The sequence below is a fragment of the Lolium perenne genome, chromosome 5 (genome assembly GCF_019359855.2).
Source record: "Lolium perenne isolate Kyuss_39 chromosome 5, Kyuss_2.0, whole genome shotgun sequence".
In the NCBI taxonomy this organism is placed as follows: Eukaryota; Viridiplantae; Streptophyta; class Magnoliopsida; order Poales; family Poaceae; genus Lolium; species Lolium perenne.
Window position 1 is genome coordinate 56,703,090 of NC_067248.2, and position 72,089 is coordinate 56,775,178.

The window sequence follows — 72,089 nt, forward strand, 5'->3', positions numbered from 1 at the left end:
AATTCAATTTGCATTTTAAACAATTAGAAAGACATAATTAATAAAGATAAAAATAAGTGAATTTTTATTTTGACACACATTTTTTTTATATATTTTATTTATATTGAGTTTATTTTTGTGAGCATTTTGATATATTATTCATAATTTTCTGAGTTAATATGAATTTTATATGATTTTGCAAAGTTTCATCAATTTACTGGTTTTTAAATTAAACAAAAATGCTATTTGTACCGATTCAGATCTAGCCCTAGAGACAGACAGGTGGGACCTGCATCCAGGTCACCTGCCACAGGGCAACGACCAAGTCAAAGGTCTCCCGGTCCCACGGCCACGTCACTCTCTCGCCGACGGCTTGACGCCGGCGGGCAGTAGAGGATGGCGCCGCCGTTTTAATTCCCCCCAGGACGACCTAGTGATATATTTTGACTCTCCTCGACTCGCTGAAGCTGCTGGTGGCGATGGATTTGCCAGGGGATCACCGGAGCTATCACCGGCGAGAGGTGCTGCGGCGGTGGCTCCGGCGAGAAATCAAATCAGACGCTATGATGGATGCTAGAACAAAATGAAAGGCTCCAGAGGTGCGTATGCTCACCCTGAGGTTGATGGTGTGCTCGACGGAGGCGGGGATGGTCAGAGACGACGGCGATAGATCGTTTTCCGACGAACCCGACGGAAAGGGAACGACTTGATTCCGGCGATAGGGACCTCCCCTTGATGCTGGACTCCTCCCAGATGCTCTCCTTGACGATGCGCTCCTCCCTGACCAAGCGACAGCCTCCGGGGTGACTCCAGTCGATGGCACCGTGGTGGTCACCGGCGATAGCTCACAGATGATTGGGAAATTTTTAGGAAGCAAAAAAGGAAATTGAAAGGGCCTAGGAGGATCAGGGTTCTTCGGCGGTCCTCCGTGTGCTTTTATAGGCTCGGAGATGGTCGGCAATGGCGACACGACGACGATGACCGGCGCAGATGGAAGATTGGTTACCAGCATGATTCGAGCGCGAATCTTAGCGCAAGTGGATAGGACGGACGTGAGAAGGATAGGGAGAGATACTGAGCTCGTCTGCGACGTCCGGGGTCATGTCTATCATCGACGAGGACGTGGCGAAGCTTCCCCGTCGCGTTGTCGTTCGCCAGGAGGAAGACGAAGGCGATGGCCTTCTATTAAACGTGAAACGGTATGGACCGTTTCCATGTGGGCTGGGCCAAAACTTGGGCTGCTGCTGGGCTGCGGTGGTTGCTGTGTTGGCCTGGCAAGGTGAGTTTTCCCTCTCTTTTTCCTTTTTAAATTTTCTGTTTTTATTTTCTGGTTTGAATTTGGTATTTGAATTCACATTTGGTTTCTGCTTTGCTTTGCAGGTTCTATAATATTTGATTTTCAATATCACTTGATAATAATACTCCCTGCATAATTGTGTTATCCAACCAATTATTTAATATTTGAATTAAATTGGTGTTCTTGTGATGTATAATTAAAATAGATAGGGTGTAGGTTTTGATCTTAATTCTTTTTATTTGAGAACCAATTCTATTTGAATGGTTTGAAATTTATAATCTGTGCATGGTGAACATATCATTTAATTTTGCAAGTGCTTAACCATATTGGTTATCCCCATATAATTTAGGTATGACTAGGGTTTAACAAATGGTTAGGAGAATAGAAATGGTTTTATAATTTTATGTGGAGTGGATTCTATGTGAAAAGGTTTATGGTCTTGGGAATACTTTACTATTTGAAGTGTTAAATAGACATGAGGTATGGCAGGGTTCTACTTATAATCCAAAGTGATGCTTGGATTGGAATTCAAATATGGCCTAGGGTTTTAGTAGTAATCACCAATATAATACACCACTAGGATTAGGTATGAGCCTAAGCTTGGTTCTGTTTAATTGGCTAGGGTTACTCCTCCTCACTTAGGTAGATTTCTTGTATTAAAGCTATGCTAGGTTTGTCTCAAGTGTTTGGACAGGCAAGATTTAAATACCATATCATTACTACTCTATACAAGGCATGAGTATTGGTTTGGTTAACTACTAATGAGTTACTTATTATTTCATGGGAAGAATGAGATCTATACCTCACATATATAGGTTTAACTTATCATCTCAAATTATTAGACATGATCCACTTATTCCTCACTAATCTCTCTTCTTTAATACTTCTCTCAACACACTCACTTAGATTCTTAGGTTTTATAATTAATACCAAGTTGTGATGATTATGGAATTGGTTTCCTAAGGTATTGCTATTGGAATAGGGTTCTCACCTCCAAGATCAAATATTGACTTGAACAACTAGGATTAGTACTTTTCTAATATTCTTGTATGAACATGACTATGGTTAGTATTATAACTTCTCTCATTTCTCAATATCTTGGAATATCCTAAGATCCTACTCAAGAGATGATGATATGATCCTATAAATATATGGTTTGCCTAGGAATTCTACCTTGCAATCTTATGTAGCTTGTTCTTCAGGAAATTTGATAAACCTGCATCTTGTGGTATGCCTCCACCTCCTAGCTTCTTCATCTTGATTCTAGCTAATTCACATGGAGTGGCTCGATGTGTTTGTTCCCATGTATGATGGTACTTGATGATCAAATGGATGAAGGATGTGGCTCTATTTATAGGCTTGGGCAAGCTCTAGTATCATGACACATATGTGGTGACTCTTGTGTTGGTTGGATGAGTAAGGTGCTTGGTTGTCATGCCCTCATCCATAGCAATCCTTTGAGCATGATGTGGCATAGCTTGGAAAGCAAGTCATGTAGATATTTTCATCCCATGTGGCATAGAGATTATCCTCTCATATGATTTATTTTTGGATAGCCAAGTGGCATTTGCTACTAAATATCATGTGGATGGTTTTATTATTGTGGATGATTCATCATACCATCTTTGATTGGATTTACATTATAATATTGGTAGAAAGATTAAGGTTGAAGGTTATTTCTCAATTTTGGATAGTTGGGTGATGTCTACGGGTGCTTCTATTCTTGTAGACAGTGTTGGGCCTCCAAGAGCAGAGGTTTGTAGAACAGCAGCAAGTTTCCCTTAAGTGGATCACCCAAGGTTTATCTAACTCAGGGAGGAAGAGGTCAAAGATATCCCTCTCATGCAACCCTGCAACCACAAAGCAAGAAGTCTCTTGTGTCCCCAACACACCTAATAGGTGCACTAGTTCGGCGAAGAGATAGTGAAATACAAGTGGTATGAATAAATGCGAGCAGTAGTAACGCAGTAAAACAGTAAACAAGCAGCGATAGCAGTATTTAGGAACAAGGCCTAGGGATTAGACTTTCACTAGTGGACACTCTCAACTTTGATCACATAACAGAATAGATAAATGCATACTCTACACTCTCTTGTTGGATGATTGATGTCTACGGGAGCTTCTATTCTTGTAGACAGTGTTGGGCCTCCAAGAGCAGAGGTTTGTAGAACACCAGCAAGTTTCCCTTAAGTGAATCACCCAAGGTTTATCGAACTCAGGGAGGAAGAGGTCAAAGATATCCCTCTCATGCAACCCTGCAACCACAAAGCAAGAAGTCTCTTGTGTCCCCAACACACCTAATAGGTGCACTAGTTCGGCGAAGAGATAGTGAAATACAGGTGGTATGAATAAGTAGTAGCAACGGCACCAGAAAAGTGCTTTGCCCAGGACAGTAAACAAGCAATAGTAATGCAGCAGTAGTAACGCAAAGAAACAAGAAACAAGCAATGATAGCGATATTTAGGAACAAGGCCTAGGGATTAGACTTTCGCTAGTGGACACTCTCAACATTGATCACATAACAGAATAGATAAATGCATACTCTACACTCTTGTTGGATGATGAACACATTGCGTAGGATTACACGAACCCTCAATGCCGGAGTTAACAAGCTCCACAATTCAATGTTCATATTTAAATAACCTTAGAGTGCATGAAAGATCAATTCGACTAAACCAAGTACTAACATAGTATGCACACTGTCACCTTCACACTATGTAGGAGGAATAGATCACATCAATACCATCATAGCAATAGTTAACTTCATAATCTACAAGAGATCATAATCATAGCATAAACCAAGTACTAACATGGATGCACACACTGTCACCATTACACCGTGCAGGAGGAATAAAACTACTTTAATAACATTGCTAGAGTAGCACATAGATAAATTGTGATACAAAATACATTGCAATCATAAAGGGATATAAATAAGCACTTCACTATGCCATTCATAACAGTGAATAAGTATTCTGTGAAATATAGCCTAAGAGACCCACACGGTGCACACACTGTCACCTTTACACACGTGGGACAAGGAGTCTCCGGAGATCACATAAGTAAAATTCACTTGACTAGCATAACGACATCTAGATTACAAGCATCATCATATGAATCTCAATCATGTAAGGCAGCTCATGAGATTATTGTATTGAAGCACATAGGAGAGAGATGAACCACATAGCTACCGGTACAGCCCCGAGCCTCGATGGAGAACTACTCCCTCCTCATGGGAGCAGCAGCGGTGATGAAGATGGCGGTGGAGATGGCAGCGGTGTCGATGGAGAAGCCTTCCGGGGGCACTTCCCCGTTTCGGCAGGGTGCCGGAACAGAGACTCCTGTCCCCCAGATCTTGGCTTCGCGATTGCGGTGGCTCTGGAAGGTTTTCCGTATCGTGGTTCTTCGTATCAGGGTTTTCGCGACGGAGGCTTTAAATAGGCGGAAGGGCAGCCTCGGAGGGGGCCTGGGGGGCCCACACCATAGGGCGGCGCGGCCCCCCCTCTGGCCGCGCCAGGGTGTGGTGTGGGGCCCCCATGGCTTCCCTCTGGCGGCTCTCGGGTGTTCTGGAAGGCTCCGGGAAAAATAGGACCCTGGGTCTTGATTTCGTCCAATTCCGAGAATATTTCGTTACTAGGATTTCTGAAACCAAAAACAGCAGAAAACAGGAACTGGCACTTCGGCATCTTGTTAATAGGTTAGTTCCAGAAAATGCACGAATATGACATAAAGTGTGCATAAAACATGTAGGTAACATCAATAATATGGCATGGAACATAAGAAATTATCGATACGTCGGAGACGTATCAAGCATCCCCAAGCTTAGTTCTGCTCGTCCCGAGCAGGTAAAACAATAACAAAGATAATTTCTGAAGTGACATGCCATCATAATCTTGATCATACTATTTGTTAACATATGTAGTGGATGCAGCGATCAAAACAATGGTAATGACATGAGTAAACAAGTGAATCATAAAGCAAAGACTTTTCATGAATAGTACTTCAAGACAAGCATCAATAAGTCTTGCATAAGAGTTAACTCATAAAGCAATAAATCAAAGTAAAGGCATTGAAGCAACACAAAGGAAGATTAAGTTTCAGCGGTTGCTTTCAACTTGTAACATGTATATCTCATAGATAATTGTCAACATAGAGTAATATAACAAGTACAATATGCAAGTATGTAGGAATCAATGCACAGTTCACACAAGTGTTTGCTTCTTGAGGTGGAGAGAGATAGGTGAACTGACTCAACATAAAAGTAAAAAAGAATGGTCCTTCAAAGAGGAAAGCATCGATTGCTATATTTGTGCTAGAGCTTTTATTTTGAAAACATGAAACAATTTTGTCAACGGTAGTAATAAAGCATATGAGTTATGAAAGTTATATCTTACAAGTTGCAAGCCTCATGCATAGTATACTAATAGTGCCCGCACCTTGTCCCAATTAGCTTGGACTACCGGATCTTTGCAATGCACATGTTTTAACCAAGTGTCACAATGGGGTACCTCCATGCCGCCTGTACAAAGGTCTAAGGAGAAAGCTCGCATTTTGGATTTCTCGCTTTTGATTATTCTCAACTTAGACATCCATACCGGGACAACATGGACAACAGATAATGGACTCCTCTTTAATGCATAAGCATGTGACAACAAATATTATTCTCATATGAAATTGAGGATATATGTCCAAAACTGAAACTTCCACCATGAATCATGGCTTTAGTTAGCGGCCCAAAGTTCTTCTCTAACAATATGCATGCTCCAACCATAAAGGTGGTAGATCTCTCTTACTTCAGACAAGACGGACATGCATAGCAACTCACATGATATTCAACAAAGAATAGTTGATGGCGTCCCCAGAAGCATGGTTATCGCACAACAAGCAACTTAATAAGAGATAAAGTGCATAAGTACATATTCAATGCCACAATAGTTTTTAAGCTATTTGTCCCATGAGCTATATATTGCAAAGGTGAATGATGGAATTTTAAAGGTAGCACTCAAGCAAATTACTTTGGAATGGCGGATAAATACCATGTAGTAGGTAGGTATGGTGGACACAAATGGCATAGTGGTTGGCTCAAGTATTTTGGATGCATGAGAAGTATTCCCTCTCGATACAAGGTTTAGGCTAGCAAGGTTATTTGAAACAAACACAAGGATGAATGGTGCAGCAAAACTCACATAAAAGACATATTGTAAACATTATAAGACTCTACACCGTCTTCCTTGTTGTTCAAAACTCAATACTAGAAATTATCTAGACTCTAGAGAGACCAAATATGCAAACCAAATTTTAGCAAGCTCTATGTATTTCTTAATTAATGGGTGCAAAGCATATGATGCAAGAGCTTAAACATGAGCACAACAATTGCCAAGTATCACATTATCCAAGACATTATAGCAATTTACTACATGTATCATTTTCCAATTCCAACCATATAACAAATTAACGAAGAAGAAACTTCGCCATGAAAATTAAAAGCTAAGAACACATGTGTTCATATGAACCAGCGGAGCGTGTCTCTCTCCCACACAAGCATTTATTCAAACAAAAACAAAAACAAAAGCACACAGACGCTCCAAGTAAAGTACATAAGATGTGACGGAATAAAAATATAGTTTCAGGGGAGGAACCTGATAATGTTGTCGATGAAGAAGGGGATGCCTTGGGCATCCCCAAGCTTAGACGCTTGAGTCTTCTTAGAATATGCAGGGGTGAACCACCGGGGCATCCCCAAGCTTAGAGCTTTCACTCTTCTTGATCATAGTATATCATCCTCCTCTCTTGACCCTTGAAAACTTCCTCCACACCAAACTCGAAACAACTCATTAGAGGGTTAGTGGACAATAAAAATTAACATGTTCAGAGGTGACACAATCATTCTTAACACTTCTGGACATTGCATAAAGCTACTGGACATTAATGGATCAAAGAAATTCATCCAACATAGCAAAAGAGGCAATGCGAAATAAAAGGCAGAATCTGTCAAAACAGAACAGTCCGTAAAGATGGATTTTATTAGGGCACCAGACTTGCTCAAATGAAAATTCCCAAATTGAATGAAAGTTGCGTACATATCTGAGGATCATGCACGTAAATTGGCTTAATTTTCTGAGCTTCCTACAGGGAGGTAGACCCAGATTCGTGACAGCAAGGAAATCTCGAACTGCGCAGTAATCCAAATCTAGTACTTACTTTACTATCAAAGACTTTACTTGGCACAACAAAACACAAAACTAAGATAAGGAGAGGTTGCTACAGTAGTAAACAACTTCCAAGACACAAATATAAAACAAAGTACTGTAGCAAAATAACACATGGGTTATCTCCCAAGAAGTGCTTTCTTTATAGCCATTAAGATGGGCTCAGCAGTTTTAATGATGCACTCGCAAGAAATAGTATTTGAAGCAAAAGAGAGCATCAAGAGGCAAATTCAAAACACATTTAAGTCTAACATGCTTCCTATGCATAGGAGTCTTGTAAATAAACAAGTTCATGAAGAGCAACGTAACAAGCATAGGAAGGTAAAAGAAGTGTAGCTTCAAAAATTTCAGCACATAGAGAGGCATTTTAGTAACATGAAAATTTCTACAACCATATTTTCCTCTCTCATAATAACTTTCAGTAGCATCATGAGCAAACTCAACAATATAACTATCACATAAAGCATTCTTATCATGAGTCTCATGCATAAAATAATTACTCTCCACATAGGCATAATCAATTTTATTAGTAATAGTGGGAGCAAATTCAACAAAGTAGCTATCATTATTATTCTCATCAAGTGTAGGAGGCATAGTATAATCACAACAAAATTCACTCTCCATAGTAGGTTGTACCAAAAGACCACTATTATAATCATCATAAATAGGAGGCAAAGTATCATCAAAGAAAATTTTCTCCTCAATGCTTGGGGGAGTAAAAAGATCATGAAAACCAGCTTCCCCAAGCTTAGAACTTTCTATATCATTATCAACAATGGTGTTCAAAGCGTTCATACTAATATTACTACCAGCATGCAAATAAGATTTCATAGGTTTTTTAATTTTCGCATCGAACAATCCATGTTTTAAATCAGGAAATAGAATAAGAAGCTCATTGTTGTCCATTATGCCAAACTAGTGTAAACAAGAAACAAGAAGATGCAATTGCAGGATCTAAAGGAAATAGCTTCGAGCACAAACACAATGGCGCCAGAAAAGTACTGTTACCTGGAACCGGAGTATGAGTGCCTTTTTACCTTTCCTCCCCGGCAACGGCGCCAGAAAAGTGCTTGATGTCTACGGGAGCTTCTATTCTTGTAGACAGTGTTGGGCCTCCAAGAGCAGAGGTTTGTAGAACAGCAGCAAGTTTCCCTTAAGTGAATCACCCAAGGTTTATCGAACTCAGGGAGGAAGAGGTCAAAGATATCCCTCTCATGCAACCCTGCAACCACAAAGCAAGAAGTCTCTTGTGTCCCCAACACACCTAATAGGTGCACTAGTTCGGCGAAGAGATAGTGAAATACAGGTGGTATGAATAAGTAGTAGCAACGGCACCAGAAAAGTGCTTTGCCCAGGACAGTAAACAAGCAGTAGTAATGCAGCAGTAGTAACGCAGTAAAACAGTAAACAAGCAGCGATAGCAGTATTTAGGAACAAGGCCTAGGGATTAGACTTTCGCTAGTGGACACTCTCAACATTGATCACATAACAGAATAGATAAATGCATACTCTACACTCTTGTTGGATGATGAACACATTGCGTAGGATTAGACGAACCCTCAATGCCGGAGTTAACAAGCTCCACAATTCAATGTTCATATTTAAATAACCTTAGAGTGCATGAAAGATCAATTCGACTAAACCAAGTACTAACATAGTATGCACACTGTCACCTTCACACTATGTAGGAGGAATAGATCACATCAATACCATCATAGCAATAGTTAACTTCATAATCTACAAGAGATCATAATCATAGCATAAACCAAGTACTAACACGGATGCACACACTGTCACCATTACACCGTGCAGGAGGAATAAAACTACTTTAATAACATTGCTAGAGTAGCACATAGATAAATTGTGATACAAAATACATTGCAATCATAAAGGGATATAAATAAGCACTTCACTATGCCATTCATAACAGTGAATAAGTATTCTGTGAAATATAGCCTAAGAGACCCACACGGTGCACACACTGTCACCTTTACACACGTGGGACAAGGAGTCTCCGGAGATCACATAAATAAAATTCACTTGACTAGCATAACGACATCTAGATTACAAGCATCATCATATGAATCTCAATCATGTAAGGCAGCTCATGAGATTATTGTATTGAAGCACATAGGAGAGAGATGAACCACATAGCTACCGGTACAGCCCCGAGCCTCGATGGAGAACTACTCCCTCCTCATGGGAGCAGCAGCGGTGATGAAGATGGCGGTGGAGATGGCAGCGGTGTCGATGGAGAAGCCTTCCGGGGGCACTTCCCCGTTCCGGCAGGGTGCCGGAACAGAGACTCCTGTCCCCCAGATCTTGGCTTCGCGATGGCGGCGGCTCTGGAAGGTTTTCCGTATCGTGGTTCTTCGTATCAGGGTTTTCGCGACGGAGGCTTTAAATAGGCGGAAGGGCAGCCTCGGAGGGGGCCTGGGGGGCCCATACCATAGGGCGGCGCGGCCCCCCCTCTGGCCGCGCCAGGGTGTGGTGTGGGGCTCCCAGGGCTTCCCTCTGGCGGCTCTCGGGTGTTCTGGAAGGCTCCGGGAAAAATAGGACCCTGGGTCTTGATTTCGTCCAATTCCGAGAATATTTCGTTACTAGGATTTCTGAAACCAAAAACAGCAGAAAACAGGAACTGGCACTTCGGCATCTTGTTAATAGGTTAGTTCCAGAAAATGCACGAATATGACATAAAGTGTGCATAAAACATGTAGGTAACATCAATAATATGGCATGGAACATAAGAAATTATCGATACGTCGGAGACGTATCAATGATGAACACCACTAATTGCGTAGGATTACACGAACCCTCAATGTCGGAGTTAACAAGCTCCACAATATTCAATGTTCATATTTAAATAACCTTAGAGTGCATGACAGATCAACACAACTAAACCAAGTACTAACATAGCATGCACACTGTCACCTTCACACTATGTAGGAGGAATAGATCACATCAATACCATCATAGCAATAGTTAACTTCATAATCTACAAGAGATCATAATCATAGCCTACGCCAAGTACTAACACGGATGCACACACTGTCACCATTACACCGTGCAGGAGGAATAAACTACTTTAATAACATCACTAGAGTAGCACATGGATAAATTGTGATACAAAACACATTGCAATCATAAAGGGATATAAATAAGCACTTCACTATGCCATTCATAACAGTGAATAAGTATTCTGTGAAATATAGCCTAAGAGACCCACACGGTGCACACACTGTCACCTTTACACACGTGGGACAAGGAGTCTCCGGAGATCACATAAGTAAAACCCACTTGACTAGCATAATGACATCTAGATTACAAGCATCATCATATGAATCTCAATCATGTAAGGCAGCTCATGAGATTATTGTATTGAAGCACATAGGAGAGAGATTAACCACATAGCTACCGGTACAGCCCCGAGCCTCGATGGAGAACTAATCCCTCCTCATGGGAGACAGCAGCGTTGATGAAGATGGCGGTGGTGTCGATGGAGGAGCCTTCTGGGGGCACTTCCCCGTCCCGGCGGCGTGCCGGAACAGAGACTCCTGTCCCCCAGATCTTGGCTTCGCGATGGCGGCGGCTCTGGAAGGTTTTCTCTGGTTTTGTCGAACGTGTCAGGGTTTTCGCGACGGAGGCTTTAAATATGCGGAAGGGCAAGGTCAGAGGGCGTCTGGGGCCACCAGACACTAGGGCAGCGCGCCCCCCTCCTGGGCCGCGCCGCCACCATGTGTGGGCCCCCTGTGGCCCCTCTCTGGCGGTTCTCGGGTGTTCTGGAAGCTCCCGGGGATTCTAAGATCTTCGGTGTTGATTTCGTCCGATTCCGAGAATATTTCCTTACTAGGATTTCTGAAACCAAAAACAGCAGAAAACAGGAACTGGCCCTTCGGCATCTCGTCAATAGGTTAGTTCCGGAAAACGCATAATAATGACATAAAGTATGCATAAAACATGTAGATATCATCAATAATGTGGCATGGAACATAAGAAATTATCGATACGTCGGAGACGTATCAAGCATCCCTGCTTAGTTCCTGCTCGTCCCGAGCAGGTAAATGATAACAAAGATAATTTCTGGAGTGACATGCCATCATAACCTTGATCATACTATTGTAAGCATATGTAATGAATGCAGCGATCAAAACAATGGTAATGACATGAGTAAACAAATGAATCATAAAGCAAAGACTTTTCATGAATAGTACTTCAAGACAAGCATCAAAAAGTCTTGCATAAGAGTTAACTCATAAAGCAATAAATCAAAGTAAAGGTATTGAAGCAACACAAAGGAAGATTAAGTTTCAGCGGTTGCTTTCAACTTATAACATGTATATCTCATGGATAATTGTCAACATAGAGTAATATAACAAGTGCAATATGCAAGTATGTAAGAATCAATGCACAGTTCACACAAGTGTTTGCTTCTTGAGGTGGAGAGAGATAGGTGAACTGACTCAACATAAAAGTAAAAGAAAGGCCTTCAAAGAGGAAAGCATCGATTGCTATATTTGTGCTAGAGCTTTTATTTTGAAAACATGAAACAATTTTGTCAACGGTAGTAATAAAGCATATGTATCATGTAAATTATATCTTATAAGTTGCAAGCCTCATGCATAGTATACTAATAGTGCCCGCACCTTGTCCTAATTAGCTTGGACTACCGGATCATCGCAATACACATGTTTTAACCAAGTGTCACAATGGGGTACCCCCATGCCGCCTGTACAAAGGTCTAAGGAGAAAGCTCGCATTTTGGATTTCTCGCTTTTGATTATTCTCAACTTAGACATCCATACCGGGACAACATGGACAACAGATAATGGACTCCTCTTTAATGCATAAGCATGTGGCAACAATTAGTGTTCTCATATGAGATTGAGGATATATGTCCAAAACTGAAACTTCCACCATGATTCATGGCTTTAGTTAGCGGCCCAATGTTCTTCTCTAACAATATGCATGCTCCAACCATTAAGGTGGTAGATCTCTCTTACTTCAGGCAAGACGGACATGCATAGCAACTCACATGATATTCAACAAAGAGTAGTTGATGGCGTCCCCAGAAGCATGGTTATCGCACAACAAGCAACTTAATAAGAGATAAAGTGCATAAGTACATATTCAATACCACAATAGTTTTTAAGCTATTTGTCCCATGAGCTATATATTGCAAAGGTGAATGATGGAAATTTTAAAGGTAGCACTCAAGAAATTTACTTTGGAATGGCGGAGAAATACCATGTAGTAGGTAGGTATGGTGGACACAAATGGGTTGGCTCAAGGATTTGGATGCATGAGAAGTATTCCCTCTCGATACAAGGTTTAGGCTAGCAAGGTTATTTGAAACAAACACAAGGATGAACCGGTGCAGCAAAACTCACATAAAAGACATATTGTAAACATTATAAGACTCTACACCGTCTTCCTTGTTGTTCAAACTCAATACTAGAAATTATCTAGACCTTAGAGAGACCAATTATGCAAACCAAATTTTAGCAAGCTCTAGGTGTTTCTTCATTAATGGGTGCAAAGTATATGATGCAAGAGCTTAAACATGAGCACAACAATTGCCAAGTATCACATTATTCAAGACATTAAACCAATTACTACATGTAGCATTTCCCGTTTCCAACCATATAACAATTTAACGAAGAAGATTCAACCTTCGCCATGAATACTATGAGTAAAGCCTAAGGACATATTTGTCCATATGCAACAGCGGAGCGTGTCTCTCTCCCACACAATGAATGCTAGGATCCATTTTATTCAAACAAAAACAAAAACAAAAACAAACAGACGCTCCAAGTAAAGTACATAAGATGTGACTGAATAAAAATATAGTTTCAAGAGAAGTGACCTGATAAGTTGTCGATGAAGAAGGGGATGCCTTGGGCACCCCCAAGCTTAGATGCTTGAGTCTTCTTGAAATATGCAGGGATGAACCACGGGGGCATCCCCAAGCTTAGACTCTTCACTCTTCTTGATCATAGTATATCATCCTCCTCTCTTGACCCTTGAAAACTTCCTCCACACCAAACTCGAAACAAACTCATTAGAGGGTTAGTGCATAATCAAAAATTCACATATTCAGAGGTGACACAATCATTCTTAACACTTCTGGACATTGCCCAAAGCTACTGGAAGTTAATGGAACAAAGAAATCCATCCAACATAGCAAAAGAAGCAATGCGAAATAAAAGGCAGAATCTGTCAAAACAGAACAGTCCGTAAAGACGAATTTTATTGAGGCACCAGACTTGCTCAAATGAAAATGATCAAATTTAATGAAAGTTGCGTACATATCTGAGGATCACTCACGTAAATTGGCATAATTTTCTGAGTTACCTACAGAGAATTAGGCCCAGATTCGTGACAGAAAGAAATCTGTTTCTGCGCAGTAATCCAAATCTAGTATGAACCTTACTATCAAAGACTTTACTTGGCACAAAATGCAATAAAACTAAGATAAGGAGAGGTTGCTACAGTAGTAACAACTTCCAAGACTCAAATACAAAATAAAAGTACTGTAGCAAAATAAACACATGGGTTATCTCCCAAGAAGTTCTTTCTTTATAGCCATTAAGATGGGCTCAGCAGTTTTAATGATGCACTCGCAAGAGATAGTATTTGAAGAAAAAGAGAGCATCAAGAGGCAAATTCAAAACACATTTAAGCCTAACATGCTTCCTATGAAAATGAATCTTGTAAATAAACAAGTTCATGAGGAGCAAAGTAACAAGCATAGGAAGATAGAACAAGTGTAGCTTCAAAAATTTCAGCATATAGAGAGGCATTTTAGTAACATGAAAATTTATACAACCATATTTTCCTCTCTCATAATAACTTTCAGTAGCAACATGAGCAAACTCAACAATATAACTATCACATAAAGCATTCTTATCATGAGTCTCATGCATAAAAGTATCATCACTCTCCACATAAGCATAATCACTCTTATTAATTGTAGTGGGAGCAAATTCAACAAAGTAGCTATCATTATTATTCTCATCATCAAATATAGGAGGCATATTGTAATCATAATAAAATTTATCCTCCATAACAGGCGGTACTAAAAGACCAATATCATTATAATCATCATAAATAGGAGGCAAAGTATCATCAAAGTAAATTTTCTCCTCAATGCTTGGGGGACTAAAAAGATCATGAAAACCAGCTTCCCCAAGCTTAGAACTTTCTATATCATTATCAACAATGGTATTCAAAGTATTCATGCTAATATGTTCCATGGGTTTTTTAATTTTCGGATCAAACCATCCATGTCTTAAATCAGGAAATAGAATAAGAAGCTCATTGTTGTCCATTATGCCAAACTAGTGTAAACAAGAAACAAAAAGATGCAATTGCAGGATCTAAAGGAAATAGCTTCGAGCACACACACAACGGCGCCAGAAAAGTACTTTACCTGGGACCGGAGTATGAGAGCCTTTTACCTTTCCTCCCCGGCAACGGCGCCAGAAAATAGCTTGATGTCTACGGGTGCTTCTATTCTTGTAGACAGTGTTGGGCCTCCAAGAGCAGAGGTTTGTAGAACAGCAGCAAATTTCCCTTAAGTGGATCACCCAAGGTTTATCGAACTCAGGGAGGAAGAGGTCAAAGATATCCCTCTCATGCAACCCTGCAACCACAAAACAAGAAGTCTCTTGTGTCCCCAACACACCTAATAGGTGCACTAGTTCGGCGAAGAGATAGTGAAATACAGGTGGTATGAATAAATGCGAGCAGTAGTAACGCAGTAAAACAGTAAACAAGCAGCGATAGCGGTATTTAGGGACAAGGCATAGGGATTAGACTTTTACTAGTGGACACTCTCAACTTTGATCACATAACAGAATAGATAAATGCATACTCTACACTCTCTTGTTGGATGATGAACACCACTAATTGCGTAGGATTACACGAACCCTCAATGCCGGAGTTAACAAGCTCCACAATATTCAATGTTCATATTTAAATAACCTTAGAGTGCATGACAGATCAACCCAACTAAACCAAGTACTAACATAGCATGCACACTGTCACCTTCACACTATGTAGGAGGAATAGATCACATCAATCCATCATAGCAATAGTTAACTTCATAATCTACAAGAGATCATAATCATAGCCTACGCCAAGTACTAACACGGATGCACACACTGTCACCATTACACCGTGCAGGAGGAATAATCTACTTTAATAACATCACTAGAGTAGCACATGGATAAATTGTGATACAAAACACATTGCAATCATAAAGGGATATAAATAAGCACTTCACTATGCCATTCATAACAGTGAATAAGTATTCTGTGAAATATAGCCTAAGAGACCCACACGGTGCACACACTGTCACCTTTACACACGTGGGACAAGGAGTCTCCGGAGATCACATAAGTAAAACCCACTTGACTAGCATAATGACATCTAGATTACAAGCATCATCATATGAATCTCAATCATGTAAGGCAGCTCATGAGATTATTGTATTGAAGCACATAGGAGAGAGATTAACCACATAGCTACCGGTACAGCCCCGAGCCTCGATGGAGAACTACTCCCTCCTCATGGGAGACAGCAGCGTTGATGAAGATGGCGGTGGTGTCGATGGAGGAGCCTTCCGGGGGCACTTCCCCGTCCCGGCGGCGTGCCGGAACAGAGACTCCTGTCCCCCAGATCTTGGCTTCGCGATGGCGGCGGCTCTGGAAGGTTTTCTCTGGTTTCGTTGAACGTGTCAGGGTTTTCGTGACGGAGGCTTTAAATAGGCGGAAGGGCAAGGTCAGAGGGGGTCTGGGGCCACCAGACACTAGGGTGGCGCGCCCCCCTCCTGGGCCGCGCCGCCACCATGTGTGGGCCCCCTGTGGCCCCTCTCTGGCGGTTCTCGGGTGTTCTGGAAGCTCCCGGGGATTCTAAGATCTTCGGTGTTGATTTCGTCCGATTTCGAGAATATTTCCTTACTAGGATTTCTGAAACCAAAAACAGCAGAAAACAGGAACTGGCCCTTCGGCATCTCGTCAATAGGTTAGTTCCGGAAAACGCATAATAATGACATAAAGTATGCATAAAACATGTAGATATCATCAATAATGTGGCATGGAACATAAGAAATTATCGATACGTCGGAGACGTATCATTGGGTTTGATTTCACCAAGGCATGATCATATGAGTTTCAAAATACTCATAATTAGTTTTATTCAAATAGGTTGAACTATAATTTGTAATGTAAATGGATTTAGTTTTATGATATTCCATGTATATAATAAGTTATGATTTAAATAAGAATGTGTGGCTTTTATGCACTTTAGACCCTGTGGTTCACCTTATTTATAATTGAATTGAATTACACACAAAGGTAGTTGCTAACTTTTAAGTGTTGTGTAATAGTTCTAGTTCCTTTTGATCCAACCTATGGATCAAATATGTCTACCCAAAATAAGGGTTTAGCAAAGATCACAGTGAAGTTTATAGCGCTTGACTTGATGATCTACTTTAATTCCAGCAAGTCAAGTGAAACCTCAGTTACTGTGGTAAGTTTTATTTGAAAGCGCGAAAATTCCCCGGATTTTCTATGCATGAATGCAATGCACACTTTGTTGTTCTCTCATTTTGTTGCCTCTAAACCTGGGATATTACAGGTGGCAAGTATGCAGTGGGTTCCGGGCTATTCGGAGAACTACCAGTACAGTTTGGTGAACCATGTGGCTGCACCCATGCAAAACTAAATTGAGTAACCGGATCTACACTAGTCTTTCTTCTACAAGGCCGGCGCACGTACCGTTAATGGCGCGGTGGTCCTAAGGAGCTCCGGTGAAGTCAAAGTCGCCGGACTTGAAGCGAACTCCACCACTTGACCACGATTTGGCGGCGGGGAAGATTTCCCGTTCAACCATGAAGATTTTGGTGCGAAAGGAGGCTTGGAACGGCGGCGAGCGAAGCTTTCCGCGGGAGAGCTCGCCGGAGTCGAGATCTGGTGGGCGGCGCGGTGCGAGGAAGAAGACGAGGTGGGTGAGACGGAAAGAATGAGAAGTTACCGCGTGTGGGGGTATTTATAGACTTCACGCGGAGATTCGTGTTTTGGATCCGACGGCGGAAACTGAATGGTCGCGCCGTTGGATGCTTGACACGTGTCTTAGGTTAAAAGCGGTGAAACGACGTGGAGGTAACTTAACTGTGCACTCCCGAAATTTTCGGCTAGAAATTCGCATCTCCAAAAATTTAGCGCGGGAAAAAAGGAAGTTGTGCGCGGAAAAAGTGGAAAATCTGCTACGTTGTTGTTCCTGAAGAAAAGAAGATTTCCGAGAAGATGACATCGGAAACAAGGAAGTTTTTGAAGCTCTTCAAGATTCTCTTTGGATCCGAGCTGAATGAAGTCGGAGGAATGATGAATCTCGAAGAACTTCAGGGGCTACTGTTGTGGGTATACTTTAAGAGTATATCAACGGCGGTGCCTAGATCCGGCAAGCCTGGGTGGCCCATAGTTGGTGATGAGGCATGTGGCCCATCGGGCGGTCCAGTTGCTGTAGATCCTGAAGGATGAAGTCCAACCCAGGAACAGGAAGCCAGATCACAACCGACCTACGAAGGAGGCCGGATCCGTGGAGGCCCATGAAGTATCCGGATCCAGCACGGTCCCGATGAAAGGCGGATCCTTAACGTACACGGCAAGATATTGCACCGTAGTTAGGCAACTTGTATTCCGGCTAGGACTCTCCATGTAAACCCTAGATCCGTGCGCCTTTATAAGCCGGATCCCGGGAGCCCTAGAGGCACAACCACAACTCATTGTAACAACGCGAAAGTGCCCAGATAATTCCAGACAAGCAGCAGTAGGCCCTGTAATCGTGCAGGTGTTCCGAAGCTGGGTAACTCGCGTACCACCATCCCGTGTGCACTCCGCCCTATGGCCCCTACTTCTTCTCCCCTTCGTGAGGATCCCTCCTCTAAGGAACCGTCGAATAGGCAACGACACCATCCATCTTCCAGCGGCGTCCAACCACACGTTGGGAGTACTCCACACCGGCATAACGCCATTCAGAGACACAAAACCTACACCTAGACTCGGCCTAAACCTACACCTAGTATCTATACTACACCGGCATAATTGGATTGACTTAGTCATTTAGCACAAAGCACGACAAAAATTGGAAACAACACATTTAAACGAGGACATAAGCTTCAAGGATTACTACTTCAGGTTATATTTATCCTGATGGAAAGCAGAACATAAATATAAAAGACAAATTTAAACAACAACAATAGAATTACGCGAAAGTTACTTACACATGCGGCAATTCCATGGCAAAAATCTCAGGTTTCATAAATACTACTCTCGTTATTCTGGAAGATTCATACTGTCACCACCAAGACCCAACAAGAAACAATGTGGTGTACCCAGAGATTTCAACAGCGCCTGCTCACTCTTCCCTTCTCCGCTCACCCACTCAACACGTACGAAACGTAACATAACCTCTCCATTCCCACGACCCACTTCACGTCGGATGCCTTCGCCTCCCACTCCGCTCTGTCCGTATATATCTACCCGCGCGCGCGTCACGGCCTGCTCGCGCGGATCATCCGAACTCGACAAATCTGCAGAAAGGCGCGCAACCCAGGAGCGATCGATCGATCTTGAGTTCTCGTCCGACCGACCCATGCATCCGCTCCTGGGAGCGCTGCTCGTGGCGGGGGAGCGGCGGCGGCGGTGGTGGTCGTGGTGCTGGTGGCCGCCGTGCTGGGGCCCGGCGGCGCGGCACGGTGCGGCGTGGGCGGGCGCTCTGGCGCTGGCCGTCTCCGTGGCGTCGTTCGCGCCCGAGGCCGCGTTCGTGTGGGCGCTGACCGGCGGCGGCGGCGACGGCCTGTGCCCTGCTGGGGCCGTGCGGGTGCCGCTCGACGGCGGCGGCGACCACGTCTGCGTGCCGGCGAGGCTGGCCGGCCGGACCTGCGCGGACATCCTCGTGCCGCCCGCCTTCGCGGCGCTCTCCGTCGGCGCCTCCGCCGTCTTCGTCAGAGCGCTCGCCATCGGCCGCCGCCACGACTTCTAGCCACCGGACCGGCACGGCAACTGCCGTCGTGCGCGCGGAGCAGGGACGGAACGGCAACTGAACTGCCTCTCAGTCTCAGAGCCACAGAGCACGTGAGAACTCGTTTCCGTACAGAGAATACGTATTGCTGATTTGGACACGTCTTTTGTTTTTCTCTCTACGTGATGTTCAAACATACGCATGTGGTGTGGTTTTTCTATGGAAAGTGCTGATAATCCTCCGGAGGCTCCGAGCCTTGGAACCTCTGGATGGAGAGCTTGACACGTGTCCTCTGCTTTAGTCAAAAGAAACACCACATGTATGCGGGTCCCACCCTTTCTGTCTTCCTTTTCCCCTCGCCACGCCAGAGGAGCATCGGAAGCACTAGCACACATCGACTCCGCCGCACCCCCACCGCCGGCGGAACCCTTGCCGCCCAGCTCGCAGCACCACCGCCGCCGCGGTCTTGCTCCCATCACCACCGCCTACGGAACCCTGGCCGCCCAGCTCGCAGCACCACCGGTGGGAAGCCCCGCTTGCTCCCAGCACCACCGCCGTCGGCGGGCAGCGTGCGCGTCCTAGACAGACCTTCGCGAGCCTCCATCATCGCTAGAGAAGATACCGCCGTAGCTCCGGCGGAGGCCGTTTGCAGCTCCCAGCGACGCCGATTGCAACCCTGGCGGCGTCCCTTTGCAGCACCGCCGGAATTGCTTGCAGCTTCACGGCGCCGCTTGCAGCACCGCCGGAGTCGCTTGCAGCTCTGGCGGCGGCCATTTGCAGCACCGCTGGAATAACCTGCAGCTTCCCGGTGCCGCTTGCAGCTCCCGCGGCATCTATTTGCAGCTCCCGTGAAAACTGTTTGAAGCACCGCCGGAATCGCTTGCAGCTTCCCGGCGCCGCTTGCAGCACCACCAGCACAACTTTGCAGCTACGGCGGTGAACCATTGCAGCTCGGACTTCCGCTCGCTGCAGCTCCGGCGAGGAGCCGCACGGTGGCTGTGGCTTGCAGGTCCCACCGCCTGCCTCACTGCTCGGGCTCCGCCGACACGCTGCTTGGATCTCTGCCGCTCCATAGCTGGGAGCTCTGCAGCCCTACTCATCGGAGCTCCGCCGCCTCGCATCACAGTGGCGCCTAGCAGCAGCGGCCCGCCTCGCTGCGGTGGAGGGAGTCCATGCCGGCCAGGCGGCGTGGTGATGTTGGGAGTGGAAGAGAAAAAGATGGGGAAGAATGAGTGGAGGAGGAGGGCGACGAAGAGATAAAGTCGTGCGGTGGTGGCCCTCCCACGGCTGTCTCCTGGGGATAGATCGGACGTTCCAGGATCCGGAGGTTGCGGAGCGAGCAGCCTCCGACGGATCCAAAGCATTTTCCTTTTTCTATACTGAATTGTAAGCCAATACTGTTCCAATACGATACATCACCTCAAATTAATGGTGGAATGGAAACAATGTCTATACAATCCATGGCATGTTTGCACCTGAATTTTTTTATGTCATTATCAGTGTGCTGTATTTGTCAAACCTGCTGTACCACTAATCCTAATAGTAAGTAAGCTACATCGATCGATCTCAAACAGAGTACATATGCATGCATGTTTGGTCATCTAACCAAGAACCTCCAATTAACTCCATCACTTCCAAATCAAGTAGTAGTAGGGTGATCGATCACTCTCACCTCTCACTCACAATCTCACATCCACGATGGAGTGAGCTTCACCCTCATCTAGGAGCAGCTGGCCTGGATTGATCTGCGACGACGACGACGACGACATCTTCCTGATCCTGTCAAGCTCCTCGGCGACTTCTCGCATGGAGGGCCTCCTCTCCCCCGACATCTCCAGGCACATCTTGGCGAGCTTGGCCACCCGCACCAGCGCCTCCGCCCCCACCTCGCTCTTGATCCGCTCGTCCAGCAGGCCGTCGAGCCGGGACTCCCTCGCCGCCGAGAGGAAGCTGGCGGCGAGGCTCTTCTCGTCGTCGGGGGCGGCGAGGTTGAGCGCCTTGCGCGACGTGAGCAGCTCCAGGAGCACGACGCCGAAGCTGTACACGTCGCTCTTCTCCGTGAGCCGGCACGTCTGCATGTACTCCGGGTCCAGGTACCCGCACGTGCCCTGCACGAACGTCACCAGGTGCGCCTCGTCCGCGGGCGCCGGCGCCAGCGACGACGCCCCGAAGTCCGACACCTTGGCGCCGTACCCCTCGTCGAGGAGGATGTTGGGGGACTTGACGTCGCCGTGGATGATGGGCGGGGACGCCATGGAGTGCAGGTACGCCAGCGCCTCCGCGGTCTCGTGCGCGATCCTCATGCGCGCCGCGAACGGCACCACGGCGCCGCTGCCGCCGTGGATGAGCTGGTAGAGGGTGCCGTTGGGGATGAACTGGTACACCAGCATCGGCACCTCCACCTCCAGGCAGCAGCCGTAGAGCTTCACGATGTTCTTGTGGTTGATCTGGGACAGGATCAGCGTCTCCCTGCCGAACTCGCGCTGCTGCCGCTCGTCCTCGCCGGCGACCCGGCACCGCTTGATCGCCACCGCCGTGCCGTCCCGGAGCGTGCCGCGGTACACGGTGCCGTTGCCGCCCTTGCCCAGCACGTGCCGCTCGTCGAAGTCGCCCGTGGCCTCCTGCAGCTCCTGCCTGGTGAAGAGCGTGAAGGAGATCCCCTGCTTGCTGATGGACTTCTTCATCTCCTCGAAGAGGAGCTGCCCGCCGTGCTGCCGGAAGTGCCGGCTCTTGATCACGGCCAGCCGCCGCTTCTCCTGGATCGCGTACGTGCAGGACGTGCCCAATGCCAACATCACTACGCCGATGCTAACACCTGAAGGAGTGACCAACTTGATCATCAACACAAGACAAAGAAAACGCAAAACAAAATAAAGTCAGACATTGAGATGGCAATACCAATTGCGGCTTGCCATGGACGCTCAGATCCCTTCTTCTCGCATGTCCCTGTATAAGCATTGCCTAATCTACCACCAGGGCATGAACACTTGAATCCCCCGGCAGTGTTAGAGCAAGTGTTACGAACAGAGCAGGGGTACGCCACATCTTTCCCCTCGCACTCGTTAATATCTGCAAAAGCGGAAAATTGTATATTGAATTCACATTTTCAAAGCGCATTTTTCATTTAACAAGAGATGATTTGGATTATATACTATTCAAGGGAGCAACTAGGACGCTTTTTGTCTCTCCTACCTGCTCCCTTGAAAATTACAATCAAGAGTTGATTTGGACTAATTTGTTCATGATTCAACAACCATACAGTTGTGCTTCCAATTTCTTACCACCAGATCAGAGCTTCATTATAATATATGATATATTTTAGAATTAAATATTTTAACCTTTTCTATCCCATACATATGTGCTTCGTTCCTTCCACTGATGTAAATAAATAAATTTATTAGACAAAGATTTCTAGGTCTAAGCATATTTCATTTGGAGTTGAAGCAGACTCTAAAAATAAGGAAATATGCGAGAAATCAGCTAAAATAGTTTCCTGAAAATCAGGGCAGAATTCAAATCGGGACTAGTAGTTAATTAATTCCGCTCAACTAGCGTTAGGACATGTACAATGGGATGACGTCAGTCTTCCCTTACAATCGTCAAGTCGGATTTTTATTTAGTTGGAGGAGAGAGAATGAATAAAAAAAAGATTGCCTAGCCTTCCCTCAACTAAGGGATGATCCTTTAAAATATAAAGAGAAGATTAATTTCTCCATCGTATCATGTGTCTTCTCGTATCAACCAAATTTCCTACTAAAACTAATTGATTCTCACTAATAGATAGAGATGACAACAAGCATCGTACCATCTATCTTTAGTGTCTTCTTTAAATAATTTGGACGGCTAAGAGAAGACCAGTCTTCTCTACCATTATACATGCTCTTAGGCCATGTACGATGGTAGGGAAGACACGCCTTCCCTTAGAAGCCCACGTTATCTAGAGAAAACACTAATTATAAATGGTACAATGCATTACCTCTTATTGTCATCCCTAGCCATAAATGAGAATTAATCAATTAAATTTTAGAAGTAAACTAGGTTGCTAAGGGAAGACAAAATGATATAATGGGGAAAATAGTCTTCCCTTATCATCTCGTATCTAAGAAAAAGCAGGCTTCTCTTTTTTACAATATATGTGTTCCAATTAAGTACAAATCTGATGTAACAACCCTAACATCCCCCATTGTAATGCCCTTAGATATGGCACTGCATATATGAGTATTTGTTATTTAGGTATTGCATATATGAGTAATTAATTAGCTATGCATAACAAAAATTGAGATGTTAGCTACTCCCTCCATCCCAAAATATAAGGCGTCTAAGGACTGGTCAAAAGTCAAACTTTACTAACTTTGACCAAATATTTTGGAAAATATATTTACATCTACAATATCAAATGAACATATTAAGAAAATATATTTTATGGTGAATCTATTCACGTTGATTTAGTACTGTAAATGTTTATATTTTTGTGTATAAATTTGGTCAAACTTACAAAAAGTTGACTTTTGACTAATCCTTAGACGCCTTATATTTTGGAACGGAGGGAGTATGCAATATGGAAGCATGCAACCGGTCGCTTCAATAAAGAAAGAATCATGAGGGGTTTCGTTCAAAATCTCCACGTACAAACGAGGAAAATTGTTCCTTTTGTGATTCGTGTTAGCCGAGAATTGCAACTCGCTAAAAACTGAACTAATTCTCCAACGAGAACTAGGTGTGACCGATTGGTGGAGAAGCAGCAACTCCAAGCCATGAGGCGGATGGGCCAAAGACTCAATTTTTTTAAGATACGGATGAATGCGCACAAGTTGAACGATCAAGATCACAGGATTACTGTACCTTTACAGCCATCGGTCACGTAAGGATTTCCTTTGTATCCTGTGGAGCAGTTGCAGAGGTAGCCGGGCCCGTTCCTGGAGTCGACGCACTCGCTGTTGCCGCTGACGCAGGCGTAGGCGGCGCTCCGTGGCGCCTCCCGGCACGTCTGGTTCCCAGCCACCCAGTCCAGCACGAGCGGCACCTGCCCGCCGGTGGCCTCCATGAACTGGCCGGTGGTCACGTACGTGGTCCGGAACTGGAACGCCGCCGCCTCGACCAGCACGGCGTAGCTGCACGGGCTGAAATCGGCCACGCCCCCCGAGCTGCTGTTGTACTTGTCCTCGAACCACACCTTGTAGAGGTTGAGCCCCGGCGGTATCGCCGCCTGGCAGCACCCCATGCCGGAGCAGGAGCCGTTGGCCAGCCGCCCCGCGCTGGGGCACATGGACCGGCACCCCACGCTGTACCGGTCGCTGGCGGCCCCTTCCGGCGGCGACCCGACGTAGGCGAGGGCGTCGCAGCCGATGACGGTGAACCGGTTCTCGGTGTCGGAGACCCGGAAGGAAGTGAGCTCGTACGCCCAGTTGTTCTGCACGTCCATGGACCGCGACGTGCGGTTGTAGCACCACGAGTTGATGCGGTTCTGGACGCGCAGCTGGCCCCGACGCAGGTTCACGTCGAGCACCTCCAGCATGTTGTTGAACGGCCGGCGGGTGCCGTCGGCGGATAGGTTGCAGGTGAGCGAGAAGACAAGGTCGCTGGAGTCGCGGTAACAGCCGCGGCCGATGCCGAATGGGTAAGGGATGTCCACCGAGCCGCACCGCCGCTGGCATGGCGCCGCTGCGGCCACCGCCGGCAGCCACCGTAGCGACGCCAGCAGCAATGTGGCAACCAGTACTGGAAGGAGCATCTGCATTGTCATTTGGGTAGTTAATCAACTTCACTCGATCTGTCGGTGCTACCAAATGCTACATATAACAGGCTACTCCAAAGATTACTGGCAAAATGCTACCGCGTCAAGTGTCTCCCTAAATTTGACGCACGTTTAACTCCCCCCTACTCTCGACCGCGCCCGTCACACGCAAACACCACAATATTATGATCAAGCACCTGCGAGCCGTGCATCATCTATAGTTGAGGAGGTAGTTGGGTCTCTCCAGGAAGGAGATCAGTGACAGGGATGATTCCTGATCATGATCGCCTCTACCACTAGCTCCAAAAGCTACTGATTTTTCACACTTATGTATTCTTTTTTTACTATTTTTATTGGCCCAAAGGTTCCTTTTGGGTATAAAGCCACGTTGGCCAGCGACCAAGGGACAGGCCATGTGTATAGAGAAACGAAATATGGGTTACATATTGATCAAAGTTAGCGAGACCACGATGGTATGGTGTCACTTTTAGCATATTTATTTATATATAGAGAGATAATATGTGTGGCTACTCAAGTCTGTTCATACACCTTGTGTTTACTTCATTCACAAAGTGGAGTGCAGCTTTTCCGTTTTTGTTATCAAAGCGGGCCATGTATATATGTTGTTTATGGTAGCGCTAGATATGTGCGAAATTCTAGGAAGGAAGCATCTGGTTTCAAAAGTCGTTGGATGTGTAAAGAGAGAACCAGCAGAGCATACACATTAACCATACACGTGATAGATTGTTGCATAGTTTGATTAGTTGTGATAATGAAAAATTGCAATGAGATCTCTAAAGAAGGATCGCAAACTATCGAAATGATGCAGTACGCTCGTAACATACTCTTACGTTACGTGTCCGCTTGATACAACCACTACTGGATGATGGATTACATAATTTAGCTAGTGAAAGAGGAAGAAGATACACTAGAGATGGAGAACACAGAGGAAGAGAGAGTCCGCCGCCCTTGCCAGGGTCCTCTGGTTCTGGTTCTTCGACGCCGACACCAATGTGATGTCGATCCTTTAAGTGCAGCAGTGTGCATCACTCTTCCCTTGCGCAATGGGCATGTGGATCCCTTCTCACGGTGGCCCATGCGACCCAGTATCGAAGCCCAACACGAACCATGACATTCTCAATTCCTTGACATCCGGCTTCTCCTCAAGCCGGTAACATCGAATGCTCGAGGGCGGTGGGCGGTGGCCACCGGGATCCCACGGAGCATAAAATTCCTTGCCAAGAATAGTCTCATAGGAAGAGGCAATCTCATCAATGGTCCAGTTGCACATATAACATGGTGAACTAGGGCATCACTGATGGCGTGTATTTCACACGTTCGTTGGGCAACCCCAAGAGGAAGGTATGATGCGCACAGCAGCAAGTTTTCCCTCAGAAAGAAACCAAGGTTTATCGAACCAGGAGGAGCCAAGAAGCACGTTGAAGGTTGATGGCGGCGGGATGTAGTGCGGCGCAACACCAGAGATTCCGGCGCCAACGTGGAACCTGCACAACACAACCAAAGTACTTTGCCCCAACGAAACAGTGAGGTTGTCAATCTCACCGGCTTGCTGTAACAAAGGATTAACCGTATTGTGTGGAAGATGATTGTTTGCAGAGAAAACAGTAAAAACAAGTATTGCAGTAGATTGTATTTCAGTAAAGAGAATTGGACCGGGGTCCACAGTTCACTAGAGGTGTCTCTCCCATAAGACGAACAGCATGTTGGGTGAACAAATTACAGTTGGGCAATTGACAAATAAAGAGAGCATGACCATGCACATACATATCATGATGAGTATAGTGAGATTTAATTGGGCATTACGACAAAGTACATAGACCGCCATCCAACTGCATCTATGCCTAAAAAGTCCACCTTCAGGTTATCATCCGAACCCCCTCCAGTATTAAGTTGCAAAGCAACAGACAATTGCATTAAGTATGGTGCGTAATGTAATCAACAACTACATCCTTAGACATAGCATCAATGTTTTATCCCTAGTGGCAACAGCACAACACAACCTTAGGGGTTTCTGTCACTCCCCCAGGTGTCAATGCAGGCATGAACCCACTATCGAGCATAAGTACTCCCTCTTGGAGTTAAAAGCATCTACTTGGCCAGAGCATCTACTAATAACGGAGAGCATGCAAGATCATAAACAACACATAAGCATAACTTTGATAATCAACATAACAAGTATTCTCTATTCATCGGATCCCAACAAACGCAACATATAGAATTACATATAGATGATCTTGATCATGATAGGCAGCTCACAAGATCCGACAATGATAGCACAATGGGGAGAAGACAACCATCTAGCTACTGCTATGGACCCATAGTCCAGGGGTAGACTACTCACTCATCACTCCGGAGGCGACCATGGCGGTGTAGAGTCCTCCGGGAGATGATTCCCCTCTCCGGCAGGGTGCCGGAGGCGATCTCCAGGATCCCCCGAGATGGGATCGGCGGTGACGGCGTCTCTGGAAGGTTTTCCGTATCGTGGCTCTCGGTACTGGGGGTTTCGTCACGGAGGCTATTTGTAGGCGGAAGGGCAAGTCAAGAGGCGGCACGGGGGGCCCACACCATAGGCCGGCGCGGCCAGGGGTGGGGCCGCGCCGCCCTAGGGTTTGGCCACCCCGTGGCCCCTCTTCGTCTCGTCTTCGGTCTTCTGGAAGCTTCGTGAGAAAATAGGCCTCTGGGCTTTTATTTCGTCCAATTCCGAGAATATTTCTTTACTAGGATTTCTGAAACCAAAAACAGCAGAAAACAGCAACTGGCACTTCGGCATCTTGTTAATAGGTTAGTTCCAGAAAATGCACGAATATGACATAAAGTGTGCATAAAACATGTAGATAACATCAATAATGTGGCATGGAACACAAGAAATTATCGATACGTTGGAGACGTATCAGCATCCCCAAGCTTAGTTCTGCTCGTCCCGAGCAGGTAAAACGATAACAAAGATAATTTCTGGAGTGACATGCCATCATAAACTTGATCATACTATTTGTAAAGCATATGAAGTGAATGCAGCGATCAAAACAATGTGTATGACATGAGTAAACAACTGAATCATAAAGCAAAGACTTTTCATGAATAGCACTTCAAGACAAGCATCAATAAGTCTTGCATAAGAGTTAACTCATAAAGCAATAATTCAAAGTAAAGGTATTGAAGCAACACAAAAGAAGATTAAGTTTCAGCGGTTGCTTTCAACTTGTAACATGTATATCTCATGGATATTGTCAACATAGAGTAATATAATAAGTGCAATAAGCAAGTATGTAAGAATCAATGCACAGTTCACACAAGTGTTTGCTTCTTGAGGTGGAGAGAAATAGGTGAACTGACTCAACATTGAAAGTAAAAGAATGGTCCTCATAGAGGAAAAGCATCGATTGCTATATTTGTGCTAGAGCTTTGATTTTGAAAACATGAAACAATTTTGTCAACGGTAGTAATAAAGCATATGCATCATGTAAATTATATCTTATAAGTTGCAAGCCTCATGCATAGTGTACTAATAGTGCTCGCACCTTGTCCTAATTAGCTTGGACTACCTGGATTATCACCGCAATACATATGCTTTAACCAAGTTTCACAAAGGGGTACCTCTATGCCGCCTGTACAAAGGTCTAAGGAGAAAGCTCGCATTTGGATTTCTCGCTTTTGATTATTCTCAACTTAGACATCCATACCGGGACAACATAGACAACAGATAATGGACTCCTCTTTTAATGCTTTAAGCATTTGACAACAACTAATTCTTTTCTCATTAGAGATTTGAGGATATTTGTCCAAAACTGAAACTTCCACCATGAATCATGGCTTTAGTTAGCGGCCCAATGTTCTTCTCTCACAATATGCATGCTCAAACCATTCAACTCAGTGTAGATCGCCCTTACTTCAGACAAGACGAACATGCATAGCAACTCACATGAAATTCAACAATGAGTTGATGGCGTTCCCCAGTAAACATGGTTATCGCACAACAAGCAACTTAATAAGAGATAAAGTGCATAATTACATATTCAATACCACAATAGTTTTTAAGCTATTTGTCCCATGAGCTATATATTGCAAAGGTGAATGATGGAATTTTAAAGGTAGCACTCAAGCAATTTACTTTGGAATGGCGGGAAAATACCATGTAGTATAGGTAGGTATGGTGGACACAAATGGCATAGTGGTTGGCTCAAGTATTTTGGATGCATGAGAAGTATTCCCTCTCGATACAAGGTTTAGGCTAGCAAGGCTTATTTGAAACAAACACAAGGATGAACGGTACAGCAAAACTCACATAAAAGACATATTGAAAGCATTATAAGACTCTACACCGTCTTCCTTGTTGTTCAAACTCAATACTAGAAATTATCTAGACCTTAGAGAAACCAAATATGCAAACCAAATTTTAGCATGCTCTATGTATTTCTTCATTAATGGGTGCAAAGCATATGATGCAAGAGCTTAAACATGAGCACAACAATTGCCAAGTATCACTTTACCCAAGACATTTATAGCAATTACTACATGTATCATTTTCCAATTCCAACCATATAACAATTTAACGAAGGAGAAACTTCGTCATGAATACTATGAGTAGAAACCAAGGACATATTTGTCCATATGCTACAGCGGAGTGTGTGTCTCTCCCATAAAGTGAATGCTAGGATCCATTTTATTCAAACAAAACAAAAACAAAAACAAACCGACGCTCCAAGAAAAAGCACATAAGATGTGGCCGAATAAAAATGTAGTTTCAGGGGAGGAACCTGATAATTTGTTGATGAAGAAGGGGATGCCTTGGGCATCCCCAAGCTTAGACGCTTGAGTCTTCTTGATATATGCAGGGGTGAACCACCGGGTGCATCCCCAAGCTTAGAGCTTTCACTCTCCTTGATCATGTTGCATCATACTCCTCTCTTGATCCTTGAAAACTTCCTCCACACCAAACTCGAAACAACTCATTAGAGGGTTAGTGCACAATATAAATTGACATATTCAGAGGTGACACAATCATTCTTAACACTTCTGGACATTGCATGATGCTACTGGACTTTAGTGGATCAAAGAAATTCATCCAACATAGCGAAAGAGGCAATGCGAAATAAAAGGCAGAATCTGTCAAAACAGAACAGTTCGTATTGACGAATTTTAAAATGGCACCAGACTTGCTTAAATGAAAATGCTCAAATTGAATGAAAGTTGCGTACATATCTGAGGATCATGCACGTAAATTGGCATAATTTTCTGAGCTTCCTGCAGGGCAGTGGGCTCAGATTCGTGACAGCAAAGAAATCTGGAACTGCGCAGTAATCCAAATCTAGTACTTACTTTTCTATCAACGGCTTAACTTGGCACAACAAAACTCAAAACTAAGATAAGGAGAGGTTGCTACAGTAGTAAACAACTTCCAAGACACAAAATAAAAACAAAGTACTGTAGGTAAAAACATGGGTTGTCTCCCAAGAAGTTCTTTCTTTATAGCCATTAAGATGGGCTCAGCAGTTTTAATGATGCACTCGCAAGAAATAGTATTTGAAGCAAAAGAGAGCATCAAGAGGCAAATTCAAAACACATTTAAGTCTAAAATGCTTCCTATGCATAGGAATCTTGTAAATAAACAAGTTCATGAAGAGCAAAGTAACAAGCATAGGAAGATAGAACAAGTGTAGCTTCAAAAATTTCAGCACATAGAGAGGTGTTTTAGTAACATGAAAATTTCTACAACCATATTTTCCTCTCTCATAATAATTTTCAGTAGCATCATGAGCAAACTCAACAATGTAACTATCACATAAAGCATTCTTATCATGAGTCTCATGCATAAAATTATTACTCTCCACGTAAGCATAATCAATTTTATTAGTTGTAGTGGGAGCAAATTCAACAAAGTGGCTATCATCATGTATAGGAGGCATATTGTAATCATAAAAGAAAATTTTCTCCTCAATGCTTGGGGGACTAAAAAGATCATGCTCATCAGAGCCAGCTTCCCCAAGCTTAGAATTTTCCATAGCATTAGCAACAATGGTGTTCAAAGCATCCATAGTAATAACATTCCCATTAGCATGCGTATAAAGTTCCATGGGTTTTTTAATTCTCTCTTCAAACACATCATGTCCTAATTCAAGATAAAGTTCATAAAGATCTCTCATATTTTTGTTGTTTTCCATTATGCTTAACTAGTGAAATAAAAACATGCATGATATTAAGTAAAGTAAAACAAGTAACTGATTTTTTTGTATTTTGATATAATGCAGCAAACAAAGTAGTAAATAAAATAAAGCAAGACAAAAACAAAGTAAAGAGATTGAGAAGTGGAGACTCCCCTTGCAGCGTGTCTTGATCTCCCCGGCAACGGCGCCAGAAAAAGAGCTTGATGGCGTGTATTTCACACGTTCGTTGGGCAACCCCAAGAGGAAGGTATGATGCGCACAGCAGCAAGTTTTCCTCGTAAAGAAACCAAGGTTTATCGAACCAGGCGGAGCCACGACGCACGTGGAAGGTGGATGGCGGCGGGATGTAGTGCGGCGCAACACCAGAGATTCCGGCGCCAACGTGGAACCTGCACAACACAACCAAAGTACTTTGCCCCAACGAAACAGTGAGGTTGTCAATCTCACCGGCTTGCTGTAACAAAGGATTAACCGTATTGTGTGGAAGATGATTGTTTGCAGAGAAAACAGTAAAAACAAGTATTGCAGTAGATTGTATTTCAGTAAAGAGAATTGGACCGGGGTCCACAGTTCACTAGAGGTGTCTCTCCCATAAGACGAACAGCATGTTGGGTGAACAAATTACAGTTGGGCAATTGACAAATAAAGAGAGCATGACCATGCACATACATATCATGATGAGTATAGTGAGATTTAATTGGGCATTACGACAAAGTACATAGACCGCCATCCAACCGCATCTATGCCTAAAAAGTCCACCTTCGTGTTATCATCCGAACCCCCTCCGGTATTAAGTTGCAAAGCAATGTACAATTGCATTAAGTATGGTGCGTTATGTATTCAACAACTACATCCTTAGACATAGCATCAATGTTTTATCCCTAGTGGCAACAAGACAACACAACCTTAGGGGTTTCTCACTCCCCTGTGTGTCAATGCAGGCATGAACCCACTATCGAGCATAAGTACTCCCTCTTGGAGTTAAAAGCATCTACTTGGCCAGAGCATCTACTAATAACGGAGAGCATGCAAGATCATAAACAACACATAAGCATAACTTTGATAATCAACATAACAAGTATTCTCTATTCATCGGATCCCAACAAACGCAACATATAGAATTACATATAGATGATCTTGATCATGATAGGCAGCTCACAAGATCCGACAATGATAGCACAATGGGGAGAAGACAACCATCTAGCTACTGCTATGGACCCATAGTCCAGGGGTAGACTACTCACTCATCACTCCGGAGGCGACCATGGCGGTGTAGAGTCCTCCGGGAGATGATTCCCCTCTCCGGCAGGGTGCCGGAGGCGATCTCCAGGATCCCCCGAGATGGGATCGGCGGTGACGGCGTCTCTGGAAGGTTTTCCGTATCGTGGCTCTCGGTACTGGGGGTTTCGTCACGGAGGCTATTTGTAGGCGGAAGGGCAAGTCAAGAGGCGGCACGGGGGGCCCACACCATAGGTCGGCGCGGCCAGGGGTGGGGCCGCGCCGCCCTAGGGTTTGGCCACCCCGTGGCCCCTCTTCATCTCGTCTTCGGTCTTCTGGAAGCTTCGTGAGAAAATAGGCCTCTGGGCTTTTATTTCGTCCAATTCCGAGAATATTTCTTTACTAGGATTTCTGAAACCAAAAACAGCAGAACAAAGAATCGGCACTTCGGCATCTTGTTAATAGGTTAGTTCCAGAAAATGCAAGAATATGACATAAAGTGTGCATAAAACATGTAGATAACATCAATAATGTGGCATGGAACACAAGAAATTATCGATACGTTGGAGACGTATCAATCACCCAGATCCAAGGGGAGGAGAAGAGGGCGCATACCAATCTATTTGAGTTTTGACTGAAAAGAACAGTGTGGCAAGATCCTTCGGATAGATGACGAGTAAGTTGGTATGCATGAGGCAGCAACAAAATTGTTGGACTAAACAAGTAGCATTCAGTTCCATAGAGGACCCAGTGCTGAATTTGCTCACGAATTCAGCCAACATAGCAGTTCTGACCCTCCCCCCCCCCCGGCAAGGGAAGAAGATACACTAGAGATGGGGAAGAGAGACTGTGCCACCCTTGCCATGGTCCTCTAGTTCTGGTTCTTCGACGCCGCCTCCAGTGTGTCGTCGATCCTTTAAGTGCAGCAGTGTGCATCACTCTTCCCTTGCGCATTGGGCATGTGGATCCCTTCGGATAGATGACGAGTAAGTTGGTATGCATGAGGCAACAACAAAATTGTTGGACTAAACAAGTAGCATTCAGTTCCATAGAGGACCCAGTGCTGAATTTGCTCACGAATTCAGCCAACATAGCAGTTCTGACCCTCCCCCCCCCCCGGCAAGGGAAGAAGATACACTAGAGATGGGGAAGAGAGACTGTGCCACCCTTGCCATGGTCCTCTAGTTCTGGTTCTTCGACGCCGCCTCCAGTGTGTCGTCGATCCTTTAAGTGCAGCAGTGTGCATCACTCTTCCCTTGCGCATTGGGCATGTGGATCCCTTCTCACAGCGGCCCATGCGACCCAGTATGGAAGCCCAACACGGACCATGACATTCTCAATTCCTTACATTCGGCTTGCCCTCAAGCCGGTAACATCGAATGCTCGAGGGCGGTGGCCACCGGGATCCCACGGAGCATAAAATTCCTTGCCAAAAAATAGTCTCATAGGAAGAGGCAATCTCATCAATGAGTCGCTAGACATGCAGTGACAGATGGTTCAGTTGCACATATAACATGGTGAAATAGGGCATCACCCAGATCCAAGGGGCAGAGAAGAGGGAGCATGCCAATCTATTCGAGTTTTGATTGATCAGAACAGTCTAGCAAGATCCTTCGGATAGATGACGAGTAAGTTGGTATGCATGAGGAAGCAGCAAAATTGTTGGACTGAACAAGTAGCATTCAGTTCCATAGAGGACCCAGTGCTGAATTTGCTCACGAATTCAGCCAACATAGCAGTTCTCCCCCCCCCACCCCACCCCACCCCATAAACCTGTGTGACATAGGCATCTCGAATGGGCCTGCCGAATAAGGTACCCGAGGATATTTGGAGGCCTACGATCCGAAGCTTTCAAGGCCCAGAAGCCCAGTGAAAGTCAATATGGAAGATAGAGTTATTTTAGGGATTGAGAGTCATGTAATTGTACGGGAAGGACTTGGATAGTCTCCCGGAGTTTGTAACTTGTACAATACGAAAGCCTCGGCTCTACCTCCTATATAAAGGGGAGCCGAGGGAGAAAGAAAGGATCGAATCTATTGTCAACATACACCCTAGTTTTCATAGTCGAGCACCTTTTCGGCTGAACCTTCGAGATCTACTTGCCCTCTACTTTCCGCGAAACCCAAGTCTACAATCTATAGGCATTGACAAGTTAAACCCTTGTCACCGTGTATGTCGGACCGTCACGCTGGATAAGAATAAGAAGAGCACCTCGACCAATTGAATTGTAGAATGTGCAAACTGCCCGTTCCACTATTTTCCAACACGCAAAACAAAAGCAGGAGCAGGAGCACGAGGTGACCAAACCATTTGTATAGCTGGCCATAATAGATGAATCAGCTTATTTTTTCGAAATGGAGATGAATCAGCATGTATCTCCTTGCAAGGAAAATCCACTTCGTTGTGTCTTCCCAAAAAACTCAGCAGTACAATGTGATGATCCAGCATACCAGTGCATATTGTAGTACGCAAGTCGTTGACATAACATCAATGAAACACCGTTGCACTAGTATTACATCTGTTGGAGTGGTACAAAAACATTGTATGGCCAAGGCATGTCTATAAAATTACAACACTAACTCATTAGAAAAGATCAGCACAACCTCCTAATTACAATAAGGTAAAACTGCAAAAAAAAAAACTCCAGACGAACAACTCGGAAACTAAACTATTACTAGCTCTACCTATAGAGGTACTTTGCTTGCTAAGGGAACTATAGGTGAACTCTAGCTACCTAGGTTCTAGGATCAGGAAATTGGTTCCCATCTACTCCTCATCTAGGTTTCCACCATAGTGTATGTATAAGTTGACTTCATTAACCACTACAAGAAAAGTTCTGATAGACAACGTCTCAAAATCGTCCGCTAAGGGGTATTTTTCGTCGCCTATGGGCCTAACCCGACGATATGGGTTCTGTTGTGGAAACTGCGTCAGGCAAAGTCCTACGACGATTTTTTCGGTCCGTCGCGCTTGGGCGCCCTTCCGCCACGGAAAATCGGACCGTTGCCCAAGTGTTTCCGGGAGCCCGTTGATCGCCGACGTCATGCAAATCGACACGTGGCGTACGCCGTTAATCGCGATTAACGGCGTTAACCGTCGAAACCCCGAGGTAGATGGTACCCCCACCCGAGCCCAGCCACGTCTTAAGCGGGCCGGCCCATTAAGTTTGCGGGCCGGGCCAGCTGACTTAGTTTGACCGGTCAACTATATAGCTGGGCTGGTCCATTAGTTACGTGGGCCGGGCCTAACCTCTAAGGTTGACTGGTCAAAACTTTAATGGGCCAGCCCACTAAGCATGTGGGCCGGGCCGAATGCACTTGATTGACCGGTCAACAGGCAAAAGGGCCGGCCCACAAGACATGTGGGACCCACTTTCCTGGTATCGGGCCGGCCCATTTACAAAGTGGGGTCCACATTAAAGCAACTGGGCCGGCCCAAGAAGTTAGTGGGCCGGCCCAATTAGCATGTGGGTCCCACTTTCCTGCTATCGGGCCGGCCCATTTAGTACGTGGGGTCCACATTAGATCAAATGGGCTGGCCCAACAAGCCAGTGGGCCGGGCCAAAAGCACCGGTGGGTCCCACTTTCCTGTTAAAGGGCCAGCCCATTTAGTATGTGGGGTCCACCATATAGCAAGTGGGCCGCCCAACAATATAGTGGTCGGCCAAAAACACAGGTGGGTCCCACTTTCCAGTTAAAGGGCTGGCCCATTTAGTATGAGGGGTCCACCATATAGCAAGTGGGCCGGCCCAACAAGATAGTGGGCCGGGCCAAAACACTGGTGGGTCCCACTTTCCTGTTAAAGGGTCGGCCCATTTAGTATGTGGGGTCCACCATATAGCAAGTGGGCCGGCCCAACATGCTAGTGGACCGGGCCAAAAACACAGGTGGGTCCCACTTTCCTGTTAAAGGGCCGGCCCATTTAGTATGTGGGGTCCACCATATAGCAAGTGGGCCGGCCCAACACGCTAGTGGGCCGGGCCAAAAACACAGGTGGGTCCCACTTTCGTCTTAAAGGGCCGGCCCATTTAGTATGTGGGGTCCACCACAAAAGCAATTGGGCTGGCCCAACTAGTTAGTGGGCCGGCCCAGTAGTGGGTGGGGTCCACCTTAAAGCAAGTGGGCCGGCCCAATAAAAGTGTGGGGTCCACAAGAATCAAGTGGGCTGGCCCAATAAGTAAGTGGGCCAGCCCGTTTAGTTGCCGTTTATATGCCGGCGTAATAGGCGCTTTAGGATTTTGCGGGCCGGCACATATGTGATTTCGCTTAATTGGGCCGTTTAAGGGATGGGAATTCGTGATTTAGATATCGAGAATATTTACGCAAAGATTGATTTACGTCGGATAGCCTCACTTACCACAAGCACCAAAGAAAAAATGCGCGAAAGAACTATAAAAACTAACTAAATATTACATCATGCAAGGCATTGAAAAATATTACGTAACCCGGAGAAATTGAATGGTAATTAAACCTAGCAATACAATGAAGGGATCCGGCAATCTTTTAAGTTGTCCATGCAGCACCTATATCTGAAACAAAGACATTACAAGTTAAGACAAAGAACAATGGAAAGGCAAAGACACTACAATATTGTTTGCCAAAGAATTTGGAACTCATCATTTCGTCGTTATAACAAGATCATTGTAATGCGCACAATAAGCAAACAAAGAGTGCATGCCGCATACCAATGTACCAATATAATGAGCATGTTAGAATGAAACATCAGACTTACTATCGTCGAGTCCCATGCAAACCAACATGTTCAGGGAGTACAAAATTGGCATGAACAACATAGTAGCAGGCTATAAATTTTGTAACAACGACTGAGCAAGATGAAGTTATGATGGCTATATCTACAGAGCAGGGAATGTAAACCAAAAATAGAAGTTACGATGGCAAAAGCTAAAGAGGAGGGAATGTGAACCAACATGTGCCAAGTGCAATTACTTCATTTTGGCCGTGAACTAAATAATACTCCTGAACTTATAGTGAAGGGGATGCAAATCAAGATGTTTCGGGATATAAACTTGTAATGAGCAACACATAGAGGATAGTTAATGCTGGAGCTTAGGATGGACCAGATACAGAATATAGTGGGATCACCTGTGAACTTGTATAAGAGGGAATGCAAACCAATATGTTCAGCTTTCCATATGTGAGCGTCATGCCAAGTCAGAGAAACAAGTCAATAATGCAGCTTTTGAAGAACAAGATGGCACGCAAAATTATTATCTAGTAGTATGACAAGTTTATTTGTACTACAGGCTAGATAGCGTAGTGATAGCATGCCAAACTAAGTCCTTACTTTGTTAGCTTACAATGAACTAGATACAAAACAATGGCATCACCTGTAGTACAGGGAATGCAAGCCAACATGTTCATGGAGTAAAAAATTGGCACAAACAACATAGTAGCAGGCCATAATTTTTGTAACAACGACTGAGCAAGATAAAGTTATGATGGCTAGATCTACAGAGCAGGGAATGTAAACCAAATATAGAAGTTACGATGCCAAAAGCTATAGAGCAGGGAATGCGAACCAACATGTGCAATTACTTAAAATTGGCCATGAACTAAATAATAGCAGGATGTTACTATAATACCTATAATTTTTGTAACATCGACTTCTCAAGATAGAAGTTATGATGGCTACATCTACAGAGCAGGGAATGCAAACCAAAATGTTCAATCGCTTAAAGTTAGCAATGAAGTTGAAAATAGCAACGTGTTACGGTCATAGCTAGGAATGAACTAAAAGAGCTTCAGACAAACAAGCATCTGAACATAGAACATGGCGCTGAAACAAGGGACTTACATTAGGAGAAGCACTCTATGGGAGTCACAAAAGATCTTCCTGGGGTTGATAGATCCGGTGATGAAGTACGCTACATGTGCTACTTGGGGTTGGAGAGACGGCCATTACACTTCATGGTTACTCATCTCATCTGCAAAAAAGTAACGGCGCGTCGTTAGCACAAACAGGTTCCCCCAAGATTAAACAAGAACTTGCAGGCAAGCAATAGAAAAGCAACAGTAGAAGAGTTTAGATCATGCACGGCGCCGGTGAAGCAGATCCGGTTCATGCATAGCGGTGTCGGTGAGCAAGATCCGATGCGGTGGAAGACGGATCCGGCGAAGCGGCTAAGCTGAAGCGACTGCGGTAGACTGCTGGATGAGCATATGGTTTCGAGGTACGGCGGGGATGATCCGGTCCGGTTGATGACGGCGTCGATGAAGCGGCTCCGGCAGGCAGCCGGATGACGAGGATCGCGAGGGCTCGGGTAGGCCAGGGAAGTCCGGCGGGGATGTTCCGGTGCGGTGGTCGTGGAGGTGGGAGAGAGGGACTTGGGAAGTTCCGGTGGGTGGTCTGAGGGAAATGAATTTTTTCTGGGAGGGTTTCCGGGCTAGGGAGGTGGTGATCCAAAAAATGACGGGCATACCCCCCACCGCCCCCCCCACCACCAACCGACCTTTCTGTCATCTCCGCGGGGGTAGAATGGGAATTTGGAAGCGTGTCAAATTTTTGTATTTTGTGGGCGGGAAGTTTTGCCGCTATGAGATTTTGAATTTGGCTAAGGTCCAACTATAATGATTAAAAAATGTGAGACCGTACTAGTACCTCTGTTCAAGGCCGAGTGCAAAATCAAATCATCATCACATTAAATACCGGTTACTACCATGATCATCATCTATCTCTGAAATTGGCTCATCCGCTAGATCTTGCAAATTATAGTGATAAAAAATTGTGAGACCGTACTAGTATTTCAGTTCAAGGCCGAGTGCAACATCAAAACATCATCACGTCGAAAATTTGTTACCCTGATCATGATCTATCTCTGAAATTGGTGCATCCATTGCAAAGTATAATGCTAAAATTTTGAGTGCCGTACTAGTACTTCTGTTCAAGCCCGAGTGCAACATCAAATCATCATCATGTTGAAAATTTGTTACCATGATCATGATCTATGTCTGAATTTGGCGCATCTGCTAAATGTTGCAAAGTATAATGATTAAAAAAATTGTGAGACCGTACTAGTACTTATGTTCAAGGTCGAGTGCAACATCAAATCATCATCACGTTGACGATTTTTTCTGTTACCATGATCATTATCTATCTATAAGAGCATCTCCACCGCACAAAGATCCTCTATTTGGGGATGCTGCTCCCACACCGGCGGCCCCAAAACGGCAGCCCCGATAGATTTTAAAATTTAAATTGACATCTAAAAACCCAAATTCATACGAAATTTATACCAAAGTAGCTCGAATTTAAACATAACTAAACATAAACTTAATCCTGGTCTACTGGCCGTCGGTAGGGGCGCTCGACGGCCCTGCCTCGTCGTTGTTCTTCGCCATTGCCGCCTGCTTCCGTGCCCGCTTCTCCTCCGTTGCTTCGCGCATCTGGCGGTGGAGCATGGCGACCGGCGTCGCAGGGGCTTGCCGGCGGCGCTGTCCTCGCGCTTCCAGCCTTTCCCGAGAAGCTTCGATCTCGGCGCGCCTCGCCTGCTGGCGAGCGAACGCGTCCTGGTGGCGATGAGCGTTGAGCTCTGCGAGCTTCTGTCGCTCCGCCTCCTTGAGGCGGCGTCCCGCCTCCTCCGTGACCGCTCGCTGGAGCGATATCTCGAGGACGTGCTCGAGGTTCGCGTCGTTGATGAACTCGCGCTCCTCCTCCCTCAACCGCTGGTATCGTTGTGCGTTCAGCAACACGAGGATCGCCGCCTGCTCAGGGTCGGCGGGGGCCTGCGGCGGCAGCCGGACTGCGCCGACTCCTCGATCCGCCGCCTCTGCTTCCGCTTCTGCTACGTAGACATCATGCCAGGACTCGAACCGTGGGTCCTCGTCCTCGTCGGAGCTGTGCTCGTCGTCGGCCTGTAGCTCCGGCTCCGGCTCCGGCTCCGGCTGCGGCTGCCGTGGTGGTGGAGGCAGCGCGCGGCCGTTGAGGCCAAGCATCGAGTAGGTGGTCTTCAGACGGCGCGGCATCTTGATGTGGAGAGTAGAGAATGGAGCGGCGGTGGTGGACGGCGTACGTCCTATATATCTAGCGGTGGCAACTACCCACATTTACGGCGACTGGACGCCGCGTGGCCAGTCGCTGCCTCGGTTTCCGCGCGGGAGGCCATTTAAACGCCGACGACCAACCTTCCCGCGTCGTGGCCAGTCGATGCGAACCGTCGCGTCCTCTCGCTGACAAGGCGCCTCCACCAGCGAAAACCGTCGTTCCGCGAGGCACCCGGAGCGCCTGATTCGCGCCCCTGGCGAAGGGGCCGGCTCGGGGATGCCGGCGATTCTACTCGGCTCGACAAATAGCCGGCGTCGTTTGGAGCGCACCGGTGCGAGCCCTAAAACGACGCGGGCCCCCAAATCGCTATGGGTGCTCTGAATTTGGGGCGACCGCTAAATCTTGCATAGTATAATGATAAAAAATTGTGAGACCATACTAGTAGTTCTGTTTAAGGCCGAGTGCAAGATAAAATAATCATTACATTGAAAATTTGTTACAATGATTGCAAACTATAGCAATAACAGGAAAAAATGCTCAAGGATTACAATAACAGCAAAAATTCTCAAATACAACAACAAGTCGAAATAACTCAAATGATACAAGCCATACAAATGGCATCATCGGCAAAACTGCATTTCTGTTAGGTAGAATTCATCGGAGTGCAAGTAACAGCTGGCTTTCCATTAGATCTGCAGAGTAGATTATTAAGGATCTGCTCAATCCAAGCTTGCCTATTTTTCAATTCATGTATCTCATTGACTGTTATGATGATATTTGAATCTCTTTCATCTCTTTGCTGCTGAATTATATCAATTGATTCGTGTGCAAACGCAGCGATTGTTTGCGCTGGAATGGCTGGGACAGTAGCTATCATCTGACAATCAGATGAATTGGCATTATCACGGCTGTGCTGTGGAAAGACCTGGACACTTGATGTACATGCCCTGCCATCTGCCTTCCTTGCTCTATTCAGGGGCTGAAAACAAGACAGTGCAAGTTACAGAACCATACAATTTGAGAAAACAACCATATTATTAGTTGTCACAGATTTTTGCAAAGCATCAAAACAGATGGCAGATTTTCACAAAGCACAAGGCATAATATAACAAAGCAAGCTATCAACCCCAATGCAACAGGCAGAGCAACGGAATGGCAAATATGAACAAAATAAATCAAGTAACTAGACAGTCTGCCTAATAAAATAAGTCAGGAAACTGCATAACAGCTGTCTATTAAAATTGACACTTGGAAGGGGTGCTTCAGATCCCTTAAGTTCCACAAAAGTGGTCATGTGGACAAAACTAGCCAGACATTGTGCAGTTGGAGAATCTCCAACCCCCTAAATTTCATTATTTTAATCATCGGCCAGCCATGGGAATGCCTCAGATAAAAGAGAAATATATCCATTTGGTGCCAAATATAAACGAGCAGGACCAATTAAGACAGATTAGACAGCAACCATTCTGGGATTTGTATAAACTGACATATTATTTCAATGTTTAACCCATGAGCGCAATATAAGGGAAGGAGAAACAAACAAATGAACCATTTTGTGCCTAAAAATAAAATATGGGTCAGCCAAAAAGTAACAACAAATCTTATTTATGATACCTACTGAAGGTGGATTTCCTACTACAGAAGGTGGCATTGGATTAATCAACAGTGAAATCCGAAAAAAGTCTTACAAAAAACAAATATGCTCATTATATCCCACAACAAGCATGCCAGATAGTCGCAAGGTTTATATGTTTTAATCATCAGTAAACTCAATGAATCAAGGACTAATAACCAATTGAATCATCATCTGACTCATATTCACCAAGCAAAACATTCTTATCATTATGGAAGAAATCCAGAAGACATAACGGTATGAGGAAGTGCATGAGCAATCAAACATTATGTGGCTGGAATAAAATGCCAGATCATTTAAGTTAAGCAGAACAATTAAATTGGTTTAATCACGATCAAACAAAAAAAGATTAGACAGGCAATAGAACAAGTTTGAGAAGCTAGCAGGAAAATGAACGAAGACGTGCAGTCATACAAATAGCATGATTTATTTCAAACCAGTTATCCTATCTATATGGAGAGTAAATGTGTTAAACACAAACTGGTTCCAGCACGATAAGCATATCAATACAAAAATGAAAGGTACTTACTGGATTATAGGGGTGATTCACTCCACGATTTGCTGTGTTCCATGTGATAGTGCAACATGAAATTACAGCAAAGAGTTAGGGTTGCAGCTATTGAAGAACAAAAACAATGAAGAATTTAAATGTACCAGAGCAATGAGTTCACACATGTACTACAGGATGGCAAAAGGATAGCAGAAAGGAAATAGTAATTGGCATTTACCGTCATTGTTTACCACAAAACAGATGGAAATTATAATGTAAAACATTGTGAACACAGAAGAGCACAGAATGGCGGAATATAAAACAACATTTTGCAACGAACAAAACAGACGGCGGCTATGGTCCCAGCACACAACCTGTCACCTGAGAATAAGAAAAGCAAACAAACATGTAGGTTTCCTAACAAAAATAGATGAATTACATAGCATGCAATTACTGTTCTAACATTAGGACGAACTAGATTGATATTATAGGGGTGTTTCTTGAGAGTTTATAGAGCAGGGAACGCTTTGCTAGTCTTAGTATGAACAAGACAAAATTAATACTATTTTTTGCAACACACATACACTCATCACTCAAGCACACACACTACCCCTTCGAGCACCTTCAGGAAACTGCATCCAAGAAACTGTTCCGACGGGTATTGAGATTGACGAAGTCACCACTAGCACCACAATGTCATCGGGAACGCCGCATCCCACAGAAGAATATTCCTCCATTTTTGAGACACCAAAGCGTTAAATCTGGGGGTGCCACTGCCCTCCTAACCATCCAAACACAGGTTGGTTCTCAGTGATTTGGTACTTGACATGTACTACATGATATCTAAAATGAAGTCGGTGTCAGGCTAACAAGCAGGGTGCGGCGTCGTTGCTTGACGTGAGTCGGTGTGATGCCATCACAAGATGAAGTGCATGGTCCATGTGATCTGGATTAGGGGATACTAGCATAATACCCGTGTGTTGCAACAGGTTTATAACGAAAGATGGCTCCCTCCAAATATAGAATAAATGGAATATAATCGCAATGTCTATGTCCAGGATGTGTGGCCACATGGTCCTCATTTTTCTTTAGAATACAATGTGCATTATTTTTTGTCATCACTGAGACAACTCTGATGCTCGATCGACCGATCCGAGTTGATAAATCGACCGATCTAATTAACATGTTTGAACAAACGATCGAATAATTCATAGTATTTATTGAATGATACTCCCTCCGTGCCAAAAATAAGGCGTCTAAGGATTAGTTAAAAGTCAATGTTTTTAAAGTTTGACCAAGTTTACACACAAAAATATAAATATTTACAATACTAAATCATTATCAATAGAGTCACCCTAAAGTATAATTTCTTAATATGTCAATTTGATATTGTAGATGTAAATATTTTTTAAAATATTTGGTCAAAGTTTGTAAGGTTTGACTTTTGACCAATCCTTAGACGCCTTACATTTTGGGACGGAGGGAGTATATCGTAAAAGGTGCCCGTTTTACACCATCTTTTTTAGCAAAACACGGTACAATATAAATGCTCACTAAATGCATACTCGCTCCTACGAACGCACAAATGCACATGCAATCTCTATGAACACCTTCGAGATACTTTGTCTGAGAAACTGATTTGTCGAGAACACACGTCGAAACGTGGCCCCAACTGAACAGATATTTCTCTTTATTAAAGAAACACCCACGCATGAAACATGGTTTTTTTTAGGGAGAATGTCACTGCGCTCCAAAACATGTGGTTGATTCTTGTCACTAACCTCTTAAAAGCTGTAGGGTATGAAAGCTTTGTTTTTTTTAAGGATTTTTAGTTGCATAAGTGTTGAGATTTGTATGTCCTACGAATTTTAAAGGGAAAATGCATGCACGTGCAAAAATTAGGAAAAGAAACCTAGAGTCATATAGGTTGTCACTGTATGTTTGCGAATGAAAGAAAAGTTAGAAAATTTAAAGTAGCACGGCAAGAGGAGCCTAATCAATGGGTCTCTTTTGGCCTTTTTCTTTTTGCCGATTGTGTCGATCTAACCGGATTGCCGGACACGCGTTGATGAACTACGGCGAGAGGAGAAAGGACGGATCACCCGCCGATCTTTTACGTAACTATGCCGTAAAGGATATAAAGATTGACCGGTACAAAAACCATCTCCATCAATCTACGCTCGTTAAGGAGAGGGTTCCTTAGAGAATAAAAAGGGGAGCGAACGAAAAAGATGTGTGGCTGAACCGATCTATGCTTGTCTTACCGATTAGAATTAGGAAAGGGATGCTGATTTTGCTACCTAGTGCTACGGATTGGATTTTGGTCGTGACCTAACTAATCCTGATAAGAACTCCTCATGGAGCCGGTCACGCTGACCTTACTTTTTATGTTCGGGGTGAGTTGTATACACGTTTGACGTACCATCACCAACCACCGCGGTCTATTTTAAATTTAATAGTAAAGATAGTTTATATGACAAGATTATGGGGGGATTGTTAGTAGTAATCTTATCAATGTGGTTGGCTAGTAAAGGAGCTAGCTTAGTCATGAAGTATCCAAGGTATGTAGAGAGAACTGTAGAATGGGGAATGTTCTAGAGTAAGATATTTACGAGTAGTATGAAATATCTAGAGTTTGTAGAGTATTCTAGAAGTATGGTATAGGGTTTGGATTCTGGCACATGGCAACAATCTAAAGGGTCATGTACAAAAGTTTAAATAGAGTATCACCCGTCCCATGTAAGTAAGCTTTGTACCACTGAGATATCCAATAAAGCTTCCTAGTAGTAGTAGCCCTGTGTGTAAGTGTATGTGAGGCACAAGCTTCCTAGTATTATAAGCCCTGTGTGTGAAGCACATCAAGACAGAGAGCTCAAGGAGTGGCATGGGCAAATGCGCAGGATCCTGCCATCTGCCACGCGCATTGAGAGCGGGGCGGAGCTGGATCTATGGGACTTCTCTATCGATGCTTTTTTAGACGGACGAATCAGTATATAGACACATTCTAGTTGACCAAGACATGCTTGAACCTTCTATGGTAACAGACCAAAACGTGTAGGGGAGGGGGTCCGGTTACCTCGACGGCGGCTTCGTGTAGTCATACTCGGCATCCTTGCGGGTCACGTCGACGACGGCGGGGGTGCTGCGGTTGCGGTGGGCGTCGGCGTCGAGGAAGCAGATGCTGGGCGGTCGATGATGGGTTCGGGGAAGCAGATCTGAAACGAGGGAGTCGGTGAAGCAGATCCGGTGCAGTGCACGGCGTCGTTGGTGAAGCGGATCAGGTACGGCAGACGAGGGAGTCGGTGAACTCAGATAGTGCAGTGCACGGCGGCGTTGGTGAAGCGGATCTGGTGCTGCGGATGTAGCAGCCGGTGAAGCAGATCCGATGCAGTACACGGCGGCGTTGGTGAAGCGGATCTGGTGCTGCGGACGAGGGAGTCGGTGGCCTCAGGTAGGTGAGGTGGTATGCCGGCTAAGTACGGCTGGGATATTCCGGTGCGGTGGTCCGGCAGGTGAGAGATGATGGGCCTGGAGTATTGCGACAGATTTTTTGCGGAAATGGGGAAGACGAATGGAAGGCGGTAGACTATATATATCAGAGGGGATGTGTAAATTACGAACGAGACCCCAACCAACGCCGGCTTCACTTGTCTGCCTTTGCGTCATTGGTAATAGGGGTCGAAAGGGAATTCGAAATATGTGTATGGAGGCGGGAGTTTTGGCGCTCAACTCGTATTTTGAATCTCCCTGGTGTATAAGCAGTACAGTATACTAGATATTGAATCATAGACCAGGGAAGACAAGTACAGTAGTACAAAAATACTGTAATGTCTACATTGCATGATGCTGATCTACCTTGCGTTAGTGTTTGTACTTTGTAGTGGTAGCTAAGTGGTGCAAAGAAGACATATTTGTAATTTCTACAACTAAGATATGTCTATATACATCCGTATTAGACAAAACTAAGACACCTCCTTTTAGACGAAGGTAATATTAATTTTGAATCTCTTTGTACTAATGTTGATGATTTTTAATAGATCTTCAGAGTTTCGTAGAAAAAACTAGGCTCCTCTCGAGAAACAAATAAGCATACAATTAATTAAGTACGTGGGCGGTTATTATTATTTTAACAGGGAAACTGCATTCGTGCCCTATGGCCCGTCGTCTTCAAAACCGTCCAAATGCATGCATCTAGCGACGGGCGGTTTGCAGGCCCTGGCGTGGCGGTTAACATTCGTCTTCCTCATTTCGTCTTCTCCCTGACACTCTCGCCTGTGCCCCTCTCTCGCTACCCTCCATGGAAGCGTTCTACCAAGGACACACTTTCCTCGCTCATGGAACAACCACCATTACGGCGAACTTTACCAATATGGCGTCTAAGGTGGAGGAACACATCAACAAAATCGAGTTGATACTGGAGAAAGAAGACTCGTACAAAATTGTTGGCCTAGACGTAGAGTACACCTATGGGCCTGAACAGAAGGCTGCCCTCATACAGTTGTGCATGGGCACAGACTGCCTCCTGTACCAGATTTCCTCGGCCGACCAGCCCTGCCCCAAACTCGCTGACTTTCTTGGCAGGCCTGACATAACATTTGCAGGTGTTGACATCGGCAACGACATTACCAGGCTTGGGCGTTGCAACCTCTCAGTGGCGAACTTCGTGGACATCCAGAAACGGTGGAAGCCTGCCGATTCCACTAGTAACAATAAGGATTCGTTGGCTGACTATGCTGCGGCCATTATAGACAGCCAGTACAAATCTATCATGAAAAAACTTACGAAAGAGGAACACAAGCTGTGGAAGCAGGTGCCCTTGTCCATGAAGCATATCATGTATGCAAGCATCGACGCATACGCGACATATGAGGTATACAGGCGAATAGTGAACTTTGAGAAGGGTCAACAAAAATTGGCGGAATTCCAGGACAGCGGGAGTAAGAAGAAGAAGAAGAAGAAGAAGAAGAAGAAGAAGAAGAGCAACATGGTACAGGCTGTGGAAGCTGAAGAGGAAGACCGCCTAGTGTTAAAAGTAGTACAGTACTAGTATGTATACGATCGTGTGTGTATGCACCCAGTGATAAGTAGTTCTGTACATCCAGCTATATTTTATCTTGCAAGTAGTTTTAAAAGTAGTACAGTACTACTGTAGTATGTACGATCGTGTGTGTATGCTCCCAGTGTCATGAGTACATAACTGATGATAATAATACTAATATGTATGGTAGATCTTTTTTTATCTTGCATACTCCCTACGATCCATAATAAGTGTGCCGTTTCACTCTAACAGCATCCACTGTGTTGTCCACAACAGCTATCCTCGTCCACAAGCAATAAGTGTAGTCCATGCCCATATATATAGTGGACACGTACAAGCTTTTGGTTGCCCATAAGTAAATAGTAATTATTTTACTCTGTGCTCTGTCTTGCATGTGTGTACTTCTAACAAATATGTGCGTCCCAGCGTGTGCCAAACTTAACCTTATACTGAGTATATTGTATAGTATTACTCCCTCCGATCCACATTACTTGATGCTAAAATGGAAGTATCTATAGCTACAATATGTCTAGATACATCTACATTAGAGTCAAGTAATGTAGTTGCTGTTTCAGTAATCTTGTGGTTCCCATAGGTGGTGCCTTAAATGACAAAAGTCATGGCCATATCTAAACCATGATTAAGCCGAACCTCTGCCCCAAGACATGACATCTCTTCTAGTAGAATGCTCTCCGTCCATAATAAAATAATCAATGGATGGGACTGGATACCTTTGTTGGGAAGGTATCGTCACCGCCGAGTAGGGTGTATGTAGGCATCCTATCACGTCGGGACAGCTATCCAAAGAGTAATATCCATCTCCCAGTGACCCAGTCTATGTGTGTGTCTTGTCTTGTCGATCCATGGACATGGCACCTATCGAGGTACTCCACTGCTGATGATTTTGTAGAGTACGTATATGAGCACGATGCTTTGTACAAAGTTGTCCCGGTCACCTCAAGGTTGCATTAGCAGGACGAAAAACAGTTACTCCCTTTCTTGTTCTTTTTCTTTTGTTGTCACATATTTGAAACCAATAAGTTCAAGTTATGTTCCTGATGATGTTACCCAACAATAGAAGCGAAACTGAAATAATAGTACAACTCAGACAGTGTTAGTACTAGTACTTTACTAGAGGTTACATCCGCATTAGCACTATACTAGTACGTATCATCATATGGAGTAGGAGTACTTATTTTGAGGATTAATTGTTCTCCTTCTCGATGCGAATGTAGAAACGCAGCAGCTTGGAAGGTCCACCAAGCACCAGGTACAGCGGCGGCACCGAGAGGAACGACGTGAGTTCATCAAACGCGACGTCGCCCGGCAAGGCGCAGCTCGACGCCTCCAAAGACACACTCACGGTGTCCGCCCTGCTCCTCGCGTGCGCCAACGAGCACGACGCCGGCCCATTCGCCCACATCTTTGCCGTGTACAGAGGCCACACGCACGCGGCCGCCCTAACGCACACGGTAGACACGATGGTGGTCGAAGTCGAACCGAGCACGCCGATGATCAGGACGAACACGGCGCCGTCCTCCCCTTCGGCGATGATCCGCAGGCACGGCGAACCCGGCACCGGCACCTAGAACACTTTGGTCGTGTTGTACGGCGGGAGCTTGTGCACTTGGATCGAGTGGGCCGCTGCGAAGTGGGCGACGAGCGCTGTTGGCGGGGCGGCGAAGTCGCAGCCGGGCTCCGTGCAAGCGCAAGGGGCGTGCGGGCATGCAATCTTGTGGTCGTGGACCTGGTGGTAGGCCACCAAGCTCCCGCAGCTGCTGTGGGGGCACTCAACCGTCACCGCTGATACGACGGCGTCCATTGCCGGGTCCTGCTCGAATCCGCCGCGGGGTTCCACGCACCTATGGCACCGGTTCCCGGGAAGCTCGCTGAGGCAGCGGCCGCAGGCCAAATGATTACCCTTGCACTGCACAAATCAAAGTTCGTGGATTCCCATTTTTGCAGTAGTGAACCCACAAAAGAAACATCAATGGAGTGTGGGAGGGAAAGGGATCGACCTTGAAGACGGGGGGCTGGAGGGGCTGGGAGCAGAAAATGCAGTGAAGCACGGTGGAGTCCATCTTCAGGGTAACGGTGACAGTTTCCAGCATTGCGAGCGCGCGAGGAGTATGGCCTATCGATGGCCTCTCTTATCTCCTAGCCTCGAGGCTGGAGTACTCTATTTAAGGGGATGGGAAGGGATTTTGCTTAAGACGAGGAAAACCCAATATAGTACCTCCATCTCAAAGCTTAAGGCTTATATTATTTTTAGAAAGTCAAATTATGTCAAAATTGACTAAGCATTTACCGAAAATCATGGTAGTTAAAAAATGTGTATCTCCACCATCATACTATTTGAGACTATATTTGTGATGGTAATAGGCACAACTACATACACAAAAATTGACATCATCTGATTATTAGTTATTTGGACTGCGGGATGAACTTTTTGGAACTGTGCATTAAGCACCGGTAACCACTTAGGGCTTCTTTGATTCATAGGATTGACATAGGAATTATGTTGGATTTGATTCCTATGGGAAAATTTCAATCCTACACCTTTCCTATTTCTACACTCTCCACATTCCTTTGAATCAAAGCAGCAGTGCTTCTTTGTTTTTTATAGTAAGTGAAAGGACATCTAAAAAACAGGAGAAATGATCTGGAAGTGCACATAGTTTTATATAAATCAGATGGAGGGGTTACAATTACATATAGTTGGAGTATTCACTTCCGATTCACAAAAAAAAGGAGTATTCACTTCCACGCTGCATTATTATTAAGTATAAGTACTACTACAAACAGTTCAGCACAAATATGAAACGAGGAATCCATAAAAAAATAGCAGCCGTACGAACAATCAAGTACTTTTCAGCGAAATTTATCATTCCTCATGACAAATTGACAGTTTTTTCAACTACGCAAAGTAGCAGTAGCTACATCTGCTTGCATATGCGAATGTAGAAACGCAGCTCCTTGGACGATCCAGCACCAACGAGGTATGGCCCCGGCACAACGAGGAACGACGTGAGCTCCTCAAACACGACAGCGCCCGGCGACGCGCTGCCAGAAGCATCGGCAAACATCTTCACGACATCCCGCCTGCAGTCCGATTTCGAGGACGGCGGCGGGCCGTGCGCCCAGATCTTCACCCTGTAGAGTGGCCACACGGATGTGGCCGAACTGACGCATACCAAAGACAAGACAATGGCTGGGCCGAGCGCGTCGATGTACAGGACGAACACGGAGCCGTCATCCCCTTCGACGACGAGCAGCCTGCACGGCGAGCACGGGTGCGTCATGGTCACCCGGAACTCTATGGACTTGCCATACTCTAACCTGTGCACCTGAATCGAGTGGGCCTCTGCGAGGTGAACGAGGAGCGCTGACGGTGGGGCGGCGAAGTCGCAGCCCTGCTCCGTGCAGTTGCACCGGCCGTGCGGGCACGCGATCTGGTGGCTTAGGGACTCGTGGTAGCTGACGATGACCCCGCAGCCGTCGTGGGAGCACATGACCTGCGCCGTTCCAGCGATGTTGTACGCGATGGCCTCCAAATCGTAGCGTTTATTTCCATAGTGCCGTCCATCGCAGCCAGTTGGTTGAATCCGGAGCCGCGCTACTCTTCTTCTGGCGCCGTTTACTTGGAACCTCGCCGACGGTGGCAGGCGGCAGGCCTCATACCACGCTGCAACTCCGATCAATATTAATTGATGGTAAAATGGATGTATCTACAACTATAATGTGTGTAGATGCATCTATATTACCATCAAATAATATGAATCGGAGGGAGTACAAGGAATGACAGTTTAGCACAAGTGACACCAGCAAATAAAAATCAATGGACTCTCAGAGGAAAAGGGGGCGACCTTGTTGAACTTGGGGCAAATCAATGGAGTCTGACAGACAAATGATGCGATATCTAAAGCCGGTTAGAGAGAGAGAGAGAGAGAGAGTGTGTGTGTGTGTCTGTCTGTGTGTGTGTGTCCGTGGCGGGGGGGGGAGAGAGTTTGTTCACTTCTTCTTGGTTTAAAACGAGGATTCGTACAAGGAAATAGAGCCAGCATGCTCGGCTGGGTAGACAGCCAGGAGTGACCCCAACATGGTCGTGCCACAAGGATTCATGTCAAATGAAAAGGGAAGCATGTATCTTTGAATCTTGTCAAATCCTAGGTTTGACCAAGATAATTTAAACAAGTTTAAAACATGAAAATGAAAAGGGAAGCATGTATCCTTCTTAGTCACTCTAAAATGAAGTTTTTGGGAGGTTTTTGAAATTTCCATGTTTGAAACCCAAAACCACTTCTCTTCATGCTTGACTTCATAAGACGGAGTTTAGGGGTTAGGGGGTAGATACATGATTTGTATGGTTTGATATGTCTAGACCTTGTTTATCAATTTTAATGCTTACTATATGACATAAGAAGACTATGTGATTTTGTTTTTCATTTTTCTGTATGCACTATAATAATCAATCGAGTTTTTACACCAACAGGTCTGTCACTTACGTGTGGTGCCCACGCTTGAGGTCCCACAGTTCAGTGATTACAAGTCACGTGCAATAGGTAAGCAAACTCCCAGCCATCTTCTTTGTCAATAGTAGACACATCAGGATGCGTATTGGAAGTATGTGGGTCCTTCTGGATCCTTCGGTTGTCCCTCTCACAAAAAAAAACAAATCTCTCTCATTCTCGGCCTCGCTCGACTCGCTCGCTCGCACCTCCTGCTCACTGACAAACCCTGCACAAAAGTCATCATCATTACCCGAAAAGTGGAGACACCATAATGCTCTCCCTTCTTCTCTCCTTCCGAGTGATCCCTCTTCCTCCGAGTTTCACTCGACGGGCAAACACCCATGTGCTGCATAGTAATAATAAACAGGTAGTAGAAAAATTGATATACGAATCCATAATTAAATATGTTAAACTAGGGTTTTGCCCAGTTCTACAAATCAAGGGTTTAAAAAAATCCAACTACGGGGTTCGAACAACACGATTCTAATCCAAGAATTTTTTCGACCTCATCCAAATGGCCTCAAACTATAGGGTTAGTATCTAGTGCAGTATGTGTGAAAATGTATGCACTATGTGTGCTATAAATTGTATGTCTTTCAAATTTGAACCAAATTTGAATAAGTTTGAAATATTTGAAAAGTGGCTTTTGGCTTAAACGTTTGAAACAAAAACCACTTCTCTTCATGCATGCTTGACTTCATAAGACAGAGTTTAGCTAGGGTTCGGGGGTAGATACATGATTTTCCTGGTTTGAATATATGTCTAGACCTTGTTTATCAACTTAATTGAATGCTTACTATATGACATAAGAAGACTATGTGCCTTGGTTTTTCATTTTCTGATTTTTTTTAAAAATTATGCCCATTTGAATCTTGGTAAAATCCTAGGTTTGACCATGGTTTAAACAGGTTTAAATCATGGATATGAAAAAATAAGCATCTATCCTTCTTAGTCACCCCGAAATGTAGCTCTTGGGAGGGTTTTTGAAATTTCCATGTTTGAAACAAAAAAAATCACTTCTCTTCATGCATGCTTGACTTCATAAGACAGAGTTTAGGGTTAGGGGTGTAGATATATACATGATTTTCTAGTTTGAATATGTCTAGACCCTGTTTATCAACTTTAATGCTAACTATAGACATAAGAAGACCATGTGCTTTGGTTTTCATTTTTCTGTTTTTTTTTTGAATTTTATGCCCATATATTTGAATCTTGGTCAAATCCTAGGTTTAACCAAGATTTAAACAAGTTTAAAACATGAAAATTAAAAGGTAAGCCTGTATCCTTCTTAGTCACTCTAAAATGAAGCTTTTGGGATGTTCTTGAAATTTCCATGTTTGAAACCCAAAACGACTTCTCTTCATGCTAGACTTCATAAGATCGACGTGGGGTAGATACATGATTTGTCTGGTTTGGATATACCTAGACCTCGTTTATCAACTCGAATGCTTACGATATGACATATATAAGAAGACTATGTGCTTTTGTTTTTCATTTTTCTGATTTTTTTGAATTTTGTGCCCACCCATTTGTATCTTGGTCAAATCCTAGGTTTGATAATGATTTAAACAAGTTTAAAATATGAAAATGCAAATGTAAGCATGGATCCTTCTTAGTCACTCTAAAATGAAGCTTTTGGGAGGTTTTTGAAATTTCCATGTTTGAAACCCAAAACCACTTCTCTTCACATGCTTGACTTCATAAGACATAGTTAATTAATTTAGGGGTTAGGGGGTATAGATACATGATTTGTGTGGTTTGAATATGTATGGACCTTGTTTATCAACTTCAATGCTAACTATATGACATACGAAAACTATTTGCTTTGGTTTTTATTTTTTCTGTTTTTTTTCAATTTTGATGCCCATTTGAATCTTGTCAAATCCTAGGTTTGACGACCAAGATAATTTAAACAAGTTTAAAACATGAAAATGAAAAGGGAAGCATGGATCCTTGTTAGTCACTCTAAAATGAAGCTTTTGGGATGTTCTTGAAATTTCCATGTTTGAAACCCAAAACGACTTCGATCTCTTCATGCATGCTTGACTTCATAAGATCGACAGGGGGTAGATACATGATTTGTCTGGTTTGGATATACCTAGACCTCGTTTATCAACTCAAATGCTTACGATATGACATATATAAGAAGACTATGTGCTTTTGTTTTTCATTTTTCTGATTCTTTTGAATTTTGTGCCCACCCATTTGTATCTTGGTCAAATCCTAGGTTTGATAATGATTTAAACAAGTTTATAATATGAAAATGCAAATGTAAGCATGGATCCTTCTTAGTCACTCTAAAATGAAGCTTTTGGGAGGTTTTTGAAATTTCCATGTTTGAAATCCAAAACCACTTCTCTTCACATGCTTGACTTCATAATTAAGACATAGTTAATTAATTTAGGGGTTAGGGGGTATAGATACATGATTTGTGTGGTTTGAATATGTATGGACCTTGTTTATCAACTTCAATTCTTACTATATGACATAAGAAAACTATTTGCTTTGGTTTTTCTTTTTTCTGATTTTTTTTTCAATTTGGATGCCCATTTGAATCTTGTCAAATCCTAGGTTTGACGACCAAGATAATTTAAACAAGTTTAAAACATGAAAATGAAAAGGGAAGCATGGATCCTTCTTAGTCACTCTAAAATGAAGCTTTTGGGAGATTTTTGAAATTTCCATGTTTGACCACTTCTCTTCACATGCTTGACTTCATAAGACAGATAGCTACATGATTTGTCTGGTTTGAATATGTCTAGACCTTGTTTATCAACTTTAATGCTTACTATATGACATAAGAAAACTATTTGCTTTGGTTTTTCTTTTTGCTGATTTTTTTTTCAATTTTGATGCCCATTTGAATCTTGTCTAATCCTAGGTTTGACCAAGATAATTTAAACAAGTTTAAAACATGAAAATGAAAAGGGAAGCATGTATCCTTCTTAGTCACTCTAAACTCGGGTTTTGCCCAGTTCTACAGATCAAGGGTTCAAAAAAATCCAACTACGGGGTTCGAACAACACGATTCTAATCCAAGAATTTTTTCGACCTCATCCAAATGGCCTCAATCTATAGGGTTAGCATGTAGTGCAGTTTGTGTGAAAATGTATGCACTATGTGTGCTATAACTTGTATGTCTTTCAAATTTGAATAAGTTTGAAATATTTGAAAAGGGGCTTTTGGGAGGATTTTGAAATTTCCATGTTTGAAAACGTAAGCCTGGATCCTTCTTAGTCACTCTAAAATGAAGCTTCTGGGAGGTTTTTGAAATTTCCATGCATGAAGAGATCGAAGTCGTTTTGGGTTTCAAACATGGAAATTTCAAGAACATCTCAAAAGCTTCTTATGTCATATAGTACTAAGCATTAAAGTTGAGAAACAAGGTCTAGACATATTCAACCTATGCAAATCATGTATCTACCCCCTAATTAACCCCTAAACTTTGTCTTATGTAGTCAAGCATGAAGAGAGGTGGTTTTGGGTTTCAAACATGGAAATTTCAAAAACCTCCCAAAAGCTTCATTTTAGAGTGACTAATTAATAAGAAGGATGATACAGGCTTCCCTTCTCATTTTCATGTTTTAAACTTGTTTAAATCTTGGTCAAACCTAGGATTTCACCAAGATTCTTCAGAAAAAATCAAAAGAATGAAAAACCAAAGCACATAGCATTCTTGGAGTGAGATCAGGTGACATGCACCTTTTGCATGTCACCGTGTGACATGCGGCCTAAAGCTAAATTTAAACTTTGCGAAAAAATTTGAAAAAAATCATGCATGTTCACAACATATATTAAGACAACCCCTAAAAGTTTCAGATCAAAATTCGAAACATACATCGAGAAACAAAAAAGAGAAATCTGTGATGAATAGTTCCCGAATTCAAATCTGAGTTTCTATGTACACTATTCATATCTGAGTTTCTCTTTTTTGTTTCTCGATGTATGTTTCGAATTTTGATCTAATTTTTTTAGAGATTGTCTTAATATGTACTGTGAACATACATGATTTTTTCAGATTTTTTCGCAAAGTTTAAATTTGGCTTTAGACCGCATGTCACACGGTGACATGCAAAAGGTGCATGTCACCTGATCTCACTCCAGCATTCTTATGCCATATAGTAAGCTAGCATTCAAGATGATAAACAAGGTCTAGACATATTCAAACCAGAAAAATCATGTATATATCTACCCCTAACCCTAAACTCTGTCTTATGAAGTCAAGCATGAAAGAGAAGTGGCGGTTTTGGGTTTGAAACATGGAAATTTCAAAAAAAAAAGCTTCATTTTAGGGAGACTAAGAAGGATCCAGGCTTACCATTTTATTTTCATGTTTTAAACTTGTTTAAATCTTGTTCAAACCTAGGATTTGACCAAGATTCAAATGGGTAGAAAATTAAAAAAGTGAAAAAAATGAAAAACCAAAGTACATAGTCTTCTTATGTCATATAGTAAGCATTCAAGTTGTTAAACAAGGTCGATCTAGACATATTCAAACCAGACAAATCATGTATCTATACCCCTAACCCCTAATTAAACTCTGTCTTATGAAGTCAAGCATGAAGAGAAGTGGTTTCGGGTTTCAAACATGGACTAATTAAGAAGGATCATTTTTAAAAAACCCAAAAGCTTCATTTTAGAGTGCATAAGAAGGATCCAGGTTTACCATTTCATTTTGATGTTTTAATCTTGTTTAAATCTTGGTCAAACCTAGGATTTGACCAATATTCAAATGAGCATAAAATAAGAAATAAAAAAATAAAAAAACGAAAGCACATAATCTTCTTATGTCATATAGTAAGCATTCAAAAGTTCATGAAGAAGGTCTAGACACATTCAAATCAAACAAGTCATCTACCCCTAACCCTACACTGTGTCTTATAAATGAAGTCAAGCATGAAAAGAAGTGTGGTTTTGGGTTTCAAACATGGAAATTTGAAAAACCTCCCAAAAGCTTCATTTTAATTAGACTGACTGATTAATTAAGAAGGATCCATGATTAATTACCTTTTCATTGTCATGTTTTAAACTTTTTTAAATCTTGGTCAAACCTAGGATATATTTGACCAAGATTCAAATGGGCATAAAAATTCAGAAAAAAAATCAAAAGAATGAAAAACCAAAGCATGAAAAGAAGTGTCGTTTTGGGTTTCAAACATGGAAATTTCAAGAACACATCCCAAAAGCTTCATTTTAGAGTGACTAAGAAGGATCCATGCTTACCTTTTCATTTCATGTTATAGACTTGTTTAAATCATGGTCAACCCTAGGATTAATTTGACCAAGATTCAAGTGGGCAGAAAATTTAAAAAAATAGAAAACTGAAAAACCAAAGTACATAGTCTTCTTATGTACGTCATATAGTAAGCATATTCAAGTTGATAAACAAGTTTTGGGCATATTCAAACCATACAAATCATGTATCTACCCCCTAACCCTAAACTCTTTCTTATGAAGTCAAGCATGAAGAGAAGTGGTTTTGGGTTTCAAACATGGAAATTTCAAAAACCTCCCAAAAACTTCATATTAGAGTGACTAATTAAGAAGGATAGAGGCTTCCCTTTTCATTTTCATGTTTTAAACTTGTTTAAATCTTTGTCAAACCTAGGATTTGGCCAAGATTCAAATATATGGGCATAAAATTAAAAAAAACAGAAAAATGAAAAACCCAAGCACATAGTCTTCTTGTGTCATATAGTTAGCATTAAAGTTGATAAACAAGGTTTAGACATATTCAAACCAGACAGATCATGTATCTACCCCCTAACCCTAAACTCGGTCTTATGAAGTCTAGCATGAAGAGAAGTCGTTTTGGGTTTCAAACGTTTAAGCCAAAAGCCCCTTTTCAAATATTTCATACTTATTCAAATTTGGTTCAAATTTGAAAGACATACAAGTTATAGCACACATAGTGCATACATTTTCACACATACTGCACTAGATAGATGCTAACCCTATAGTTTGAGGCCATTTGGATGAGGTAGAAAAAATTCTTGGATTAGAATCGTGTTGTTCGAACCCCGTAGTTGGATTTTTTTGAACCTTGATCTGTAGTACTGGGCAAAACCCTAGTTTAACCTTTTTAATTATAGATTCGTATATCGATTTTTCTACCTTTTTATTATTACTATGCAGCACATGTGTGTTTGCCCGTCTAGCTAGTGAAACTCGGAGGAAGAGGGATCACTCATTCACTCGGAAGGTCACAAGAAGGGAGAGCATTATGGTGTCTCCCCTTTTTCGGGTGACGATGTTGACTATTGTGCAGGGTTTGTCAGTGAGCAGGGAGGTGCGAGCGAGCGAGTCGAGCGAGGCCGAGAATGAGAGAGATTTGTTTTTTTTTTGTGTGTGTGTGAGAGGGACAACCGAAGGATCCTGAAGGACCCAGAGACTTCCAATACGCATCCTGATGCGTCTTCTCTTGACAAAGAAGATGGCTGGGAGTTTGCGTACCTATTGCACGTGACTTGTGCTCACTGAAGTGTGGGACCTCACGCGTGGGCACCACACGTAAGTGACAGACCTGTTGGTGTAAAAACTCGGTTGATTATTATAGTGCATTAGAACAAAGTTTCCTATGGATTCAAGCGTAGGAAATCCAAGTTAACTCATTTAATAACATGACATTATTTTTTCCATGAAGCAAAGTTAACACATCTATCAATTGGTACATTTTGGAGTGACTAAGAAGGATCCAGTCTTACTTATTCGTTTACACGTGTTAAACTTGTCTAAATCTTGGTCAAACCTAGGATTTGACCAACAAGATTCAAATGGGCAGAAAAATAAAATAAAAACAAAAAATGAAAAACTAAATCACATAGTCTTCTTATGTCATATAGTAAGCATTAAAGTTGATAAACAAGGTCTAGATATATCCAAACCAGACAAATCATGTATCTACCCCCCTAACCCGGCCTAAACTCTGTCTTATGAAGTCAAGCATGAAGAGAAGTGGTTTTCGGTTTGAAACATGGAAATTTCAAAAACCTCCCAAAAGCTTCATTTTAGAGTGACTAAGAAGGATCCATGCTTACCTTTTCATTTTCATATTTTAAACTTGTTTAAATCTTAATTTGTCAAACCTAGGATCTGACAAAGAGATTCAAATCGGCATTAAATTCAAAAAAAACTCAGAAAAAGGAAAAACAAAAGCATATAGTCTTCTTATGTCATATAGTAAGCATTCAAGTTGATAAACAAGGTTTGGACATATTCAAACCAGACAAATAATGTATCTCTACCCCCTAACCCTAAACTTGGTCGATCTTATGAAGTCTAGCATGAAGAGGAAGTCGTTTTGGGTTTCAAACATGGAAATTTCAAGAACATCTCAAAAGCTTCTTATGTCATATAGTACTAAGCATTAAAGTTGAGAAACAAGGTCTAGACATATTCAACCTATGCAAATCATGTATCTACCCCCTAACCCCTAAACTTTGTCTTATGTAGTCAAGCATGAAGAGAGGTGGTTTTGGGTTTCAAACATGGAAGTTTCAAAAACCTCCCAAAAGCTTCATTTTAGAGTGACTAATTAATAAGAAGGATGATACAGGCTTCCCTTCTCATTTTCATGTTTTAAACTTGTTTAAATCTTGGTCAAACCTAGGATTTGACCAAGATTCTTCAAAAAAAATCAAAAGAATGAAAAACCAAAGCACATAGCATTCTTATGCCATATAGTAAGCTAGCATTCAAGATGATAAACAAGGTCTAGACATATTCAAACCAGAAAAATCATGTATATATCTACCCCTAACCCTAAACTCTGTCTTATGAAGTCAAGCATGAAAGAGAAGTGGCGGTTTTGGGTTTGAAACATGGAAATTTTAAAAAACCCCCAAAAGCTTCATTTTAGGGAGAATAAGAAGGATCCATGCTTACCATTTTATTTTCATGTTTTAAACTTGTTTAAATCTTGTTCAAACCTAGGATTTGACAAAGATTCAAATAGGCAGAAAATTAAAAAAATGAAAAAAATGACACCAAAGTACACAGTCTTATTATGTCATATAATAAGCATTCAAGTTGTTAAACAAGGTCGATCTAGACATATTCAAACCAGACAAATCATGTATCTATACCCCTAACCCCTAATTAAACTCTGTCTTATGAAGTCAAGCATGAAGAGAAGTGGTTTCGGGTTTCAAACATGGACTAAGAAGGATCATTTTAAAAAACCCCAAAAGCTTCATTTTAGAGTGCATAAGAAGGATCCAGGCTTACCCTTTCATTTTCATGTTTTAATCTTGTTTAAATCTTGGTCAAACCTAGGATTTGACCAATATTCAAATGAGCATAAAATAAAAAATAAAAAAATAAAAAACGAAAGCACATAATCTTCTTATGTCATATAGTAAGCATTCAAAAGTTGATAAACAAGGTTTGGACGGAAATTCAATTCGGCTCCCGGGTGCGTATGCTCCCTCTACCAACAAAACATATTTCAAAGTGTGGAAAAAATTTGACAAAAAATTCTACATGTACATCTCCATAATATATATGTGCGGGTCAAGTTTCACGAAAAAATAATATTTTGTGTGACCTATGCAAAAAAGAGAAAACTTATCCTGTGAAAAGCATTGTTTTAAGCACTGAATTTTTTCTTTTTTATACAGGCCACATGATAAGTCCATTTTTTATGAAACGACTTTGTGAGCGCGTAGCACATGAAGATGTACGTGCGAATTTTTTGTTTCAATTTTTTGGAAATTTAAAATATGTGTAAGATGCATTTTAAAATATAAGGAGCATATGCTCCCATGTTCCAAAACACCACTCCTAGGTTTGGACATATTCAAACCAGACAAATAATGTATCTACCCCCTAACCCTAAACTCGGTCGATCTTATGAAGTCTAGCATGAAGAGAAGTCGTTTTGGGTTTCAAACATGGAAATTTCAAGAACATCCCAAAAGCTTCTTATGTCATATAGTAAGCATTAAAGTTGAGAAACAAGGTCTAGACATATTCAAACTATGCAAATCATGTATCTACCCCGTAACCCCTAAACTTTGTCTTATGTAGTCAAGCATGAAGAGAGGTGGTTTTGGGTTTCAAACATTGAAATTTCAAAAACCTCCCAAAAGCTTCATTTTAGAGTGACTAAGAAGGATGATACAGGCTTCTCTTCCCATTTTCATGTTTTAAACTTGTTTAAATCTTGGTCAAACCTAGGATTTGACCAAGATTCTTCAGAAAAAATCAAAATAATGAAAAACTAAAGCACATAGCATTCTTATGTCATATAGTAAGCATTCAAGATGATAAACAAGGTCTAGACATATTCAAACCAGAAAAATCATGTATATATCTACCCCTAACCCTAAACTCTGTCTTATGAAGTCAAGCATGAAAGAGAAGTGGCGGTTTTGGGTTTGAAACATGGAAATTTCTAAAAACCCCAAAAGCTTCATTTTAGGGAGAATAAGAAGGATCCATGCTTACCATTTTATTTTCATGTTTTAAACTTGTTTAAATCTTGTTCAAACCTAGGATTTGACCAAGATTCAAATGGGCAGAAAATTACAAAAAATCAAAAAATGAAAAACCAAAGTTCATAGTCTTCTTATGTCATATAGTAAGCATTCAAGTTGTTAAACAAGGTCTAGACATATTCAAACCAGACAAATCATGTATCTATACCCCTAACCCTAATTAAACTCTGTCTTATGAAGTCAAGCATGAAGAGAAGTGGTTTCGGGTTTCAAACATGGACTAAGAAGGATCATTTTAAAAAAACCCAAAAGCTTCATTTTAGAGTGCATAAGAAGGATCCAGGCTTACCCTTTCATTTTGATGTTTTAATCTTGTTTAAATCTTGGTCAAACCTAGGATTTGACCAATATTCAAATGAGCATAAAATAAAAAATAAATGAATCAATGAGATATGACCTCATGTTTATTTTCTATAGGATTATTTCCTATAGGATATGTTCAATCAAACAACTAGCTGGTGTAGGAAAAAATCCCGTAGAATCAAACAACTAGCAATCAAAAATAATTTATCTCTCATTCCTCTGTCGTGCATGTGGGTACACCAATAGCATATACATGTTGGTCCCATCTTAATGCTAAGGTTCAGTTCATCATACATAGTGGGAAACTTCACAAGATAAATGGGACCCAAGTTATGGCGAAAGTTAATATTATTACTATATATATACACACATAGTTTCATTCGATTTGAATTATAGGTTTGTGAGCAAATATATATTTAGTTTGAACTAGTGCTCGAGTACGTAAGAAGCTATTTAATCACAAGCTTCATAGATTTTAAAACAAGGCATCTACATATTACTGGATTTTTTCAAAATTTTCAGAATAGTTTTTTTAGCTTCGAAATAAGAAATAGTTTGGAACGTTGGATCTCAAATGGATGGTAGATGGTGGCACATAGTCACAATGTATCTTGGAAGCATCAAGTCACTGAAGCTCTGTCCGGTTTCCAAACCAAGCTAAGAAAGGCATTGAAAATGAAGTTCTGCTCTAAAACATCTCTCATTCCATTTTGGTGCTCGCGCAGTTGCATGCTGCCCACGTGTTAAGGTACGTGTCTCTGGCATGTAGAGAACTACGATTATTGGCGAAAAATATATCGAAATGGAAACTGTAAAAAAACCTCTCTCGGTCAACCCGATGTGACGAGACATCACCGCACCAAACGTCGTCGCAAATTTATAGATGGGTGGCGTGCTAGTATACTAACAATCAAATCGGCGCCATCGCGCAAGCAGTTGTACCCTAGAGTACTACCTAGTTTTTGCCCCTTGCATGTCTATCGTATTCTTCTTCACCCTCCCAGAATCACGCGCACGCGCAGTATCTCGATCCCCACCACGCCGCATCGTTCCGCTCGCCCTCTCCTCCGAAATCCCCAAGCGCGGTTGCATCCGCCATCCACCTAAATCCATCTTCACGTGATGAATTATTCTAGGCTTTGCCGGGGCGGCGGGGAAGGCCACTGGGAGGCTCTCACCGGTGACAACACCGACCTCATCGCTGCGCATCTGGACGTTACCTACACCGTCCAACTTGCCGCATGTTCCAGGGAGCTCTACGACCGGATCAGCAAGGATGAAGGTAAGATGCACCATTGGGGTGAACCCTGCCTGCTGATGCCTCCGCCTGCTTATTGGTTCGATGAACACTGGGATTGGGCGACAAGATCTCGTCCGCATGATACCGTGTCCGACCTGGTGCCCCTCGACCCGCCTCGCCGTTCGGTCGCCCTGCCGTTCATGCACGACAGAAAATGGCTTGGCGCGAACGGCGACTGGATCGCCGCCGCCGATCATCATGGGTACCAGTGGTGCCTCGTGAACGTCTACACCGAGCGACATATCCCCCTTCCATCCCTACCTGCTTCGAAGATCGATCATAGTAGTTTTTCATATCAACCTGCATACTCTTTTAACTGGGGTCCAGCAATTGATTTGTTGAAGATTGTAATCTGCCAAGTGCCCACAAAAGGTGGGAGGTACACAGATTACAAGCTCATCGCCTTGTTCGACAAAACGATTTTCTACCTTGAAGGGGGTGGCGACTGGAGAATGCCCATGCTGGAGGCCCTTACACCTGCACCTGATTATCCAAATTATTGTGATGCCATTGAACTCGGTGGCCACGTTTTTGCGGTGGACGAAACTGACGGCTCCACGTACTTCTGGGACACCGCAAATGGTATTTTTTCAGTCCTTTTGCATTGCATGATACACTGCCTTAACCAATGAAGTTATTAATGAACTACCTTGTTTATATTTTACCTTTCTTAAATGACTTAATGATCACACCCCCTTTTGCTGAATATGAATGAACCGTTGCTTGCAATGAATTAGTAGTACTAATTAGCCACCAACAAACATAGTATGCTCAGTATGTGATTGCATTCCTGAATTAGTAACTCTACGCCAATGCAGAATATGGATGTAATTAACCAGTATCTCAAAAGATAACGTAGCACTATGAAGGCACCCTTTTTGATAACCTTTTACACCCATTGTTTCATATATAACTAATTGATTTTGCCTCCAAAAGGAGGACGAGAGACCCCCGCCATCTGCATCAGAGAGATGCATAAGGACTTTCATAAGTATATGACTTAACGATCACATCCTTTATCTGAATATGAATGAACCGTTGCTTGCAATGAATTAGTAATAGTCAGTCATCAGCAAACATAGTATACTCCGTATGTGAATGCATTCCTGAATTAGTAACTCTATCCAACTGCAGAATATGGATGTAATTAACAAGTATCTCAAATGTTAACGTAGAAACAGAAAAATAGAAGAAAATCGTTTGTAATTACATGCGTAGCTTATATTTTCTAGAGATCGGGGAAAAAGCGTTGATTAGATGTACCTACATGCAGATCAAACAGTTCTTTGTTTATATCGGTGAACAATCTGCAAAATGGTATAATTAATTTTGTGTTTGATACATTATTTCTCCCATTTTCTTGAATAGATTTCAGTTTCCCACAATTATCTTTGATTAGTGATTGTGACGTCCCCTCATTCAAAATAACTCAGGTTATCTTTTTCCTAATCAAGTGTTATTTAAGTTTGAGTAAGTTTACGACTAATATCTACAATCTCATATATATATATAAGATTTAGCACCTGCAGGCCTAGCAAAGTTAGCTTCCTGTAGTCCCCTGTATAGTTCTTTCTTTTTGCTTTCTCAGTTTTTCGTAGCCTTGCTACAACCCTGTATGCTCTAATATATAATGATGCATGACTAGGCATGTGTTCGAGAAAAGAAAATCTAAATATCTTTTGTAATATATGAGCCTATATTGATGTTTTAGATGTTGGTAGTATAACTTTCGATAAACTTGAACAGACTTAAATCAGTTTAACTTAGCACAACCATATGGCGTACCTTTTTTAGAACGCGAAAATGAGGTAAACAAATACCCTGTGTACCCTTAACTATCAATAGTAGAGAAGATATTATGAACCTTCAACTCTAAAATGCAAATTCTTCTACTGAATGGATAGCTGCATCTGATACCTATTTTGCAAATGTTACCAGACATGGGGTTAGCTATAAAAAGGCATTTCTTTCTTGTCAAGCTTAATGCACTACCAACACAACCAAAAGTCCGAACTGATCGCAAGGGCGGCAATTTTAGGATAAATTGCGAAAGCCAGGACTCGAACTCGAGACCCTGGCTCTGACACCATGTCAAGCTTCATCGACTAGCCAACGCAACCAAAAGTCCGAACTGATGGAAAGGTCTAGGCAATCCACTTATACAGTTAAACATTTCTTACCCTTCGGGTGGTCACAGGGAAGCTCTCTAATAGATCACTTAAGACAAAGGGAATTAACTACAACACAGGACTTAAACTTAAGATGATATATATTTGTCAAAATTTGAATCTATCTATATGCTTTCACTGTCTAGATACATCTGAATTTGGACAAATCTCAGACACTTTCGGTGGGACAGAGGTAGTATATAACTGTGTATACACTAACTAGTGTCTAGTTTTGGCATCAATAATAACCTAGATGACACAAATGCTAAAACTGCAAGAATGCTCGATGTCAGTCACAGAAACATTATTGCAGTACCACTTTAGTATGTAAACATCAGTCGAAGTAACAGAAAGACTCAAATAGAGTTAGCTACTGAATTCATTCTTATCCTGATGTAGAGTTATTTTCTATATATTATTGAGACGTTTCTGATGCTTAGTTTCCTGTTGGGCTTTTCATCTGGACAAATCATTAGCTGAAATGGGCAGCTACTATTTTTAGATTATATCAACTAAGGCAGCTGTTACTTTTCTCTGTTCTTACTAATTACTGTTCATGAAACTATAGTTCATATTACATGTGTCAAGGTGAGATGATTGCTAAAGTAGAATTATCTGCATTTACTTTGTCGTGCTTTCCCTGAAAATAGTCTGTTGTTTTTGGCTACTAATTCATACGCTCGCATCTTCACATGTTAAACATGGATGTACACTAGACCAGCTTAGATGAGGCAATTGTCCACTTTTGCTGGTGTAGCAATTTTAGTATTTCATCTTACACTCAATTACTTCAGGGTAGCCGTCTTTTGTTTTCAGATGTCTTTTAATAGATCAAATTCTGAGAAGGATGCAATTACCTTCCCACGGTCAGTTTCCTACATGGGGTAGCTAGCTGAGCATTTGGCTAAGTATATGAACTCTTACTTTCACAACTGGAGACATGAACCATCAGTATTAGTAGATGGCCTAGCAATTTAACCGATACTGCACAAGATACACACCAAGGAGTGATAACAAATGGCATCACAAAATTGTGTTCTGTAAAAAATAATCCTGAAGTTGTGTTGTGATCTATTTATGAGTTGCAGCAATATGTGCAACGGATTCGTTCTCTACACATCAGGATTAGACAGTTTTGTTAAATTAAATGTTGATCTCTTCACAGTTGAGATTGTTTCAGACTTCCGGATAGCATGATGTTTGATTGCGTTGTCTCAGGGCTTAGGGAAAGTGGGTATGTGCCTAATATCAGCTCCCTTAACGTTGTAAGGGCAGTTTGAGAATCGGTGAGTTTGAGCATCATTTATTCAAAAAAAATCATGCTACAACTGCTAAACTTCACTTCATGTTGTGCCATCATCATTGCTGATGAAAAGCCCATAAATATTTACAACTGCTAAACATTTACTCCATCTCACAGCTTAAGGTGTAAATAAATTGGCGCTAGGATTAAGTAGGGTTGGCGTGCAAATTAGCTTCCATACTTGCCCCTCATAAATCTCTAATAACTCAGTCCTTTTACTCCGTATTTCTCTCTCTTCCCTAAAGTAGCCGCATCAGACTCCTCGTTAACTACCATCTCATGCATGCACCGTATACAACCAATGAGGCACCGGTTTTAGAGGAGATTGACTGGAGGAGCAGTTAATTCAGCGTGAATACCGTGTGCATGCCATAGCTGGGTCAATCGTCTCCCTGTTTTTAGCAAACGAGAAACGGCTGAGAGGGGCATCTTCGGTAGAAATAGGATAGAGTTCACCCTACGCCTTATGCTTTGATCAAAAATCGAATTTATTTTTACGCCTTAAGCTCTGAGATAGAGGGAGTATATTAGTTAGACACGCCGCGCCGATCATTGCTAGTGCCTTACTATATGACATAAGAAGACCATGTGAAGGAGACATGCATCACCTTTTTTGGTGATGTAACTAGTCATCCTGTAGCCCTTGTCAAATTCCTCTGATACTGATGGGAGGGCCTGCTCACCCTATACGCTAGTACAGTAGTAGTAGTAGTTGCATTTTTTGGGCTCACACCGGTGAAGGGCGCGAATCGGGCGCGTCGGCGCCTCGCGGCACGACAGTTTTCGCGTGTGGGGCTGCCTTGTCAGCGGGAGGACGCGACTGTTCGCATCAAAGGCGACGCGGGAAGGTTGGTAGTCCCCGGAGTTTAATGGTCTCCCGCGCCTAAACCTAGGCGGCCACGAGGGCAGCGGTCGGACACGCGGCGTCCAGTCGCCTACGCCGCCGTAAATGAGGGTAGTTGCCTACCACCAGCATAAAGTACCTACTACGCCGTCCACCCCCGCGGTGCTATCCTCTCATTTCCACCACCGCTTACGCTCCATTCTCTCCTCTCCACCTCAAAAATGCCGCGCCATCGGAAAACGAGGTTCTGTAGGCTTGGCCTCAAAGTCCGCGCGCAGCCTCCACCACCATCGCAGCCGGAGCCGGAGCCGCAGTCCGACGCGGAGTACAGCTCCGATAACGACGAGGACCCACGGTTGAAGGAGGAGTACAGCGAGCACGACCTCCGGATCTTGGAGGCTTCCCAACGGAAGTTCTGCGAGGACAGGGCTCATCGCCATTATGAGGCGTTCGCCCGCCAGCAAGCGATACTCTTCTTCCAGAAGGAGATTTCTCGGCTAAGGACTGAACTGCTGGGACAGCGCCGCCGGCAAGGTCTTTTGACAGCGTCCGCCATGCTCGACCGCCTGAAGCGCGAACAGTGGCTGCGCCAGTGATGAAGTGCTGGGTATTCATTTTCAACCTGTGTATTCATTTTGCCAAAATCCTCATGTATTTGCCAAATTTTTCCCTGATTTATGAGGAAATTCTAAGGTTTTGTCAAAATCTTGGGTATTCAGCTGCATACGCAAGAATACCCCTGGGGCCGCCCCTATCGCGAAGCATGGGACCAGAAGCGGGCACGGACGTAGGCGGCATAGGCGAAGAACGAGGACGAGGCAGACCCGTCGCGCGCCCCAACCGACGTCCATTAGATTAGGATTAAGTTTAAGTTTTATTTAGGCCTCCCCAACCGACGGCATCACTTGTGTTCATGTAGTATTATTATGGTGGTGTACTTGTGTTCATGTACTTGCTTCAGACATGTACTGCTGTGTTTGTTGAAGGAGACATGCATCACCCTTTCTTGGTGATGTCTTCCTGTAGCCCTTGTCAAATTAAATTCCTCACGATGCTTGATGGGAGGGCTTGCTCACCACACACGTCAGGATGAAGTGGAGAGAAACTACTCGTCCCTTGTTGGACACGGACCATTGGAAACTTATTTTCATTATCAATCCTACGTATTATTTTTGTGGCATATATCTTATATTACACCTTGTCAGTGCCCATGATGATGGACTTGGGTGTCTAGGAATAGGAAGGAGGACACTAGCGAATAAACAAACCGGTCAGCCAAACTGGGCAGCCGATGAAAAGTATGATCAAGTGCGAATCGTCGAAATTGCAATACAATAATTTCCGGGGAAAATATATGTTGATATGAACTTGCAAGTGTGGGCTACCCACAAACTATTTGCAAACACGGGCTATGCATCCACCATGCCATGCTATCTATAGTTCTATTCCTGTTGCTTAGTTTTTTCCCAGTTTTATGAGTTGAAGTTGATATACAGTTCCTACGAAATAGCCAAACTAGATCCAGAGGCATAATGTTCAGATTGTGGGCTTCATAAGTATACCATTTGGGTCCATTTTTGTTGTTGCATTGTTCAGGCAACAAGATCAAGCTTGTAGGAGAGCTCATCTTCGAAAAAAAGGGAGCTGCCCTGATGATCAAGCCACCAAACGCCAGTGAGCAGACCCGCCCTGGCAGCTTCTGCAAGTTACTGGATGGGCTCATCCCCAGTGCTTTTAAGCCCTGGTTTGAAGGTTTGTGGCCAGAGACCATCAAGCTGAAGATCTCCACCGATTGCATCTGGGAGGTCGGCCTGAAGGAGGAATATGGCAAGATTGTTATGGACGCACGCTGGTCAGCGTTTGTCAAAGCACATGACTTGAAGATAGGATACTTCACAGTATTCAAGAGGATTGACACCAGATCCTTGAAGGTGCTCGTATTTGATCACGAAAACTGCGAGAAGGTCATCAAGTGTAAAGGCAATCATGCACCACTGGAGGAACAATATGGATCACAGCTCAAATAAGGTGGTGCATGTTCGGTTCTAATTACCACTTTTTTGTAGAGAGGTGGTCAATAAGTATATTTACCACTCTCTTCGATGATGCATTTGTGGTCAACATGATGGTACTCTTATATACTATGTGCGTGGCTCCTCCACACACAATGTTATGTTAAACATGAAGGCTCAATCTGTACTCAATGTCTCTAGTTACATTAGTTAATGCTTGTGTTGGCTGTATTGTGAAGAACACATGCTGTTCAGTTGTTAATGCAGTGAAGTCAAAATGCTGCATTTGGTTCCTCGCAAACGTATGCATGCACCAACAAACTCCCTTCCATAGTTTTCCAACAAATAGCAAACCTCCTGCTGACAAGCATATTAGGCGCAAATGTGCAACCTTCAGTAACGATCAGGCTTCCAGCACTGCCCCATGTAACCAGACATTTTTTGTGTGTGAGGCTAACCTTACCAATAGAAAAAAAAAGTACAACTTCCCACGCTTGGGCCAAAATTTCCCCTTTTGGGTTGCCGTCTACATGGTAATTGATGTGGGCCTACTTACTCGGACTATAATGCCCAATAACTACAAACGGGCAACTCAAACACTTTCGGCCCCTTTTCTAATGCAACACGGATACTATGATTCACCACAAAAAAACAGGGACATTCTACGTACAAGTTGTTTTTAAAGTGATCAAATATCAGGAGCCAAAAATAATTCAAGAAAAGAAACTTGAGTGTACATAGAGGATGACATGCGGGTCCCATTTAGCAAGAAGCGGTATCACCGTTTGAGAGGCTGCACGGGATCGAAAGAAAAGGCAAGTGACCAAATACGAGGTGCCAAAAAAATCCAAGAAAAGAAAGTTTTATAGTACATAGAGGATGACATGCGGGTCCCATGAGCCAGCAGGTTCCTCAACGTTTCAAAGGTGGCATGAGATCGAAAGAAAAAGGCAAGTGACCAAAAATCAGGGGGTAAAAAAAAATCCAAGAAAAGAAACTTTATTGTACATAGAGGATGAAATGCGGGTCCCATGAGGCAGCTACTTACTCAACGTTTCAGAGGCGGCATGAGATCGAAAGAAAAAGGAAAGTGACCAAATATCAGGAGCAAAAAATAATCCAAGAAAAGAAACTTTTATTGTACATAGAGGATGACATGTGAGTCCCATTTTGCAGCAGCGGTCTCAACGTTTCAAAGGCGGCATGAGATCGAAAGAAAAATGCAAGTGCCAAAACATCAGTAACAAAAAATAATCCAAGAAAAGAAACTTTATTGTACATAGAGTATGACATGCGGGTCCCATTTTTCAGCAGTGGTCTTAACGTTTCCAAGGGGCACGGGATCGAAATAAAAAGGAAGTGACCAAATATCAGGAGCCAAAAATAATCCAAGAAAAGAAACTTTATTGTACATAGAGGATGACATGTGGGTCCCATTTTGCGTGCAGCGGTCTCAACGTTTCCAAGGCGGCACGGGATCAAAAGAAAAAGGAAGTAGCCAGAAATCAGGGGTAAAAATAATTCCAAGAAAGGAAACTTTTATTCTACATAGAGGATGACTTGCGGGACCCACGAGCCAGCAGCTTCCTCAACGTTTCAGAAGCGGCATGATACCGAAAGAAAAAGGCAAGTGACAAATATCAGGTCCCAAAAATAATCCAAGAAAAAACGTTTATTGTACATAGAGGATGACATGCGGGTCCCATTTTGCAGCAGCGTTCTCAACGTTTCAAAGTTGGCATGAGATCGAAAGAAAAAGGCAAGTGACAAATATCAGGAGCCAAAAATAATCCACGAAAGAAACTTTTATTGTGCATAGAGGATGACATGCGGGTCCCATCATGCAGCAGCGGTCTCGACGTTGCCAAGGCGGCATAGGACCAATAGAAAAAGGAAGTAGGCAGAAATTAGGGGTCAAAAATAAACTCCAAAAAAGAAAGTTGATTGTACATAGAGGATGACATGCGGGTCCCATGAGTCGGCAGCCTTACTCAACGTTTCCAAGGCAGCAGGGGATCAAAAGAAAATCAGAGGGTGAAAAAAATCCAAGAAAAGAAAGTTTTATAGTACATAGAGGATGACATGCGGGTCCCATGAGCCAGCAGGTTCCTCAACGTTTCAAAGGTGGCATGAGATCGAAAGAAAAAGGCAAGTGACCAAATATCAGGAGCCAAAAATAATAATCCAAGAAAAGTAATTTTTATTGTACATAGAGGATGACATGTGGGTCCCATTTTGCTGCAGCGTTCTCAGTGTTTCGAAGTCGGCATAAGATGGAAAGAAAAAGGCAAGTGACAAATATCAGGAGCCAAAAATAATCCAAGAAAAGAAATTATTGTACATAGA

The 72,089-nt window shown here is 43.2% G+C and overlaps 2 protein-coding genes across 2 annotated transcripts; one reads left to right on the forward strand and one right to left on the reverse strand.

Moving 5' to 3' along the window:
- The first annotated feature begins 19,140 nt into the window (after positions 1 to 19,140).
- Positions 19,141 to 19,682, forward strand: LOC127304650 (uncharacterized). Its single transcript, XM_051335271.2, has one exon. It carries the CDS (start codon positions 19,141 to 19,143, stop codon positions 19,528 to 19,530), a length of 390 nt encoding a protein of 129 aa, XP_051191231.1. The 3' UTR covers positions 19,531 to 19,682.
- Positions 19,683 to 20,952: 1,270 nt separating this feature from the next.
- On the reverse strand, positions 20,953 to 25,283 carry LOC127299225 (wall-associated receptor kinase 2). Its single transcript, XM_051329156.2, has 3 exons — positions 24,352 to 25,283; positions 22,408 to 22,578; positions 20,953 to 22,324 (listed from the first exon to the last, which is right to left on the reverse strand). Exons 1-3 carry the CDS (start codon positions 25,250 to 25,252, stop codon positions 21,189 to 21,191), a joined length of 2,208 nt encoding a protein of 735 aa, XP_051185116.1. The 5' UTR covers positions 25,253 to 25,283; the 3' UTR covers positions 20,953 to 21,188.
- Positions 25,284 to 72,089: the final 46,806 nt, after the last annotated feature.

Coding starts and splice junctions, on each gene's coding strand:
- LOC127304650 (XM_051335271.2), top strand. CDS start 19,141: ATGCATCCGCTCCTGGGAGCGCTGCTCGTGGCGGGGGAGCGGCGGCGG.
- LOC127299225 (XM_051329156.2), bottom strand. CDS start 25,252: ATGACAATGCAGATGCTCCTTCCAGTACTGGTTGCCACATTGCTGCTG. Junction 22,579..24,351: donor CGTGACCGATGGCTGTAAAG/GTACAGTAATCC, acceptor CCGCTTTTGCAG/ATATTAACGAGTGCGAGGGG. Junction 22,325..22,407: donor TCCATGGCAAGCCGCAATTG/GTATTGCCATCT, acceptor TCACTCCTTCAG/GTGTTAGCATCGGCGTAGTG.